This window comes from Hevea brasiliensis, chromosome 17, assembly GCF_030052815.1.
Source record: "Hevea brasiliensis isolate MT/VB/25A 57/8 chromosome 17, ASM3005281v1, whole genome shotgun sequence".
NCBI lineage: Eukaryota > Viridiplantae > Streptophyta > Magnoliopsida > Malpighiales > Euphorbiaceae > Hevea > Hevea brasiliensis.
In genome coordinates this window covers 13,058,543-13,129,732 of record NC_079509.1, presented here as the reverse complement: position 1 = coordinate 13,129,732, position 71,190 = coordinate 13,058,543, and the positions used below count along the sequence as shown (strand labels likewise).

The 71,190-nt window shown below is 33.5% G+C and overlaps 2 protein-coding genes, 2 non-coding genes and 1 pseudogene across 4 annotated transcripts; 2 read left to right on the top strand and 3 right to left on the bottom strand.

Moving 5' to 3' along the window:
- The first annotated feature begins 24,028 nt into the window (after positions 1 to 24,028).
- On the top strand, positions 24,029 to 26,732 carry LOC110666021 (leucoanthocyanidin reductase). Its single transcript, XM_021826359.2, has 5 exons — positions 24,029 to 24,507; positions 24,611 to 24,751; positions 24,858 to 25,095; positions 25,713 to 25,916; positions 26,011 to 26,732. The coding sequence occupies exons 1-5, from the start codon at positions 24,298 to 24,300 to the stop codon at positions 26,268 to 26,270; spliced, it is 1,053 nt and encodes a 350-aa protein (XP_021682051.2). The 5' UTR covers positions 24,029 to 24,297; the 3' UTR covers positions 26,271 to 26,732.
- A 650-nt stretch (positions 26,733 to 27,382) lies between these two features.
- On the bottom strand, positions 27,383 to 35,911 carry LOC110666022 (uncharacterized). The gene is made up of 14 exons (XM_021826360.2): positions 35,535 to 35,911; positions 34,441 to 34,531; positions 34,220 to 34,304; positions 33,905 to 33,974; positions 32,492 to 32,561; positions 30,804 to 30,873; positions 29,899 to 29,944; positions 29,561 to 29,810; positions 29,252 to 29,457; positions 29,049 to 29,123; positions 28,618 to 28,678; positions 28,429 to 28,509; positions 28,259 to 28,338; positions 27,383 to 27,947 (listed from the first exon to the last, which is right to left on the bottom strand). The coding sequence occupies exons 1-14, from the start codon at positions 35,672 to 35,674 to the stop codon at positions 27,869 to 27,871; spliced, it is 1,404 nt and encodes a 467-aa protein (XP_021682052.2). The 5' UTR covers positions 35,675 to 35,911; the 3' UTR covers positions 27,383 to 27,868.
- Positions 35,912 to 38,650: 2,739 nt separating this feature from the next.
- Positions 38,651 to 39,261, bottom strand: LOC110666028 (uncharacterized; annotated as a pseudogene).
- A 714-nt stretch (positions 39,262 to 39,975) lies between these two features.
- Positions 39,976 to 40,049, top strand: TRNAI-AAU (transfer RNA isoleucine (anticodon AAU)). The gene has a single exon. It is a non-coding gene; the product is annotated as a tRNA-Ile (tRNA).
- Positions 40,050 to 60,491: 20,442 nt separating this feature from the next.
- Positions 60,492 to 60,598, bottom strand: LOC131175615 (small nucleolar RNA R71). The gene has a single exon (XR_009145811.1). It is a non-coding gene; the product is annotated as a small nucleolar RNA R71 (small nucleolar RNA).
- Positions 60,599 to 71,190: the final 10,592 nt, after the last annotated feature.

The window sequence follows — 71,190 nt, the reverse complement described above, 5'->3', positions numbered from 1 at the left end:
TATAGGAATGCCAAGCATCCAAGTATTGTAAGAAAATTAATTATATTATGTGATCTATAAAATCTATTATATTATTTTTTATTTAGGAAAGAAATATTATTATACTATTTGTGTTAATCTTATCTCCGTCTATATTACATGTAAAAGTAGAAAGGATGAGGGAATTATTATTATTATTTAAATAGTTTAATTGTATTATTATTTATGAATTTGCTAGTATATAGTAAAAATATAATTTATAAAAAAGGATAAAATGGTAATTTATATTATTTTCTTTCCACTCAATCTCTTTCCAAACAAGAGAAAATAAATTTATTTTTCTTTCATTCCTCTTTTATTTTTCATTTATCCAAACATGAGAAAGAAAAATAAGAGAGGGAAAATAATTTTATTTTCCCTCTCTTATTTTCCTTCCTCCCCTTCAAAATATCCAAACATACTCTAAATGAGATTGAATTGAATTTATTTTATTTTTTTTTAATTTTTTATCAATAATTAAATTGTAACGAACTCCAATCAAAAGAAATTAAAGGCTTTATTTTATCTATATATATATATATATATTAATTAAGGTTATACCTAGTTATTAGAGCTCCAAATCAAATTGATAGAAACCATATCGAGCTGAACTTATTTTGATATTTTAATTCGATTATAATTTTTCATTAATTAAACCAAAATCATATCAAATTAGAATTGAATTAATAATCAAATTTATACATATAATATGCATTGTATACTTTTAATATAATTATTTATTTATATATGTGTATATAATTATGAATTAAATATAACATAATATTGTATTTCGCTTTTTTATATTTTCTTAATAATTTTAGTTATAAATATATTAAATTATCTTATAATTCTTAATTATAAATATACTATTATAACATATATATGTTCATTTATAATTATATTTGTATCTTATAATTAAATATTATGATTGATAAATGGTATTGATAAATAGTTAAAATGCATATTATATGATATATTTATACTCCTATATTATATAATATATTTAATTAAAATTATATATATACTTTATAGTTAAAGATTATATAATTTAAAAATAACTAAAAGATATATTATGTGATATATTGTGAATTAATAACCAAATTCAAAATTTAAATGCTAATTAGGTATGACTTTTTAAGGAAATAATTATATAAAATTAGTTCAAAAACCAAAAACCGAACTAAAACTAAAAAACCAAGAACCGTACCAAACTGTAATTGAAACAATGAATAACGGAACAGGAATGTATCAAAATTTTGATTCGATTTCGATTTCTAAGTAGACCCTGAATCAAACTAGAACCCCGTGTGCACGCACACATACATATATGCATGCAATATAATATTAACTTTTATTATTTTTAGTTATAAATACATTAAATCATTTTATAATCATTAATTATATATTTAAATCACCTTTTAGTCATATATTATATCTTCTAATTAAAAAATATCTATAAAATAGTAAAATATACTTAGTAATATATATTTTATGAAGTAACTTAATTTTTTGGATACTTTATTTCATGGGATTGAATTACGTGGGAGTGATGCTTTACTTCATATTATGTTTGCTGAATTGTTGTTATTTTATAATTGGATGAAAATATTATATAATTTATTATGAATATTTTATGTTATTTTATATTTTTATATGAAAATTGTTAGTTTAATTTTAATATTTTTTTAAATAAATTTTGAAATTAGTATTGTTATTTTAATATTAGTATTATTATTTTTTATTAATATTTTAATATTAAAATTATATAATTATTTTAAAATAAATATAATAATAATGTAATTTTAAGTATAGAAATCAAGGATTAGATTCGATACTAGAATCCAACTTAAACCAAAAGCATTTAGATGATTTTATTAATTATTAGGGTGAACAAAAACAATTTTATTAATTTTTTGGATTTACGTTACTTTATAATTTTATTAAAAGAAAAAGCAATTTTATTATTAGGATTTTATTTATTTTATAATTTTATGATTACATTATATTTATGTTATTTTATTGAAATTTTTATTTTATATTAATATTGTTATTTTAATATAAATATTATTATTTTTATTAATATTTTAACATTAAAATTATATAATTATTTCTATTTTTTAAAATAAATATAACAATACTGAATTTTTGAATGTAGGGATCGAGCGATAATAGCATCAAATTTGAGCCAAAAGCAGTTAGATGATTTTATTAAATATTAGGGTCAGCAAAAGCAATTTTATTAATTATCAGGGTCAGCAAAAGTCAACGAGTTCGGTTATTTATGACTTTGATCAGCCCATAAATTGGGAACAAAAAATCATTTTTCTAATACATTAATTATACGTAAATATATTAAATTTTTATTAATCAATTAATTTATAAAAACTTAGCATATTTAACGTTCTAATTATTTAAATTTAAAAATTAACTAATTTTAATCTAATTGGGAATTAAGTTTTACTAATTCTTTTTTTTCTTTTAGTGATATGGTGTTTGGGCTTGGCCCTACCATTTTATGCACCTCAATTAACCCAATCAGTCCAGTTTTGAGTTGATTCTTATTAAATGTAATGGAATTTTGAAGTAAGCTTAATATTAATAGGGCTACACTTTATCTAAATTAAACTTAATTTACGTTGCAAATTTAAATTATATATTTAATAATTAAGAAATCAAATATAAAAATTTATTTAGAAACAAAATGACATTTACACTCAAATGTAACGGAGATTGGGTTTAGGCCTGCAAGATAACATAAAATACCGAGTGAATTAGTTAACCACCACAATACTTAAGTCAGTAATAAGAACTAGATTAATATATAAATGAGCAACTCGTTAAGAGATTAAAGGACATATTTGATAGCCTCTATATAGGCTTTGACTAGGAGTGAGCATTCGGTTCGAATCGAATCGAACTGAATTAAATTATAAAAATCGAATTATATATTTTAGAATTAAACTGAATCCAAATGGGGAAAAAATCGAATCGAACTGAACCTTTCACGACCCAAAATTCTGAATCGTGACCGGCGCATAATTTAAGTATTCTTAAATCATGCAAACCTTATCAGAGTATTTTAAATGAATATATTATCACTTATTAATCCCAAAAAATAGACGAAATCCAAATAAACAAAATGTTGAATAAACATAATAAATATCCCATAAGTAAACTGCGGAGTCTCTACAGATTTCAAATGAAAACTTAAACTGTTCAATAAACTAAGCTAACTATTAGCCTGAAGAAACATGAATTCGGGCATACCATAAGAACAAATCAAAGATTGTCCTTCTCCAGAAAATGGACTGAATATTTGAATCAGCTACAGAATTCTACTGATCTAAACAGATAACAGACGGAGAAAACTTGGTTTGAGCTAAATGCTCAATGAATGATAATTATAGCACACAACGGAATAGGAATAGGCAGACGCTTGATTAATTTCATAATAAATTTTCTATTCAATAAAATCATGCTCATGCTGTCAAAATCATTAATAAAATAATTTCATAAAACATATATATAAAATAAATTCATTCAATAAAAATTTTATGGTACAATGCACCACAGTGATGATACCCCACATCACCAAACTAGATTTTAAGCGCGCTACCAGATATTAGATACCTTCCTCCTCCTTCATAGATATCAATGCATATGATACTAATGCAAACCATAAACTGCAATGATGCATGACTCGATAATGCAACCTAATACCGTGATAGTCCACACGGTGGGGCCAAATAACAAAAACAGAGACTGGGCACAGGTACCAATTCACAACAGAAAATCAATTTGTACAAATCAATCAAAATCAATAAAAATTTTAGATAGCAAATAAAAATTGATAGTACAATTTCAATAGTTTATTTTAATAATTTTAGAGAGTCAATAAGATCAAATCAATCTCAAATTAATTCAGTGTAACACATCGGTAAATTTTGTAGTCAAATATCAATCAATATAAATACATTAAAGGCCTGTTCCCAGAATTCTAATGGCTCTAATGCAGAGATAGTTGACAAAATCAATTATTTAATCAAAATCGAAATAAAATTCAATAATAAAATAAAACTCTAGAAAATCACATGTAAAATAATTGTTAAAAAATTGATTTAAAATTTCATTTAATAGCAAACTTAATGTTAAGAAATTTTAAGAGGGACTAAAACGGTGCCATATACTATAATTACCACTCATCTAAAACCTCTAAGACAATGGTTATTTTCAATGGACGAGAGACAATTTCAACTGATAGATTGAATATTCGAATCTCCCACACACCCAAAATACAAATAACAATAAAATAAAATTATATATGTATATACACATTGAATTCAGTGGATGAACAGGCACGGTCTCGGTGAACGTAGATGAAGAAACGACCCAGATTAAACTCTCTCTTTCATATATATATATATATATATATATATATATATATATATATAATCTAAATTCAAGGTTATTATCTCACAGTACTCATGATCAATCCAATTCAATATCAATGTTTAAAGAAGAAAAAAAAATGAATTTCTAGAGTAGTTGTAACAAATCAAGGAAAGAAAATAAAATCAAATTCACCCATTATTGAACAAATAATGAGAATTTTTACCTTGAAAACAGAATCGAAGATTATAAATAGAGAATTAAAAATTTAGGGATTCTCTGCGCACATCAGATTATAAATCGTAAATTTATATATATATATATATATATATATATACACACACACATATATAACAATAAATAAAAGATGATGAAAATACCTGTTGAGAGTATTTGATAGAAAAAGAAGGTGACAAACATGTTTTGAGAGTAAAGTTTAGCAGAAGAGATGATTAGGGTATATATATTTCAGAGTTCTATTAGGTGTAGAATGGAATAAGAGTTATTATTGAATTGGGTTGTTTAGATTATAGATATATATTTAATTTCAAAAAATAATATATATATAAATAAACAGGCCATCCAATAAAATATTCTTTATTTTATTTTATTTCTAGATAAATATTTTAAATTATTGTTAGATAATATAAATAAATAAATAGATAAATATTGGATTCTCACATACTTCCTCCCTTAAAAGAAATTCGGTCCCCGAATTTAAACAAACAAAATTCTAAACCTGAAGAATCAAATAAGTGGGGATATTTGGCTTGTATTTCAGATTTTGCCTCCAATATAGCCTCACTACTTATGTGATTATGCCACAAGACTTTGACCAAAGTCATGGCCCTAGACCGGAGTTTCCTAATTTGTCGATCTAAAATCTTTACTGGTTGCTCCTAATATGGCATATCATCCCTAAATTGTATGGTTTGAGGTTGCAAAATATGAGATGGATCTGGTACATACTTTCTAAGCATAGAGATATGAAAAACTGGATATACATGTGCAAAACCAGGTGGAAGGGTTAAATGGTAAGCAACTGCTCCAATTCTCTCAAAAATTTCAAATGGACCAACAAAACGAGGACTAAGCTTCCCCTTCTGCCCAAACCTCATGATTCCTTTCATAGGTGAAACTCTCAGAAATACATGATCACCAACCATAAACTCTAAATCTTTACGCTTAGGGTCAACATAACTTCTCTGTCAACTTTGAGCAGTCAAAAGTCGATCAAAAATTAGTTAAGCCTTCTCTGAAGTTAATTATATCAACTCTGGTCTAGTAAGCCTTCTTTCTCCAACTTCATCCCAACAAATCGGTGACCTACACTTTCGACCATATAATGCCTCATATGGAGTCATCTCTATACTTGCTTGATAACTGTTATTATAAGCAAACTCCACTAAAGGCAAATGATGATCCCAACAGCCACCAAAATCCATAACGCATGCACTAAGCATGTCCTCTAATGTCTGTATATATGACTTCCTATCCGTCTGAGAGTAAAAAGCAGTACTAAAGTCTACTCGTGTTCCTAAATCTTCTTGGAATTTCTTCCAAAATCGAGAAGTAAACTGAGTACCATGATCAGAAACAATGGAAACTGAAACTCCATGAAGACTAACAATCTTGTTTATATATAACTGTGCAAGTTTAGCAAAGTCATATATAGTATTCACAGAAAGAAAATGAGCAAATTTTGTCAATCTATCCACTATCACCCAGATTACATCGTAACCACCTCGTGTACTAGGTAGACCAATAACAAAGTCCATGGCAATATGCTCCCACTTCCACTCGGGAATAAGCAATGGCTAAAGTAACCCAGATGGTATCTGATGTTTTACCTTAACTTGTTGACAAGTCAAATATTTAGCAATAAAATCTGCAATATCCCTCTTTATGCCACCCCACCAATAATGCTCCCTTAAATCACGGTACATCTTAGTTGAACCTAGGTGTACTGTGTAAGCAGAATGGTGTGCCTCCAAAGCACTTTCACCAGTGGAATCTGCTTATTTCTCAACTCTTTCACTTCCCGAGCCAGGATCCGTATGGGTTCTTCTTCATATGTCAAATCCGGTTGTACTTCAATTTCTTCCATGGAGATGACATGTGAAGGATCTGAGCGGTATCTTCTTAGCATAGACACGTGGAACGCATTGTGGATCTTGTCCAGCTCTGGTGGTAAAGCTAGCCTGTAAGCTACTGGTCCCACACGTTCAGTGACTTCATATGGGCCAATGAACCTAGGGCTTAACTTACCTTTTCTTCCAAACCTTAGTACCTTCTTCCACGGTGACACCTTGAGGAACACTTTATCGCCAACTGCATATTCTATTTCTTTTCTCTTCAAGTCGGCATAGGATTTCTGTCTATCTGAGGCAACCTTCAGATTGGCTTTGATTAGTTTTACCTTCTCCTCAGTCTGTTTCACCAGGTCTGGTCCTACCAGTTTATCTTCGCCCAATTCAGTCCAGCACACTGGAGTTCTACATTTTCTCCCATACAGTGCTTCATACGGGGCCATTTGAATGCTAGCTTAGTAGCTATTGTTGTATGCAAATTCCGTCAGTGGGAGGTATCTATCCCAACTTCCCTCAAACTCAATGACACAACTCCTCAGCATATCCTCAAGGACTTGACATAGATTTCATGTTATTATTATCATTTTAGTTCAATATTTGTATTAATTCAATTGGTTTCAATTGTTTACCTGGATTACTCTTTCTGATTGCCCATCCGTTTGAGGATGGAAAGCTGTGCTAAAGTGGAGTTGTGTACCCAAGGATTCATGCAACTTCTTTCAAAATCTCGATGTAAACCTTGGGTCTCAATTAGATATGATGGAAAGTGAAATTCCATGCAATCTAACTATCTCACTGATCTACAATTCTGCTAATTTCTCTAGTGAGTAGTCAGTCCTAACTGTTAGAAAGTGTGCTAACTTCGTCAATCTATCTACTATCACCCATACTGCATCATGCTTCTTTTAGGTGAGAGGTAGACTACTTACAAAATCCATGGTGACCCGATCCCATTTCCATTCAGGTATGCGTATAGGCTGTAGCAAACCTGATGGAACTTGATGTTCTGCCTTAACTTGCTGACATGTCAAGCATTTAGTCATATAGTCAGCTATGTCCTTCTTCATACCAGGCCACCAATACTGAAGCTTCAGATCATTATACATTTTTGTACTTCCTAGGTGTATAGCATAAACACTGGCATGTGCCTCTTTCAGAATACTGGCTTTCAATTCCTCATTATCTGGTACACAAACTCTTCCTTTGTAGTATAGACACCCATCTGCTTTCACCTCATAGTCAGTTGCTTTTCCCTCTGAGATTTTGTTTATAATAGCCATTAACTTTTCATCTGCCTTTTGCCCATCTAAAATCTGCTGTAGCAGGTTTGGCCTCACTTGCAACTCAGCGAAAATGGCTCCATCTCGAACCAAAGATAGACGGGCATTCAATGATCTCAAAGCTGTGACGAATTTTCTGCTCAAAGCATCAGCAACTACATTTGCCTTCCCAGGATGGTAGTCAATTACACAATCATGTCCTTCAGGAACTCAATCCATCGCCTCTGTCTAAGGTTGAGCTCCTTCTGAGTTGGCAAATATTTTAGACTTTCGTGGTCTGTGTAAATGTAGCACTTTTCACCATATAAGTAGTGCCTCCATATCTTCAGTGCGAAGATAATTACTGCAAGCTCTAGATCATGGGTAGGGTAATTCTGTTCATGTGGCCTTAGCTGCCTGGAAGCATAAGCGACCACCTTCCCCTCTTGCATCAATACACACCCCAACCCATTATGAGAGACATCACTGTAGACCACAAAGTCCTTTCCTGACACTGGCTGTGTTAACACTGGTGCCTTTGTCAACATAGCCTTCAACTTCTCAAAACTAGTCTGACACTTGTCATTCCAGTCAAATCTGATAGTCTTGTGTAACAACTTGGTCATTGGAGCAGCTATTAAGGAAAATCCCTTCACAAATCTTCTGTAATACCCAGCTAGCCCCAAGAAACTTCTGACCTCAGTTGTATTCCTGGGAGGCTTCCATTCCATCACTGCTTCTATTTTCTTGGGATCCACTCTAATCCCATCAGCTGACACTATGTGTCCAAGGAATGCAATCTCATTCATCCAGAAGTCACACTTGGACAACTTAACATACAGCTTTTTTTCTCTCAAGGTTTGCAAAATAATTCTCAAATGCTCATCATGTTCTTCCCTGGTCGTGGAATACACCAAAATATCATCAATAAAAACCACTACGAACCGATCTAGGTATGGATGGAAGATACAATTCATAAGGTCTATGAATGCTGCTGGTGCATTTATTAGGCCAAAGGGCATCACCAAAAACTCATAATGCCCATACCGAGTCCTGAATGCAGTCTTTGGCACATCTACATCCTTCATCCTCAACTGATGATACCCTGATCTAAGATCAATTTTAGAAAATACTCCTGCTCCCTTCAACTGATCAAACAGATCATCAATTCTAGGCAACGGATATTTGTTTTTCACAGTCACTTTATTCAACTGCCGGTAATCGATGCATAACCTCAAAGTCCCATCCTTCTCACAAACAGCACTGGAGCTCCCCATGGTGACACACTGGGGCGTATGAACCCCTTATCCAGCAACTCCTGTAACTGGATTTTCAATTCCTTCAATTTTGTGGGTGCCATCCTATAAGGAGCAATAAAGATTGGTGCTGTACCCAGAAGTATCTCAATAACAAATTCAACTTCCCTTTCTGGTGGCAAACCAGGCAATTCTTCAGGGAACACATCTGGGAAGTCTTTTACTGTGGGTATGTCACACAGATCTGGCTTAGCCTGCCTAGTATCCACCACATGTGCTAGGTAGGCTTCAGAGCCTTTTCTCATCAGTTTTCTTGCAACTGTGGCTGAGATGACATTGGACAAGAAATCTGTCATTTCCCCCACAACTGTAATCTCATTACCCTTAGGAGTTTTCAATGAGATCCTCTTCAACTTATAATCAACCATTGCCTGATGACGTGACAACCAGTCCATTCCCAAAATCACGTCAAACTCATGGAAAGGCAACTCAATCAAGTCTGCCAAAAATTCATACCCTGAATCCTTAATGGGCAACCTTTGTACACTTTGTTCACTACTACACTGTGGCCCAATGGATTAGTGACCAGAATGTCTTGGTCACTCTCCCCTACTAGTATCCCCCTTTCTACGGGTATGTTGATGCAGATATATGAATGAGTGGATCCTGGATCCACCAACGCATGCACAGATGTATTGTAGAGGGAGGACGTACCCCTGATGACGTCCAGGGCATCTTGCTTCTCCTGAGCTCTCATGGCATAGGCTCTGGCAGATGGTCTGCCCTTAGGCCTCTCTGCTGGCTCAGATGCAGGCCTCTGTGATGGTCCCACTGCCTCAGATTTGCCAGATTTCCTACCTCTTTGTGGTGCAGAGCAGTGCATGCGCTTGTGTTGGAGCAGCTATAGTAGTTCTGCGTGGACAGTTCCTCAACTGATGCTCTATTGACCCACACCTTAAGCAGGCACCAGTCACTCTCCAACACTCCCCCTTATGCCACTTCAGGCAATGTGGACATACAGAAGATGCTGGGGTTGGTCCCCTAAACCCCGTCCCTGGAGAGCTGCCCACTGATGGTGTGGACTGACCTCTCTTAGGGGTGAACTGTGGCCTGGGCCCTTGAGACTGACCCTGACCTTGTGGTTGACCTGAACTCTGTGTAGGTGGACCTTTGAACTTCTTCCCAGGTGCAGGAGATGAACTAGACCACCCGCCCCTCTTCTGTCTCTCTCTTCTGGTGTGCTCACTTATTCTTACTTTTTCAACTTTTATTGCAGCTTCCACTAACTTGGTGAAGTCTGTGATTCCCAAGGCAGTGATCATGATCTTTATATTGTCATTTAATCCCTCTTCAAATCTCTTACACCTTTCAGCTTCATTAGGGACTATCTCCCTCCCGTAGCGGCTCAATTTGACAAATTCCTTTTCATACTCGGCCACTGTTAACTGTCTCTGTCTCAGGTTAATGAATTCCCTTCTTCTCTCTTCTAGGTATACACTACCCACATATTTCTTCTTGAATTCGAAGAGGAAGAAATCCCAAGTTATTACTTCTGGCTGTACTTCACTGAACACCGTATCCCACCATTCATATGCATCATCTTGCAACAGAGATACAGCATCTTCTAGATTTTGCTCTGGAGTGCAATGGAGTTGTTTTAAAATCTGCTGCCTGCTCAACCAATTTTCTGCAATGTAATCATCTTCTCTCTTGCCAAAGAAGTCCACTGCTCCAAATTTTCTCAATCTTTCCAGGTGTGATTTCGGTTGTGGAGGTGGTGGCATTACCCCAGCCATTTATTTGAAGAATTTGGCCATTTGCTGGAACATGGCCTGTGGAGGCTGAGCAGGCTCTGCTTGAGCTGGCGGAGCAGGTTCTCCCCTACCCCGGTCTCAGTGGAGCATGACTCTCCACTTTCTCCTCAACTGCCCTCTGAGATGTGGGGTCCATATCCTATTCAAAATAACAAAGACAAATAGATCTGCATTAGTGTCACCTCGACTCTTACAAATGCAATGCATGGTATGGACTCGATCTAGGCTCAGAAATGCCTAAACTGATGCTCTGATACCACTAAATGTGACACCCCTTACCCGTCTACAGTGTAGCCGAGCAAGATATGCCACACAGTGTACCGGAACACCCTATTTTAATTCAATCATTTTTATTCTTCCTAATTTATTTTTTTCTTTCATAGTTATGGAGTACAATTTGAGAAATATAATTCATTTCAGTCATTTATTAAAATCATAATTTTATTGAGGTTTCGCAAATTTTATAGAAAATCCGACAGAGTACAGCTAAAAATGGAGAAAACAGTTCTTCGGAACCTGTGAAAAATACTTCCAAAATTTTCAACCAATCCCAAACTCTATTTTATCATCAAAATCTCAATATTTTTCAACAACATTTCCATTTCTCAATCATTCATTTCTCATGATATCCATATATAAGCAATAAATAAATACTCAATTTTCTATTCATAAACACAATTTCCATTTATTTACATTAACATCAAAATACATTACATAAGTCTCAATTACACAAGAGAAAATAAAAGTTAATTACAAAATACCAAAATGAAACCTAGTGTCCTACCAATGCACTGAAGATGGTGAGGTGACACGGACACTATGCAGAGCTGCAGGAGGTCTCACCCAGTCTGTGGTCTACTGGGCTCTTGGTCAGTATCTCCAGAACCTACGCGTAGCAAAAGCAACGCGCTAAGCAATAATGCTTAGTGATGCCAATAATAAAATAAAAAGAAATAACAGAAAGTAAATATGCAGTGAATGTATTGATATCTCATTACAAATAAATTTTCATTGAGTATTTGTAGACTTACTTATTTTGTACTTGTTATATTCATTATTTCATTAAATTTATTCACTTTCATTTTTGGTTTCCCAAGTAACTTATACTGGACGACTGGACTGGATAAACGGGTAAACTGACACTAGGTATCAAGTACCTCGGGCCGTCACACCATCGGTCACGTATGCATCTCCCGGTGTGCAACAGAACAGCTAATAAGCTGTAATAACATTAGGCACAAGGCCAAGTCTCAACACAATGTCAAAATGGCTAAAAGCCATGAAATCACAGAATGGCATAATGCCATGTGCAGTACTACTAACTGAACCCTATTGGTATGCCAAACTATCCAAACCAATCTTGTTAGGTATACTAGGGCATTTCACACTTTTAAATTTCACAATTTTTGGAATTTAAGTTTTAGTATTACTATTCCATTCATTGGTCAACAAAAATTTTGACTTTTGCATAGGCAATAGGTACATTGGTTTAATATCATCAACATACCACATTTTGCATTCAAAATTTGTTGGTATTGGTTGCCAATACCATTTCTAAGCTTAATGTTAGTTGGGCGGAATTTTCAGTTTTTACTCCTTGTCTTTACTGTTCTATTGGTCAATTTTGCAGTGGGAATTTGACAAAACGATCAACATGAAAGTTGTTTCTTATTTTGTCTAGTTAAATTTCCTTTTTTGAATCACTCCATTTGGAGTTTTGTAGCTCAAGTTATGGTCCAAAAACCACAATTGGCTGGATTGAAATTTTTCTGGACTGACCATATCTATAGTGCAGTGAATAGTGACTTCAACTCACTTGTTGGATAGGTTCTGGTCATAATTTGGGTTAGGTTTCTTCATGAAAGTTGTTTGTCTATATCTCAGCTTGTTTTGGGTAAAATTTTAGGTCAATTGGACCATTCTACACTGAGTTATGGTCAAATGACCAAATACTGTTCATTTAGTCATTCTGCAAAAACAGACTGCAGGTCACCCGGATTGGGGCAAGCTTTTGGTCCACTTGGTTTGGTCTTATGGGCATGGTTTCTTCACCAAAGTTGTGCCATTATGTGTCTAGTTTCATGTTCAATTGGCCAAACACCAATTAAACCTCTACAATTCAAGTTATGGCTGCCCAAACCTGCTGGACTCATGTCCAATTCTGCAGGTCACCTAGGGCAGCCACACTAAACTCAAATCCAACATCCTTACTCACTTCAATTCCTTTTCACACACATTCAAATGGTCACTAATTGACCATTACAAAGTTAATATATCATTACATGAGCAAACCCTAATGTTGTTCAAGTGTCCACATTTTCAAGGTTCATTCATGCATTACACTTGCATTTCACTTACTCTTACATGTTCAATCACTTATCTCATGCTAAGGGTAGCTCATAACCACTTTGTTTCAAGTAATTTCATCAAACCCTAACCCACCCCTAAGCTGCCAAAATTATAGGGATGGACACACATAAGTTTTATTTTGTTTTTCTTACATTTTTTTACTTATTTCATGGCAATAAACATAAATTAAGTAAAAAGGGTAGAAGATTGGACACAAACCTTGTTAGAGCTATTCTCAAGTTTGCAAAACTTCTTCTTTCCTTCTTCAAATTGCTGTCCAATGTTTGCTCTAGTGATAAGGAAAATTTTCAATGAAAGAAAATCAAGGTTTTGAAGTGAATTGGGTGAGAAATTGGAAGCTTGGTTGAGTTTTAATGGAGGGAGGGAGAAGTGAGGTCTCGGCAAGAAGAAGAAAAGAAGATAAAGTCTGATTGTTTTCTTTCATTTCTGCCCATTTAACTCATTTTAAGTGATTTAAAGACATGTGTCACAATGTAATTGGGTGAGGGCACACTAATGACATCATATGATGTCATAAATTCTCATTTAATTCATTTTTTTTCTTTTCTACTCATTTTCAATTCAATTTTTAGTAATATTTATTTACATTTTATGTCATAATAATTATTTGCTTAATTGGACAAGTCGGCCAAAAATCACCTCTGAAGGCGAAATGACCAAAATGCCCTCCGTTTGGCTTAACAGACCAAAATTATCTATACCGATTGAAAAATTTTCCTAAGTATTTTCTTGACATTCTAATGCCATAGAAACCTCAATGACCCTTCTCTGGAGTCCCAAAAATTATTTTATGAATTTTTCCCTAGGTCTAGGGCTCCTAGTTGCGAGAACCACAACTTCCTGCTAGGTTACCCATCGCTTGGGCACCGGCTCATTTAGCTTGGTTGTATTTTATTTCTAAAATTTTTCCTAAATTTTTCTTATTAATATTTGAGTTAATTATGGTTCCTCACTTTAGTTTAAATATTTTTCCGGACGTTCTAGCTGTTCGGACCGACACCGATCACCGGAATAGTAGAATGTACGAAATTGCTACAGGGAGGGTGTTACACTACTGTAACCCATAGTGTCATAACACCTCTCCATGTCATCTAGAAAATCTAAGGGATCAGCTAATGCATCCTCTCCAATGAACTCATTTGGTTTTAGCTTGAGAAAGTCTGTAGAGTTAAGGAATCGAGCCCTATCCTGAGCTGGTGTTGAAATAGAGCCAACCACTAGTTGCTATGGTTGAGTTGTAAGGTACTCAGTTATAGTATTAACAGCACCATTCACTGCATGCAATCCATTGCGGATATGCCCACGATAACCCGACCGACTCTAGGTGCTTGAGCTGCAGTAGCTAATTGGAATGGTTGTGCCCCAGTTTTAGCCATAAGCGTCTGTTCAGATGTCTGATTAATAGTTTAAGGTGGTACCTCCCCTGTTGGATCAAGGTTTGCACCATTAAGACCCTTGGCCCTAGTTCTCCTCTTATGTCTACAGGCACCTATTCATTTTAGTAAACAAGCATTAAATTTGAAAATGTGAGTCAAATTAAGACAGGTGAAAAAGTACGAAGGACGCAGATATCTAAAGCAATGATAAAATGAAAAGACGTTAAGGATCCTATGCTCCGCAAGTTTACTAGACCTCAACTGAGTTCTGATACCAACTTGTAACGGTCAGGCTCTAACCATTAGAGGAATTGTTCGCTTTGGCCATGATCCTCACAGTTTTGTCCCATAAGTGGAATGGAGAACTTCCCAGGAGGTCACCTATCTTAGGATTTCTCTCAAGCGAGCACGCTTAACCCTGGAGTTCTTTCAACTCTCCAGGCCATTCTATCAAAAGGCGCCTCTAGTGATTAGTTCTCCCATTTTATATATCATTACTTTTTGAATCCAAGACCATCTCCGTGCTTTGCCGATGTGGGATTTGCCTAAGGGACCTTTCTCCCCCCCTTTCGGGACTCAGCGTCCTCGCTGAGGTTTGCCCCACCATCACCCAAGAGGACACTCGAGCAGCTCTGATACCAACTTTATCACGACCTAAAATTCTAAATTATGACCTGCGCATAATTTAAGTATTCTTAAATCATGCAAGCCTTATTAGAGTATTTCAAATGAATATATTGTCACTTAGTAATCCCAAAAAATAGATGAAATCCAAATAAACAAAATGTTGAATAAGCATAATAAATATCCTATAAGTAAACTGCGGAGTCTCTACAGATTTCAAATGAAAACTTAAACTGTTCAATAAACTAAACTAATTATTAGCCCAAAGAAACATGAATTCGGGCATATCATAAGAACAAATCAAAGATTGTCCTTCTCTAGAAAATGGACTGAATATTTGAATCAGCTACAGAATTCTACTGATCTGAACAGATAACAGACAGAGAAAATGTGATTGGAGCTAAATGCTTAGTGAATGATAATTATAGCATACAACGGAATAGGAACAGGCAGACACTTGATTAATTTTACAATAAATTTGCTATTCAATAAAATCATGCTCATACTGTCAAAATCATTAATAAAATAATTTCATAAAACATATATATAAAATAAATTCATTCAATAAAAATTGTATAGTACAGTGCACCAGGGTAATGATACCCTATATCACCAAAGGCCAGATGGTAAGCGCGCTACCAGATATTAGATACATTCCTCCTCCTTCACAGATATCAATGCATATGATACTAATGCAAACCATAAACTGTAATGATGCATGACTCGATAATGCAATCTAATACCGTGATAGTCCACACGGTGGGGCCAGATAACAGAAACAGATACTGGGCACAGGTACCAATTCAAAATAGAAAATCAATTTGTACAAATCAATCAAAATCAATAAAAATTTCAGATAGCAAATAAAAACTGATAGTGCAATTTCAATAGTTTATTTCAATAATTTTAGAGAGTCAACAAGATCAAATCAATCTCAAATCAATTCAGTGTAACACATCGGTAAATTTTGTAGTTAAATATCAATCATATAAATACATTAAAGGCCTGTTCCCGAAATCCTAATAGCTCTAATGCAAAGATAGTTGACAAAATCAATTATTTAATCAAAATCGAAATAAAATTCAATAATAAAATGAAACTCTAGAAAATCACATGTAAAATAATTATTAAAAAATTGATTTAAAATTTCATTTAATAACAAACTTAATGCTAAGAAATTTAAAAAGGGACTAAAACGGTGCCATATACTATAATTACCACTCACCTGGAACCTCTAAGACAATGGTTATTTTCAATGGACGAGAGACAATTTCAACTGACAGATTAAATATTCGAATCTCCCACACACCCAAAATACAAAAGAGAAATATTAAATAACAATAAAATAAAATTATATATATGTACACATTGAATTCAGTGGATGAACAGGCACGGTCTCGGTGAATGTAGATGAAGAAACGACCCAGATAAAACTCTCTCTTTCATATATATATATGACAAAACGCAGCTCAACAACCCAGAAGAGCCCAAACGAAACATTTTACATATATATATAAAATCTAAATTCAAGATTATTATCTCACAGTACTCATGATCAATCCAATTCAATATCAATGATTAAAGAAGAAAAAAAAATGAATTTCTAGAGTAGTTGTAACAAATCAAGGAAATAAAATAAAATCAAATTCACCCATTATTGAATAAATAATGAGAATTTTTACCTTGAAAATAGAATCGAAGATGATGAATAGAGAAGTAAAAATTTAGGGATTCTCTGCGCACTTCAGATTATAAATCGTAAATATATATATATATATATATATAACAATAAATAAAAGATGATGAAAATACATGTCGAGAGTATTTGATAGAAAAAGGAGGTAACAAATATGTTTTGAGAGTAAAGTTTAGCAGAAGAGATGATTAGGGTATATATATTTCAAGAGTTCTATTAGGTGTAGAATGGGATAAGAGTTATTATTGAATTGGATTGTTCAGATTATAGATATATATTTAATTTCAAAAAATAATATATATATAAACAGGCCATCCATTAAAATATTCTTTATTTTATTTTATTTCTAGATAAATATTTTAAATTATTGTTAGATAATTAAAATAAATAAATAAATAGATAAATATTGGATTCTCACAGAACCGCTCTATTTTGGTTTGGTTCGGTTTAAACCTATTAGTTTTGATTTTTGATTGATTTTTTAATTTAGACTTGATTTTCAAGTTATTTGGTTTAATTTTGACTTTGATTTGAACCTATATATATATATATATATATATATATATATATATATATATATATATATATATATATATAAATAAATAAACAAACAGGCCATCCAATAAAATATTCTTTATTTTATTTTATTTCTAGATAAATATTTTAAATTATTGTTTGATAATTAAAATAAATAAATAGATAAATATTGGATTCTCACAGAACCGCTCTATTTTGGTTCGGTTCGGTTTAAACCCATTAGTTTTGATTTTTGATTGATTTTTTAATTTAGACTTGATTTTCAAGTTATTTGGTCTAATTTTGACTTTGGTTTGAACCTAATAATCATTAATCAATAAAATTAAACAATTAATATATATATAATTAAATATAATTCATAAATTTTCCATTAAAATTAATCAATTTAAAAATCAATTCGATTCGATTTGGTTCGATTTAAACATATAAATTACTATTCTGTTTGGTTCGGTTTAATCGATTTTTTTTCTTCAAAATCAAACCGAAGCAAAATAACTGACATTTTTATAATGTAAAACCGAACTGATTAAATCGAATTAATTTAATTCGATTTGATTTTTCAATTTGAATCGAAATCTGCTCACCCCTAGTTTTGACGTAGTTCTTTGCTAGGATTAGGAGTTACTATTAGAGTAGGATTGAGAGTTCAACTTGCTTAAGAGTCCTACAAGTGTCATTTTAGAGGATAGACATACCTTATAGTCAATATTCGGCCGCAAGTATCATTTTAGAGGACTATACATACTTTTTTCACAAAATAGGACGATAGAGCAACCTTTGATCAGTCTCACAAACTCATCGTCAAAAACACAATGATTTTTTTTTTTTTTTAAACTTACATAAAAATCAATAAATAACAATATTCGAAGAAAAATTTTCAATGAGAGATTGAAGCTGGCCCTTCAAACTTTACAAATATTTTGTGTTATATCGTTTAAATGCATTATGCTTTGAAAATTATTGGAACTAACCCTTTGCCCCTCCATTGACAAATGAGTTTACGTAAAATCTACTCTAATTACGTGTTTATTTATTTATTTAAAAGAGTTGTGTTAAAATCAAATATGTAGGTGTTTAAATAAGTATAAAGTACTTACGTAAATATTTTCTATTGGAGGTTGGCATGTCTACATTAATTTATAGTTAATTAGTTTCATAAATTTGAAATAACTAAAAACGAGTATTTTGGCTAAGCTAGGTAGAGCTTTCAAATAATAATAATAATAATAATTTTTTATTTAAATTCAATTTATTACAAATTAAATATGCACGTAATATATAAAATAAAATTTAAATGAAAATAAAATTTACATATCTGTATTTTAATTTCTTAATAAATCAAATGTAACAATAATAATAGCACCGTAAAAGATCTTTGCTTAAATATGCAAGTAAGGGTATGTGATTTCAAAGGGTATATGATTTCAATTCAGGGCTTATTTATGAATCGAAATAAAATTAAAATTTTAATATAGTTTTGATTCTGCTTTTTGATGTTCAATTATGATTTGATTCTGATTCGGTTCTGTGTGATTTTGGTTTATATTTTAGTTATTAAAATAATTTTATGTATTTTTTCATAAAAAATATATACTTAAATTAGTATTATTTAAGTTTTAAAATTAATTATTAATACAAAATATCATATAATAGATATTTTAACTATTTTAAATTATATAATATTTAGCTTGTAGATTTATATATAATTTAAAATTAAATAATGTTATATAATATTTGAGATTAAAATTTAATTGTTGTCATTGTATTATATAATTTTTAACTATAAGATATATATATATATATATATATATATATATAGTACCTTATAATTAAAAATTTTAATATATTTATAATTACAAATATTAAAAAAATAAATTATAATATTAGATTGTATATAATCTATAATGAATATATATTTATATTTATTATAATTTTAATTACATATAAATATATATTAAAAATATATAATATATCTAAAAAATTCTGATTCAATTAAATTTAATGTAATTTTAATGTAATCCTTAATAAATAATTAAAATAAACTAAAACATTAATATAAATCCAGTTTGACAACCTGCTTTCATTTTTTAAATATTTTTATTTTATCGTTGAGAAACTATAATAAAAAAACTACTTGTGCGACTAAGCGTCTCGAACCTAACAATCTATAACTACCACAGGCAATACCTACCAATTACATGTGGCATTTGATGGCAAAAGCCTTGCGACCCAGGCAAGGCTTATAGCGAGACATAAAACGACACGACGTACGCATTTAGCCAATGAGTCTGGATAGAGAAATTGTATTATATAACGGCAAATTTATATAGCATAGCTTATCAAGTTACTCTCGTAGGAGAAATACTAATATTTTTAACTAAGTGACATTTTATATGCTAGAGCTCAAAAGTGAGATAAAGTTATAAGAGATGGAAATTGCAAATTTGAAGAAAATGTTATTTTAATTTGCAAATACAGGTAACCATGAATATCAAAATAAACAATGTAATTAACCCAAAAGATAAGAAGATGCAATCTCGTGAATCTTTGAATTTGATCTTTTTGTTTTTAATATTTGAAAAGAGAAATGGGTCCAAATTATAATATTGACTATGTGGCACTTTGAAGGGTTTAAGTATTGAAAAAAAATTGGTCATATTTTACTTGTCCCACCAAAAGATGCAAAATGGTTGCCCATCTACTCATCATCTTATAAGAGTAACTTATTATTAAAATAATAATAAATCTTGCCATAAAATAAAATATAATGAATCTTATTATAAAATATAATTTCTTAATTTTTAATTGATTGGATATATAAAATAACTTATACATACTGATGCAATTAAGAATTTTCCAACTTGTTAACCTTCACCTACACATTCACACCAAGAAATTATGCAGATCATTAAAATTTTAACATGTGGAATTATTTTTAAAAAAATTGGAAAAAAATAGTGGTATGAGAAAGTGAAATGGGAAAACTAACCCACGATAACCTTGAACAAACAAAAACAATTTCAGTTATTTTTTAATTTTTTTAAATAAATCCACTTGTTGAGATTTAATTGGATTGCCAAATTAAAAGCGTTTTTATTTTAATGTATAAATTAATCAGATTAGCTTATAAATTATAATTTTAAATTGATTTATTTGCTTAATACATTATTAGAGCTTTTAAAATGTGGTTGTAAGCAAAATAATAATAATAATAAGCTCGAAGGAAAAACTTTTCATTTTAATATTTATAAGCTGTTATTAGTTAGTTTGACACAATATTTTATTTTATTATCCTCATTTAATTTTATAATTTTATTATACTCTGTTTGTCCATCAATAATAGTCACATTTATCTTTTTATTTTATTTAAAATTATCAATCACATTTAGAAGATTAAGAAGAATTAATTTTTTTTTTCAATTTTACTCTTTATTTCTATAAAATATAATAAATATTTATACAATTTTCTATAATTAACTAATATTATCATATTTTTTTAAATAAAATTAGTTATTTGTCATGTTGGTTTTCGTTTATTCAAATTTATAAAAAAGGGTAATTAAGTAAATTATTATTATTTTTTATGAAAATAAAGTTATTCAATCATTAATTACCGTGAAAACTCCAAATGTATTTATTTTTTGTGGACAGAGGGAGTATATCCTTATTGTATTTATTTTCATATTTATGTTAAAAAAATGTATATTCCTACAATAATCGAAATAAATTATTTACATTAATTTTAATAAATTTAAAATTTTTTAAATTTTAATAAAATATTTATTTAATTTAAAATTGAATTATGTTATAATATGATTGAAATAATATATTTTAATAATATTATAATAAAATATTAATTTAATATAATTTATTATTTAAGAAAATAATTTAATATTTTTTAATCATTTTAATAATAAATGTATTTATAAATATTTTTTATTAAATATGTAAACTAATAATATTAATCATTTATAAATACTTTAATCAAATATATAATTATTTAAAATTTTAATTATTTATAAATTCAAAATAACTTATATAAATTATTTTTTATAAATTAAGTCATACTTTTAATTAGATAACCAATTGAGTATATAATTTTTTCATTTACCCTAATTGATTTATTTTTTTTTTAATATAATATATTTTCAGTCAAGTTAATCATTGATTTTGGTCATAGAATCATCCATCCATGTCTCATACACTCTCCCACCTAATTTTATGATTAAGGATTTTATTTTATTTTATTAATATTATAATAAGCAACCTTTGAATTTTCAATCTATCCCCAACTGAAAGCCTTTCACGTGGCATCCAACAAGTTGGTATTCGAAATTGGATATTGAAAATTCTCTCTTTTCTTCTTTTACTCTCATACTCACGAACATTTGTCCCTGATGACAGCCAGATTACCATTTTCAGTATAATTACTAATTACGTATACGTTGGGATCACCTGCAATTGTAAAAAAGATATGCTCAACTTTAATTAGAAACCCACTTCAATAGTTCAATTGAAAACTAGATGTCTGAAGAATAATAATTCATTACTATAAAAATTTAAGAATAATATACTTATAATTTAAAGTCTACTTATAACAGAGGAGTTATAATATAAATGATATAACATCCTTCCACTATCACTCTCCGCCAAGTTATGCAACAGCCCCTCGTATCTAGTGGCATCGAGTTGTCTTTCAATTCCTCTTGCCACATCCCCTGGAACCCTGGGAAACTCAAAGGGTACCGCATGGCGCGAGCTGTTTTTGTTGTGATTCAATTCATATTTGCAGATCTTGTTGATTTATGGGTTTTCGTCGGTTCTGTCGATAGTGCCAATTGATTTGTGTTTTTGTTGAATTTTGAATTGAAGTTATGACATTTATTGGAAGATTAGTACTTAACCCAATTGTTGTAATGGGGTAGTACCTGTACATGAAAGACATTAGGATAAGTGACTGTGGCTCAAAACAATGGATTTATGATTAATTTTGCAGTGGAAGGAGGTAGGTAGCAGACAGGAGCATTTGGGATCAGGCTGATATACATATGAGACATCGCAACAGAGTTAGTTCTATGTAGTTTTCGATTGACTGTGATCCCACAAGAAACCATTTTCGACCTATTTCGTTTTGCTTAAGAAGACAAAATTGAATTTTCAAGCAAATTTTGTCTGCATGTAACTTATAAATACAGCTCAAATGACCATCCAAGTTGATTGCGTGTTGCACTGATAAAAACGATTTTTGTTTTCTAAAACGAGAAAATATTGCATAAATCTATTGATATAAATATATAAAAATATTTAATAAATAAATTTCACTGTATAAAAGAGAAAGATTGGTGAACATGATCCCATAAAAATTTAATCACGGGAGAAAACGAAGAGACGCGGAAGCAGTATAAGCAGCCGTCGGACTGTTTACGAAAATCTAAATGGCAACCGTTTTCAGCGGGCAGAAAACTGACAAGAAATTTGAAACTGTCAGTGTTCAGTGTTCAAAGTGCGACAGTTTTGGTGTAGCTACCCCCTTCACCAAACCCAATTGGCAAATTCCCCGTATCAAGTCTTCGAGGTAGTTTTGTCTAGCTAGAGGGAGATAAGACACCTGAAATAAGAATAAGCCTTTAAAATAACAGTGCCACACCAGTCCAAATGATCGAACGAATTACCCATAAATAAAATTTTTAAACACATATTAAAAAGATAATATATTCGCTAAAGAGATTTTGAGTTAACAGTAATTGCTGTCTGATCAGATAAAAAATAATAATAATTACTGTCTGATGTATCTGGTAACATTGAAATTAATGCTGTATATTAATGGACTATTATTATTTTTCATGGTAATATTATGAACTATTATAAGGTCATAGAATTCAAATGTAACCTTGCCTTTAATATTAATTAAGTTTCGTTCTAATAAAATTAATTAATCATGCTTTCAGTTATTACATTGCATGGGAACATAGGAGTTCCTTCCCTGCACTAGTTCTACTGCTCTAACTATCAGTCAAGGTTTAAGATACTTAACTAAAAGTCAATATATAGTAGCTAGTCATTAGTCTATTTGGTTATTCAAGTCCTCGTCCTTTTTTTGGAGGAAAATAAATAGAGGTGGTTATTGTTTGAATATTTTTAAGTATTTGTTCTGATGAAGTTTTATTATTAGGATAATTTTGAATATATATAATCCCGTTAGAAATGAATTTAAATTTAAAAAATACATGTATCGAGTTTGAATTGAATTTTAATTTATATGTTAAATATTTATTATTTAAATTTATTTATGTAAATAATTAATTAAATATAAAATATATATTTTTATAATGATATTTATAAATTTATATGATGTATATATTTTAAATGAGTAGAATTTAAATATTTATAGAATTATTCAATTAAATTATAATTAAATATTATATAAAGAATATATTTTTATATACATTATTGAGTATGAGAGAAGTTCAAATAATTTAAAATAAAAATAATAAATTTAAATATTTTTAATATTTAAATTCATATTAGAACTGGAATGGAATTTTTTTTTTCTTGAGAAAAGAATGGAATGATTTTTGCAAACATCCTATTTATTGTGATTCCTAATACCAAAAATATAATAAGATAGAGCATACCTCTGTTGAAGGGTAGATGAACTTGAAATATTTTAATTTTTCCTTTACATTTTATCATGTGTAACAATAAATTCCCACCAATTTTCGCTCTATATTACTTTGTATTTGCAATATTCGTCTCCAACCTCGTGAACTTTCTCCAATACTTTTCTGTCTCCTGCACAAAGCAGAAGCTGCAGGTAATCCCTTTTGGCTGAAGAGACAAACAATACATACTTGGTTCAACCAGCAGCATGACTATTCCTGCTCCTGCAGCTTCTGTTCCCACATTGAAGAGTCCAGTCCTCATTGCCGGGGCAACTGGTTTTATCGGTCATTTTGTAGCAGATGCCTGCCTAGACTCCGGTCGACCTACTTATGTTCTTGTCCGGTCGACTCCTATCAGCCCATCTGCGGCTAAAGTTCTTAGGTCTCTTGAGGAGAAAGGAGCCATAGTCTTGCATGTATGTCTCGTGCTCGTTAATGGCCATGGATAAATTTCATTTCTTGGTAATGTATCTATACAATATCATTTTTCTGATTTGGGTTTTTGGTTTCTGGTTTCAGGGGTTGATAAATGACAAGGAAAAGATGGAGGAAATACTTAAAGAGCATAAGATTGATGCGGTAATATCAGCAGTTGGCGGTGACGGCATATCGGACCAGCTTGCCCTAATCCAGGCTATTAAAGCTGTGGGCACCATTAAGGTAATTAAAAATAAATTTAATGATTTATTAGAAGGTAATTGGTTTCACATTTGATTAATTTTGGTAATAATAATAATAAATAAATAATAAATGAGTACGTGCGCAGAGATTTTTGCCTTCAGAATTTGGGCATGACGTGGATAGGGCTGATCCAGTGGAACCAGGCCTTCAAATGTACAATGAGAAGCGCAAGATTAGACGCTTGATCGAGGAGTACGGTATACCATACACGTACATTTGTTGCAATTCTATTGCTTCCTGGCCCTACTTCGACAATACTCACCCTTTGGAGGTTCTTCCTCCGCTGGATAAGTTCCAAATCTACGGTGATGGCAATATGAAAGGTAACATATTCATATTTAGCTCCATTTATTTTTCATTATTTAATTATAATATTAAATTAATTGCATATGAGGATATATTGAGCGTGTGATCAACAACTTCCCATAGCCCTTACCTTACCTTCTTTGCTTGCTTGTGTTTGGTGGTCACATTGCCTTCTTTTGCGCCCCTCACAATATAGTTTCCAAGGAACTTGGATTCTCACACCTTTATGGGATAATTACGTGTCCCTGTCTACCTTCTATATATTAAAATAAATAAATATTTAAAAAACAAAATAACTCCTTTTTCTGATAATTATAAAATTAATAATTTAATTGTTATATGCTTACATTTATAATATAGAAAGCTAGAAATTCATTGGATTCGACAGGATTAATCAATTTTATTTGACCCCTATTTTGGGAAAATGATATATTATATTATATTATCAAATGATAGTCTTATAATTAAAACATTTAAAAAGATTCGATTTGAACTTCTCTGTAATTTAGTATTATTGAGATAGTCTTCAATCTTCATAATGTGAGGTTATGAATTCAATCATTAATCAGAGTCAAATCAATTAAAAAGGCAATTAGGAAGAACATGAGAAATTTCAAATTTTTGTTTGTTGCAGCATACTTTGTTGCTGGTACCGACATTGGAAAATTTACAATGAAAACTGTTGATGATGTTCGAACCCTGAACAAGTCAGTTCATTTTCGACCATCCTGCAATTTTTACAACATGAACGAGCTTGCAGCTTTGTGGGAAAAGAAAATTGGAAGAACACTCCCTCGAGCTACAGTTACAGAAGAAGATTTACTTGCTGCAGCTGCAGGTTCACTCTAATTTCAATCTTCTTTTCCTCTACTGTAAATCTTATACTAAAATAAGGATCATTTTCTATATTTCTTGTTCATTTCTTCCTGCAGAGAATCGTATACCAGAAAGTATTGTTGCATCATTCACCCATGATATTTTCATCAAGGGTTGCCAAATAAATTCTTCAGTTGATGGTCCTAATGACGTCGAAGTGAGCTCTCTGTATCCTGATGAAGCATTTCGTACATTGGATGAATGCTTTGGTGACTTTGTTCTTGGATTAAATGAGAAGCATGTCAGCAGCAGGGATGAAAATGCTCCTCCAAATCCCATGGTTGAACCATTGATAGTAACAGCAACCTGTGCCTAGACTTTTAATTTTACAGTAAATTGCTGAGTCTAGTTCTTGGGAGTTTGGGATAAGAGGGCAGCAAATAAGATGTCAAAACTGCTTAAATTCTCTGGGAAGTCTGATCTGTGTTTGGTATGATTCAACAAAAAATTTATGTATTTGTTATTTGTAGTGGCAGAGAAAATTGGTCTTCAAATGAACTTAGGATTTAAGATAAGTGAATTGTACTGTACCCAGTAGCCAATTAGACTTATTTTTGTTGTGTTCTTCAACTCCCTGGAAATTGGGTGTTTCAAGTTCCAATTATCCGTCAAATAATTGGGTTAGATTTGAATGAGTGAAATGAGAATTTAAAATTGGGGAAAATATCCCTGTTGTGTACTCTAAATTTAATGAATTTTCTATAAGGATAGCAATTTAAGAACAATAATATGATGTAATATTTTCTTATGAATAAAAAGGCATTTCCTTTTCCATTAATTTTCTACCTCTCACTGTACATGATCACAATTGTGACAGTACTGATTTTGGCCTTAAAAGAGCAGTTCGCCCATTATTCCACTGAATGAACCCTTGGCTCCTTTCTTTCGCAAAGGTCACAATAACTTACTTTTCGAAAATTATTATTTAATTTTTTTTATTTTAATAAAATTAATTTTTTTTTATTTTAAAAAATACATTAATTAATAATTTTATAATTTTTACTCAATTTACTTTTTAAACCCTATGTCTAGTTTTAATCAAATTTTATATTAATTAATATATTAACCGTGATAACAACCAAATAATTGAATGAGAAACTATATAATTATGTTTTTCAAATTACAGTGATTAAATGAAATAATTTCACTTACAATAAGTCATTTATAATCAAAAAATTTATTTAAATTTTCATATAATCAAATTTAATTTCTACTTCTTTGCGAATTTTTTTTTAATGGAAAAGAATTAAATTCTTTCCTCAAAATTAACTAAAAAAAATTAATTGTAATAAAATTCACACAAATTTCAGATCCCAAACATGAAAAAATATCATAAAAATTAAAGAATAAACAAAATAAAAATATAATGACTAATTAATATATTTTTTAAAATAAAAAATAATTAATTAATTTTATTAAAAAAAAAACTAAATAATAATTTTCCGTTTAATTTATTCAACTCTTCACCCCACGACATTGTAGGAACTGCATTATTCATTTTCTTGATAGAGACAAAGCACTACAATAAAGATTCTAGGCCAGAGTGGGTGCCGTAATCCTATTCAATTGGGCACCACTGTACCACTCTCACAATTTATCAAAAGAAATCATCTTGTATTAATGGCACTGATAATGGGCTGTACAATAAGAAGAGATGGACAAAAGATGGATGATTATATTTTACTTGAAAGTTCTGTTGTTGAAACTTCAATATCCCACAGGAAGAAGCCACATGATGAATCGATGCAAGCTCAGCATCAAGGAAAACTTCACAAACTGATATTTTGCACAACTGAAAGTGGCTGCAATGTGCTACCAACCGGTCCCCCACAATTGCCATCTTCTCTTTGCACGCTTCATCTAAAACACGGAGCAGCAAGGAAGCTTTCTAGCCATCTTGTGGATTTACTGGAGCTACACATCATATACATCCAATCGTTCTTCAATCACAACACGACAGATTGGGCACTTTTTACACTTCTCACAGCAAGTACTGAATTGATAAAAGTATTAGCAAAATGATCAACATTTTATAAAATTGAAATTCCACTAATTATAACATGGAAATATATTGGGAAATCTTAAAAAAAAAAAAATAGTGCGGGAAAATTTTATCTCCCTTTGACCACCTTGCTCTGCCTATGACTGGAGCTCCAAAATTTTTGTTGAGAAGCAATAATCTAATGGAATTCACGCATAAAGCTGGCTTTCTCCGATAGAACAAAATATTTCACAACGTTTTTATAATGGACTACCATATGTAACAACAGAGAATATTTGCAGGATAAGGGCAGATCCACATACCTGCAAAGGACGTGATGCCTGCATGGAAGCAGGACTACATTAATTTGTTCCACAAAGCAAACTCTGCACAGGATTTTTTCCTGATAGATTCATCAAGTCAGTGAATGAGCATCAAAAGGATTGAAAAGAACATTACAGACAACAAGCTATCTCTTATCTAGAATTAATACATTTTGAAGTCTTTCACACTCCTGCTGGCTAAACTTTGTAATTTCTGTTTGCTCACCTAATGCAGCTTGCAGTCTCCAAATCTATTAGGGAAAGAATTTAGATTTAAATTTTCTCAAGCTTCAAGTGAAGGGACCATATGAATTAACACAAAAAATGGCTAAAATATCGAGAGAACAATGCAAATAAACCTCCTCAACAAGTGCAGATTTGGGCATCCTCTTCACGGTATCTGGTGAGAATGTATTGTAGCTAAATGATAAGAATAAAAGGAGGGTCAGAAATATATACATGTATAACTTAAGACTAACTTCGCAGTCTAAAACACATTACAATATATTACAAAAGTGACTTGAAAACATGAAAATTTACTAAAGATCAATTGGGTGCAATTGATCATTATGACACACACATTCAAATCATGAAGCAGGATATAAGATACTTTGCTAAAATGTTAATCTGCTTGTTGCTTATAGATTTCAGTAACACAATGTGCATGCATCTGTATGTGATAAAATCAAGGTGTGTGTGCACAGTCCTAGTGATTATACTTGCTAATGCACAGATCTCCTCATTGCTTAAAAGTGCACAGACAGATGATCACTTGAATACAAAAACATACCCTGAACCTCCAGCATAATATAGTCTAGCCTGCTCCTCTTTACTTCCTTCATCAATTGACCACCAACCCAACAACCTGCCAACAAGAATGAACCATAAGCAATTAATTTCTAGATTTATAGCATTTTAATCCTAGGTGGTGCAGGTTCAGAAGAGATTACCTAGAGAAAATTGAAGCTCTAAATTACCAAAGAAAAACATTACCTCGATCCATGGTGCAAAAATCCAAGAAAATCATGAGCTTTTGATACAATGGAGAAGTTTATACTAGAACTAGCTCCACCCCGCAATAAAATAACAAATTTCTCCACCAATCTATATGCAGCAAACAGAACCCCAGCTCCTTGCACCAAAAAAAGTGGAGAAAAAAGAACTGGAAATGGAATATTTTTAGCACCAGGGGGTGTACCCTGAAATTGGACAAAAAGAAAGTATACTTCTAATATGAGTTGAACTTGGAAGAAGAATTTAAAAAGGAATATCAATGAAGTCACTTTTCACGGGTAGTCCTACCTCCAAGTGCATAAAAAGCATGATCTGAAAACCAATAAAAGGAATTTTCATAAAATGTCCGCCAATGTCCTGCAGGTTGCATATTCTGCTGTTCTGATGTCGGTTTTCATCTGAAGAAACTACCAAGCCTCTATTCCAGTCGATATCTCCGATGGTCATTGAAGAACCAGATTCTCCAATATGTGAATCCCTATGAATTGCTGGATTGTACCACTTTGTACAAACAAGAAAGGCGAAGCACTCTGCAATTCTGTAAAGCAAGACATGATCATTTCAGCAAATGCAGATGCAGAAAATCCACGTCAGTCAAATCATTGAGGACTGTTGTAAAGTCATACCCATAATTTATAAACAAGTCCCACCATCCAAGAGCTAACACATCACCTGCATATAGAAAAATGTTACGAGAATGTAATTATAAAGCTATATTGTTGATGTAGAGAAAATCTAAAATTTTTATACAATCATAGATATGCCTAAAGCTGCAGAACACACTTGTGAGCCACATTAACATTTAATTTAAAGGAAAATTTTCAAAAAAAGAAAAAAAAACATGTGGTTAAGCACATTGACATTGATGGGATTGTGTTTTTATTTTTTATATTTTTCTATTCATTTGTGTGTCAATCAAGTACATGTGATCAATGTTGTCAGCACATTGGTGAAAAGGTCTATAAATGCTTTTAAATATGGTTTCTGTGGCATCTATTTGGCCCTTATAAGGATTAAAAAAATATACATATTTTTCATCAACCTAAGACTTAAATGGACCCACTACAGAAAAGTGTTTTCTGAAATTTTGCAAATTCAAGAAAAGAAAACTAGAGAAGAACAACATAGAAACATATATATTAGTGTACTGATCACCACCAATCATTTTTGGCTCACCAGCTGTTGGCAACAGCCATAATTTATTATCTTTTCTATAATTTTATCTCTTATTTCAACTCAAAAAGTATAAAACAAAAAGGTTTTGCGGGATACTTTTATACAGTTTAACAGGACACCACCTTCTTCTTGTGCATCTCTCTAAATTCACTTTCTTTAATCAGGCCATGATTCTCTTAATGCCTTCTTGGTTAAGAATGGAAAATAAAATTAGTTAGACAACAAACTCAAGTCCAAAACTCCCGCAAAGTATATGCATTGGATCTCAAGCAAGTACAATAGAATTAAATTATGCAAATTGAGAACACTTGCAACTAATAGAAAGCATGTCACTAGAATACAGTAAAAACCTTACCACATAGCTTAAGAAGAGTGAATATCGTTGCAGCAATGAAGAAGACCATAGATATTGCAACCCAGAAGTGCTAGAAACCACAGATAAGAAATATGGTACAAATATTCTTGGGGAAGATAAAGCATACACCCAAAATTCAAGTATATTCCTAAAAAAAACACTATCAACATTTCTCATCGCAACTATCACAATATTTGAACAGGTTAACATTTAGCATGTAGATTTCCCTTTCTTTTCTAACTAGAAATTGAAAAGAGAGAGAGAGAGAGAGAGAGATAATAACAACTTTGGTCCTTTGTTATTTATTCAATCAAGATGCTGCTCATTGCACCTTTTAGCTTATCATACCCTAGCTCAAAATATCACTATCTTTCGGAAGATACCTTTTGATTCCTTATTCAATAGACCAGTTACTAGTAACTTGACCTTGGCACTAGGTGCGGCAAAATAATTAGAATAAAAGAGCTGAACTCAACTTTCAAAATTCCGGACGCTACAGTGCAGTTGAAAGTTAACAATTCATAGAAGTTCAAATATTGAATACTGACTATTGAGTATACATATGAGATTGAAATAGAAGCATGAGTTATGGTAATCACACTGCATCCATCAACTTTTATATGGTTTATCTTAAAAAGGAGGGGCAGCCCTGCTACACAGGAATCGTGCACAAGAGCAACAAGATTAGAAAGAAAAAAATATGATAACTTTTAGTAGAATTGAAAAACTGAGCAAAAAAGAGTGCCAAGAACTCCATAGTAAGTAAGGAACCTCAACAAACAAGCAGTACATGTAACACCCCAGGTGAACTGACCCAAATAACTTTTAAGCCCTAAACCACCTGGCCCAATGTGGGATTGTCCCATTGATTGGTACCAACCCTGGGATATTTTGGGATATTATAATCTCTCCCACTAAATTTTGTGATGTCCCCATTGCAACCTATGCTGATGATGTGTTGTATCGGATACAATTGCTAAACCAGGACTGAATCTTCAGGCATTGTGGTTCGCTAGTGCCTTGATCGGTAACAACCCAGTTGAACTGACCTAAATAACTTTCAGACCCTGAACCACCTGGCCCAAAATGATTAACCCAAGTTATTTAGTACTTAAGGTTATATAAATCCTTTAACATTTTCATTTCCCAGTAATGTGAGATTGTCCCACTGTTTGGTACCAAGCGCAAATAAAATGTATTCTGAAGTCCATATGATATTTATGCATGCAAAACACATGATTATCTCCTTAAGGGGACCTTTTCCATCTTTTCTCAACCAATTACTACATTTTGATGTTCATATTTATATTTGCATTGCATCTCAACTAGTATCATATACAACTGAATCTTATAAAGATTAGGACCATCAGAGAAAGTTAAAATCACAATACAACCATGGCAACTTGCAAGACCTCCCCCCAACCTTCCCCTTTTTTATGTGTGTGTCCATTCCCATTCATTCCGGTAAAAGGGATGGAAACAAGATATAGCTATAGTGAAAAATTACAATTCTGTAACTTGCTAAACATTTTAATAGGCATAAAATGTCCTCTTCTCATGGTTTTTGCTTGCTAAAAATTGTAAGAAGCACCTTCTGGTCAAGTAGTTATCTAAGCTAATGATGATTGTTGTTGCAGCATATATTCCGCAGAATAATTCTTAAATACCAAAAAGATATCTAAACTTACAGGAAGAGTCTCCCATATTGCTTCATCACTCATGCTTTCTTCATCTCCAGGCATTAAAGCTCTACACATCCTATAATAATAAAGAACATTAAAAAAAAATGCTTAATAAGCTATGAAAATGATTTCCTAAACTAAATTTTAAGCAGCAGAATGATTTGAATCATGAGAGCATCCTTCCAAGCAGATAAGTTTATATTCTTTCTCGCCATAGCTATACTTAAAGTTTAAAACCCTACAAACCCCCTTGAATCACGAAAGATTTTAGGCCATAATAAATGGAACCAGTGTTGTCAAAAACAAAGGTGTACTATGGCAACAAGAACCTTTGCTGCTTGAGGTGATAGGTGGCACTTTTTAACCTAAAATAACTAACCAAGGCAAAAATCACTAAACATCATCATATCAAGATTTTTCAATTAAAAATTACATTCCACATAATCATATATGCATCTCAATCAGCAAAAGAACATTAATTCATATCAAATTCTGAAAGCAAAAGAACCAAATACGAAATTAAAACTACTAATCCACTAATGTTTCTAGCATGAAAAGTCCTAAGATGCATTAACTGATTCTTATCTTCTTCTTCACCTCTATGGCCTTCCTTTTTACACTTATATTACCTTTTGCCCTAACAGAAGCTAAGGGAAGGGGAAAATCTAGCCTTTTAATTTTTACAATTGACATCTCATGCTTTGCAGCATTTGCCCCTTAAGCCCAAGATTTACAAGTGAATAATAGGTAAGCCTCAACTAGCATAGTAACATACCCCCATCTTATTGGTTCATGCACACATTAAACATTCTCCCATGATACTGTGTACCTAGTAAATTAATATACCCTATTTCCACAAAATAACAACTTCATCATTCCCAACCCCATCAAATTGGACAATGGACGCTAGGAATGTACCCATTTGCATACTAGTGCAAGGACACATGCAAAAGATACAAACAAAACCCACCCCATCCTTATAGCCAACCATATGACATGACATATCCTATTCCTACACTATAGAAACACACACAAATGTCAAGCTAAAACCATCAACAGCACAGTAATTAAATCTATCCTTAACGTATCACATATTTGGTGGAATAACATACTCCAATCTGTATATTAATTAATGCACACACCTCCAGTATGTGCATTTCATCTATGCCTACCCCATACTTCTGCACATCAGACAAAGTGATGTAACCAATTTGTATACAATTATCATGAACCAAAAATAAAGTGTAAATGATAACCTCCAATGCAAATAAACATAACTACTCAAATTCAAAGAATTCCGCACTAGAGAGGTCAAAATTACTGTAAAATTTTAATATCTATTCATTAGAAAAATGAACTACATGGGCGTTTAGTGGATAAAGAATAGAAAAAGTTAATGATAATTGATAAAAGAGGTACCTTATATTATCAATCAAGATCGCTATTTCAAACACCAACAACGGCAGGAAAACAATCTTCAAGTTTACAACTGCAAGCGCAATGCATTCAAGCCAACAAACAAAATAAGTTGACAACGTGTGAATGCTTTCAAGTACTTTTACTTGTGACTGGTAATTTGGATATTTAGTGATGGCCATTGGCAATAACAGGAAAAAGGATGACTAATTTAAATAACTTATATTAGGGATAATTTGCATACTTGAATACATAAAGGAAATAAATAAAGAAATAAACAATAAACAAATAAATAAAATTTTAAAGGCTGCCATGTACCATAATTTCTCTCTAGACGTATGCAAAGGAGTAGTTCAAAAGCAACAAGCAATGGAGTTGCCAATACAGCATGAGATGGTGCCCACTGTCCATGAGAAAGAAGGTTTTCATTCTGTTACTATAATTGATTCAAGAACAAAATTTGGATTTCCATAAGAATAACAGTAAATTGTCACATGAGAAAGTGATATTTAAAATAAATTGGGGACAATATCTCATACATGGCGATCATTGGGCATCGATGGAGCAGGTAAGGAAAACCTGCAACGTGCTACCACCGCATGAAATAGCCACAGAGGTGCAAAAATGATCCTGCATGATCAAAACAATCCACCAAAATATTAGTTCATGACTTGATAGATTATCAGCTGTAACCAGTCTGTGCAGTACAGCTAGTGTACCATTCACTTGAGACAAGAATGTTGTCAACCTTCTATGTAATTACAATTTTCCAAGAAGATACCACATTTTCTTGTTTCTAGCCTACAAAGAGCTGGCTAATAAAAATAATTTTTTGAGAAAAAAAGGAGCAAAAAGAATATATGTTTATCCATGAAAGTTGCATGCAATGCAGTGCATTGTGCATATTAATCTGAAATTAAGCCATAACTGTTTAGGAGTGAAGACTGTACTCACATTTTCCATAGCTAATTAAGTTATATATATATATATATATATATATATATATATATATATATATATATATATATATAGACAGTTGTAAACCAGCAAACCAGCTTCCACGAGGTTTTTAAAGGGTTGGGGGCAGAAATTTCTAAAAGAGAGACACATGACGGTTTCCAAGGTAATGGAATCATGAATACATTGCGTTCAGTTCAATCCAACCAACTAAGGTAAAAAATAAATAAAAATAAAACCTTAAGAAAAGACTCATTATCCTTGTCTTCAAAGCAAGGATAATAATAAAAATTGATAGTAAAAGTAACTATAGTTCAGAAATCAGACTGTTTAACGCTTGAAAATTTAAAATCAAGCCTATGCTACTGCAATTATCCAAAGAGAGAACCACATCAAAATCCCTCAATTTTTTACATAAACCCACAAAGTTTACTCTCAATCAATGCAAGTGTTTGTTCAAATCACACTCCAGAGCCCCTTCCATAAAGTTGTACACATAATATTCAAAATATAAATATATGGGCCTTCGAAAATTCCAACAAAATGTCATAGAACACAATAAAGTTTAGAACTTTCTCCATTAAAATACGGGGAAAAAGAAAACCTCACTTTCTCAGCAACCAAACAATAAAATAGGAAAAAAGAAAGAACTAAGCAAGCAAGAAAATAAACAGACCAACACGAGTAAGACACCGCACGGTCAAGCTTGAGAGCAAGCAAAAGAGTGAATGAGAAAAGCAGGCTGTGGGCTACAAGGGCCTGCAAAGAATTGGCCACTCTCCTCCAGCTCATTATCCCTCTTCTTTGAGCCAACATAGTTGGGAAAATTCCAATTTCAAAGAAATGAATTCCCCTTCCCTCTTCTTACTCTGTAGCTTTGAATTTGCAAAGAAATGATCGTTTAGAAAGTAACTGCAGAGGGAAATATCAAACGGAAATTACAAAGAGAGTGACATCATAACCGGGACATTTGTCTATATGACTTCGCTTTCACGCCGAAGCTAAGAGAGGATACTCTGTATAGAAGGGGGGCAACTTTTTTATGGACGAAATAGAGCATAATTTGTGGGTTCAATTACGTATATATAAAGAAATTTACAGGGTTATTATTTGAGAGCAATAGGGGTATTTTCGTCAACAAAATTATGAAGTGAAAGCCAAAGCCGTTTCCGAAAGTTGTCGACTTGTTGCTGTGCTCTAAAAAGTATATTGATTTGTGAGCTGTTTTTTGGGTAAGTGTTTAGCCATTGATTAACCGGATAAGTTTCATTCAAATATAATTTTTTTTTTTTTAAACATGTTCAAATATTAAAATTTCATAATTTCAAATATTTTAATATTATTAAATTAAATTTTATTAATCATTTTTAATTATTTAAAAATTTAATCATATTCAAAATTCTAACTTCCTATTATTATAAACATCTAATTAAGTTATTTGGATCAGCTTCTCTTGATATTACAAGAATCATTGAATTTCAAGGCCATTATTTAAAGGGAGCTATATTTTATCAAATATAAAACTCATAATATATTGAATTTGGTGGAAGCTCGTTTATCGGACAATATTTATTTTGTTTATTGTATGGAAATAGTGATACAGGCGTATGGCACTTCTATATTGTTTATCCAATCTTTGAATGCAAACTTTAGTGATGTAATGTTTTTTTTTTTTAATTAAAATTGTTTAATAATTGAATTGAATTTATTTTTAAATTTTTTTATTATTTTAGTTATAAAATAAAAATTAGAAAATATTTTATACATTTGAGAATTACAAAATTATTTTTATCATTTAATACTTTTTAAATTATTCTTTAGTTTGTTTTATTTTTTATTGTTTCTGTTTAAGTTTTATTTATTAGTCTTTGATTCTTAAAATTTATTTAAATTTTTACTGATTATGATATTAAAAAGAGACCATTGAATTCCAAATCAAAAGATTAAGTAGTGCCAATTACAAAAAAAAACAATAATAGTAAGGTAAATGTAATTATTTGTAAATATATGTGAAAATAAACTTTTAATATTGATTTTTTATATGTTTTTTTTTAATTATTTTGTTTATTTATTTACTACTCAACATGATGATAATTTTATATATTTTTTAATATTTTTCATTTATTTATTTTTATGAGTAATGATATGTTTTAATTATATATGTTAACTTATTTATTTTTTTCATAAAAAATAGACTTTTTCTAAATTAGATATTTAAAGATTAAAAATAAGTATTTAAGTGAAAGAAATTTTCATGCTATAACATTTAATAATTAAATTATCTAAAAAAATGTTGGAAATGATTTTAATAAAAAGTGGAATATTAAAATTTATATTTAAATTTTAGTAAACTTGTACAATATTTAAATTACGATATTTATAAATTGATGTTGAGCAGAGCTCTCTGCATCATGTATCATTGCATGCTCATATATTGTTTTGCTTGTTGGCCTTTTTGCCAAGTTAAAAGTGTGTTGTTCTTGTATGGCAAGTGAGTTATGCTCTCGTTGGGTTACTCAAAATATATTGGGACTCTCTCTATTTGATTTCTTGATATTTAGACTTAATAATGGATTTAGAATCGATTAGACTTATGACATGATTAGGAGCCTTATACCAGCTTAAGTTTTATTGCTTTTCGGGATCAAGTTGTGACAGTAATTGAGAGCTAAAGCATAGTTTCAATTTTTTTTTTTTTTCTCTTTGTTCTCTTGTTAGGGAGAGTCAAATATTTAAAGTAAAATAATTTTAATTTGTTAAAAATTAAAAAAAAAACCTCATAAATTAATTTAAGATTTTAAAATAAACAAAAATAAGTGTCAAACTTACGTTATATTAAAATAAAATAAAATGAAAATTATAAATTTATAAATATTTTATTAAATTTTTAAAATTTAAATGCATTAAAAATTAAAATTTTGGAGGTTTACAAATTGATGGGATGATAATAGAATGGAAACTTCTGTTTGATTAAAATAAATTTTAGCAGAAATAAAAAATTTTGAGAGAAATATAAAAAAGAGAGGAGTGGCATTCATGATTCCATTTATGTCATTAGTGTTTGACTTTGTATCAATAATTGAATCAAAAATCAAACTCAAATATACATATTCCATAATAAATGATTCGTATACACTTTCGTTTATTAATCATAATAATATAAAATTTTTTATTAAATTTTAAGTTTTAATATTTTAAGTTAAGTTACACTTTAATCATTGAATTGTTATATCATAAAATAATTTAATTTAAAAAATTATATGTATTGATGCTAATATAAAAAATAAAATTAAAATCTATCTTAGGGTAAATCCTAAAATTATTTTCATAATAACCCTAAAATTGTTGGATGCATGGGATGAAAATACAATTAATATCATGCATATTTTGAATATATATTTTACTTAGAGTTTTTATTCTATTTTCCAAATCATTAAAGTTATATCTTTAAAATTGATCATCTTAAAAAAAAAGTTGGAGATTAAAAAACTAATTAAAGATCTACATGTATTAAATAAAATTTCTAATTGAAAAACATTAATAATTGGAAGATGCTTATCATCATCATCATCATCAATCATTAGGATTTGTAAATGGTTAAAGAAGAAAATAACAATGAAATGTTAATTGAGTTATTCCATATAATAATGGCATAAGAATGTGAGTGTGAATTAATTGATCAAAAGTAGTAGATTAAAAGTACAACATAAAGAGATGCATTTTAGATGGCAATGATAAGTTTTGAACCCAAAAGGAACAAATTAATGGGTTAGTTGAGATTGCACTAAATAATAAAAAAATAAGTATTCATCTTAGTTGGATTGCAATAGTTTATTCCTTTTGTGTGTTAAATCCTCCACAGTACACAACTGTGGCAAGCTTGGAGGTGAAGGATACAATATGTTGCCAAGTGAGTAAAGCACTTCTTCTGCGGGCCCGAGGACTGAGTTCATCCATGTTTGTATTCACTATCTGAAATGAAAATCCAGGCGGCTCAACCCCTTTCAATTGGAATGTAGCCCATGTTGCAATACATGGAACTGCCGCACCCCATGACATGCTTCCGGGGACAAAGAGTGAATCTGATAACCAAAATGTTCCACCTTCTAGTAGCTCTACCCTCTCCTTGTCATAGAAGATTGTGCAGTGTTCATCTGAAGTGTCTTGAGATCCTTTTCATGATATTCCAAATTGATCATAGCCTGGCAAGCCCTGCTGAAGATGATCCAATTGCGATTTCACACCTTGTTGAGTACAAAAAGGATCACAGTTGTGTAACTGATGAAGACACTTATACATAAATCTCTCCTCTTCTCCCAAGAATTAGGGCTATCTTCATGCCGATCTTCATGAAGATTAAAGGTCACAAGAGTCAAAGAAACTCTCATTGTTTTCCACAAGCAAAAATGAAAAGAAAAAAAAAAAAATAAAAAAAAGAAAGCTTGCTCACTCAGCTTCTTTTCCTTCTCCTTTTTCTCTCCAACAAACCAACCAACCAAAACACGATTATTTTTAAATGTTATTTTCATCCTTCCTTTTGTATTTTGGACATATTACAATACGTAGAATTCCAAGGACCCAAACCCAATAGGAAGCTTCCTAACCGCATGAAGATGCTGTCCATATTCATTATCGAGGAATTTTATGGCGTCAAGCAAGCTGCCTCATTATTGTTCCTTTCATAAGAACATCATTTGTATTTATGTATTGATTTTATTTTAAGATTTCAAGAGATAATTAAGAAAAAAGAAAAGAGCATATATATTTTGTGAAATCAAAATCCAATAACTAATTTTAGATGGCAGTGATTAATATTTGAATATTTAATTTGTAATTTAAAAATTAAGATTTTAATTAATATTAATAATGTTTCAAATTCATAGAATTAATAATAAAAAATATGTTATAACTATCATGTATCTATATATTTTAAAAAAGAGAATTCAATCCAAATTCCTAAAAAAAAAGCATTGAGATTTTAATTTTCATGTTCAGAAAAGAGAGTGAGATACAAATTGTATGAATTCATTCAATTTACTTTATAATTTAAAATGGAATGAAAATGACATCTTGAAAATACAAATTAAATATAACCTTAGCTGAAATGAAAATGTGATGGCCTATTAGCTCAGTTGGTTAGAGCGTCGTGCTAATAACGCGAAGGTCGCAGGTTCGAGACCTGCATGGGCCAATTTTGTTTTTGTCTTCTTTTGATGTACGCATTGTGGACCCAAATTGCAATTAAAGAATGATTTATGGGGCAAGGCCCATTTGAATTTCATTGAACTATTGGGCCCCATGGGCTGTTATGTAAATCCAAAATTTAATTCTGCTTCTAGTCCGATATCCTCGTTGGATTCTGTGATCTATCTCTCTTCATTCATATATATATATATATATATATATATATATATAAAATAAAATCTTTCTACTCACGCGCACTCATTAAACAGGAAAATTCTTATTTATATTTAAGTTTTTTTAGGCACATTTAATTCTAATTAAGACTCAAATTTAAAATTTTATGGTATTAAAAATGATATTAATATTACTGAATTAAAACTCATTAATTTATATATATTTGAGTGTTTAAACGCTTAATTAATAAAAAATATCAATATATTTATATGTAAAAACTATCATAATTTTAATTAATATGATATTTATAAATTAATTGGCTATATATACTGAGTGTATAGAAAAATCTTACTCTATTATATATGTTTTAATTCAATTTAAGATTCATTCAAATGATATTAAGCATGTTATTTTATCTCAAAGATATGAATATATAATTAAATACCAAAGAAGGTTGAAGTTACCTAACTTAGGGCACTGAAAAAGTTCAATTTATAGTGGTGTGTTAGTCAGATGTGCAGTGTTAATTATGCATTAATTAAAATTAGATATTAATATATAGTCTAGATATTCACCAGTATAACTCTTCCATGGACTGCCCCTTGTTCTAAATTAACTTATTCCTCTCTTACAGTTTCCCTCACTATATTATTTATAATGACTCATGGCTAGGCTAAGAATATATACAACTGTTACAAGTGTTCTTCCTTAATTTCTTAAAATAAATGTGTTAACACTATAATTACAATTAATGAATTTTAATTTAATGATATTAAAATAATTTTTAAAATTATAAGATTTTAAATTTAAATTTTATTAAAAATAACTTCATAAAAAATAATAAGCATGGAAACACGTAAAAATATAATTAATCCATGTTATAGGCTTTAACAAGAAGTATGGGGATAATCATATTAGTGAATGATATTCTAAAGAGATTGGAATTTCGATGATGAAATTAGGAAGCATGCTTAATGGTACCATGCATGCACATGTTCTTGTAGGAAAAAAAAAGCTTGTGTAAGTGCACATGTTTGCATATATATATATATATATATATATATATATATATATATATATATATATATATATATATATTACCAACTCAAAAGTCTAAGTCAGATTGTCAAACTTAACCAGTATGGTAGTCAAAGTAGTCAAAACCATCCAGCATGACAGTTAAAAGTATGACAATAATTGGACTAAAGATTCATACAAAAAGTGGACCGGGCAATTGCATTCGCTCGCTTAGCAGGGTGAATAAAGGGTTTTACTGAATGAACAAACCAAGAATCAGACAGAAGCCCGGATTACAATAGTCAAGCAATTATCATGCCAGAAATTAGGTAAAAGCAATTTTTATAAAGGAAATTCTAAAAATTTGGCCAAGATCAAATCCATAAATAAAACGCAGCTATTTTTTAAAAACCTATAAATATCAAATGATAAACCAAAAATAGAAACACGTACTAACTCTACAATCCCTTCTTCACAAAATTATTCTTTGATTTCTCTTTCAAGAAATAGATTTTTTACTTGAGTGTCAGAGTGGTCTGTCAAAAAGTTATCCACATTACCTTTCTCTTTTATTGCAGGTTTACGTGACATCAATGTCAAGACCATAAAGATCATCGGTAGCATCAATATATATATATAGTTTATCATAAATTTAAGATGTAAGTATGTAAATGAAACTCATATAAAATAAATAAATTTCATATATTTATACATTTGAATCTATAACAAATTATAGTCTAAAATAAAATTTTCTCCATATATATAAACATTTTGTGAGCCCATAACTTAAATAAACTTAATTGAGAAAATTAAAATAATAAAACTTTTAAAAAAATTTAATTATTGTATAAAATGTGTATACTTGAGTTATGTTAAAAGTTCAAAGAATAAAGTTGGCTGATGAGAAAAAGCTTGGAACATAATTGAGGTGTGCAAAGTCTCAAAAAAGTCACTTTTTATTTTTATATGATTTTATACAAAAATAAGAAGTTTTTGACCAAGAAAATCATTTTCCTATAAATATTTTCCAAATACATATTTTTAAAAAGGTTTTATATTTTTAAAGCCCCAAAATGTATTTTTAAAAGTCCCTTTGAAAGCTCAACAATTATTGGCATAAGTAAAATTAAATGTTTAATTTTACAATTAGACGACTAATTTCAATTTTGTCAAAATTGGTATTTAAATGTTTAATTTTCAGGCGATAGTAAAATTAGATGTCCAATATTGATTTTATCAGAAATGGATTTATAGACAGAATTAAAATTAAGCAAATAATTTAAAATTAAACTTTTAATTTTTTAAACCCTACATACTTGTCACATCAATAAAAAAAAGATAAAATAACAGTAAATTTTTTTATTACGTCAAATTTGTCTTTTTTATTCTGAATACTTAATAACTAGTTCTTCAAATTACACTATAACTATATAGATTTTACCTATTTTAAAGTACTGAAAGCCATTTATTATATGAAAATTTCTAAAATTATTTTGAAAACTTTTAATTTTGAGCTAAAATACATAATTGTGAGTTGAGAGTGACTTTAAATCAAAACCATCAAATCAAAACCAAATATTATTTAAAGATTTTGTAAAAGGTTTTCAAGCAACTTATAGCTTGTTTAGTATTATTATTAAAATTATTGTTAAAAAAATTATTTTTTTAAATATATTAATTAAAAAATATTAAAAAATAATTTAAAATTAAATTTAATAAATTTTAGTTATAAAAATATTAAAATAATAAAATAATTTTTTATATTATTTTTTTAATAATATTTAAAATAATATTTTTATTTAAAAAAATAATTTTGACGCTACAAATGCTGTGCCACAGGCACTTAATGGAGTTTAAAGCAAGGTTGAGGGTAGAAACACTTTCCACTTGGTTGCAAACACCATGGTGAAGTTTGCTTATGTAATTTGGGTTGACTTGTGGCCTTGAAAAGAGTTGGTGCTGAAAAAAGTTCAAACGGAGAACTTTGGGAAGTGAACATAGATATTAGACGCTGAACCACTACAAATCCTTGTATTCATTCTTCTCAACTCTATTCTTTTATATTTCAGCACTATACATACATTACTTACACTGATTTATTTCTATTCAGGCAAGTTACTTGAATGTTTGTTCTGCTATCTGAAGGGTTATTGTTGCTTTACATTGGTTCAAAATGAGACATTTAAACTATATATATAATTTAGACAAATCTCATTCTCTTGAGCTAGCGTTTTAGAGTGGAGTTAGACCTAATTTATTTTCTCTGTTTGGTATCATAGTCTACTCTGTTTCAATGTTGGGCCACCTGCAGTTGTGTTTACCTATAAATTTCATGTTCTAAATGTTCATGTCTAGGGCGTTGGGGTGTATTATTTCATATTGGTTTAGGAAGAAGTATTCGAGCTATATATATTATTTGAGTAAACTTTTCTCCCTTGATTTCATACATTAAATGTAACACCCATAATTTTTAAATTTATTATTTTGTGGGTAAATATTAATATTTTATTTTATTTAAATTTTAGAAAATTATTTGAAATTTTTCGGATTTTAGAAATCGGATTCGATTTTCTGAAAATATAAACTTTGATGATTTTTAAAAATTAATTTAAAGACTACGTGGCAAAACTAAAAATATATTTGGACTCTATGAGTTTTTTTGAATTTTCTAGAATTTTTTGAAATTTTTGGGCCTCGTTTTCGGTTCCAAGGTAGAGTAAAAATTCAAAATTTTGTATCTTGAATCGGACTGGCCGAATCGAACCAGCCCGTATCAGACCAGTTGAATCGAACCGGCCAGCTCTTTTTCTTCTTCCTCCGCGTGCGTCCTTGACCCCTCTTCCTCTCTCTCCCGTTTTCTCTCTCCTCCCTCCTCCCCACACCGCGCCGCTACCACCGAGCCCTCCCCACCTCGCCGGCGCGCCACCCCAGTGCCTCCCCACGGCCGGCCGACGTCCCAAGCGGCCGGAAAAAGGAGGCGAAAACCCACGTGCAAGCGCGCGCTATTTCAGCTTCCCAGCCAAATTTCAGCCAATCCGGCCACCGTTTGGGCCAGGTCTTGTATCAAACTTTATCTACACCTCGAGAGCTTTCCATAGATACCAAGAACACCAAAATCCATTGAGCGGTTAGCCCAATTTTTATCCAGGAAATTTTAGCCCATTGACTTTTGGGCTAGATTTCTCACAAACCGTGAACTCCACGAGAAAACCGAGAGTACCAGAGCGCTCCACTCGTCGAGAGCTTCACGGCAATATAAATTTCAAAATTTTTTGACGCCATTTTTTGATGGGTTCCATGAAACTTCGTAGTATTTTTCCGAGCACTAAATGAGCTTAGAAAAATCCATAAAAATTTTATACTAACCCCTGTATTGTGGGCTTCATGTAGGTACCTTCAATTCGTGGAAATTCGACAGTTGCCTAGATCTGTGAATTTTTGGCCAGACAGACAGGCTACTGAAAAAGTCTCCAAATTGGGTCAAGATTTTTGGCTACCCCACCGTTGTAAGATGTCCCGAGCGTGTTCCTGAGGTCGGAATTGGCATAGGTAAACCTGAACCTTACTTTTTCTTAATTTTCTAGTGCTTGAATGAGATTAAAAATCCATAAAATATTCGTGGCAGCTCAAAAAATTACAATTCCTTTTGCATTAGCTTAGTAATAATGCTAAGGACTGCAGGGCAAAGTTTTAGAATTTTTAGAACTCATTTGGGTCATTTTTGCAAAAGGGTCAATTATAAGGACTAAAGTGTAATTTTACATATTGTGATTGATGACTGTTTGGATGGGCCCAGGAGGGGCTGTGTGATGTGATTGAGTTGTGGGTGTATGGTTTGTGGATATAGAAGTGCATTTTTAGCCCTTTCACCGGTTGGCTAGGTCCTAGGTATAGGGGAGACTTTGCCGGATTTTCAGTATAACTTAGGACATCTTTGGTCTTTTCTTAGTCTGTAATGAATCAAAGGTATTAAATAATTGTAATAAAATTTTTAGGTGAGCTGGGACAGCCTTCTTCCTCCACCCAGCCGCTATAGTGATTGCGGTTAAGTTTGTGAGTAAAATATTAATTTTAATTATAATTTCGATATTATTATATGTTCAAGCATGCCCATGCATCACTTATATGTATATATCTATGTAGTTAAACTCTAGGCACGTTTTATGTTGCATTCACAACTGTTAAAGTGCCATGGATGTTGTTTATGGTAATTTGGAGCAGTGTGTGTGTGTGTGTGGTATAGTGTTGGATATGGACAGGACGGGTAGACACGGCTTGAGATCTTCGCTAAGACCCGGTCCTTCAGGGTAGACACGGCTTGAGTTCTTCGCTGGGACCCCGTATTTGGTTTATTAAGCAAAAGTCCGACTTAAGATCTTCGCTGGCAGAGATTGGATTAAGAGGGCTGTATAGGGGATCAGCTCCCATATATGTATTGTTTGACACTCTCGGGTGTGTGAGTGCTCCAAATTGCCTTTTTGATGTGATTTGTATGAAATTTATGATGATATTGCATTTCACTCTATAGGGTGCATTAGCTTTAGATAGCTATAGAGATTATGGTTAAAATTGATATTTTACTCTCTGAGTCGAACGCTCATTCTTGTTCATATTTTACCAGGCTACAAGAGATTTCTTATTGAGTTCTAACCTGCCTCTCTCTCGCAGGTCGTCTATTAAAGTCTGCAGTGTTTGTATAATTCTATTAACTCCAAGAATTTTCGCATGTGTTAGAAATATTTATTTGATTGGGTTTGTAATATAATTATCATATTGGACTTGTAAACTTATTAAATGCATGTATGGTTGGATTGGATGAGGGAGCCGAGCTCCCATTTATTTTTATGATAATTTGATTATGAGGAGGGTGAGCTGAGCTCCCCAATTTATTATATATTGTGTTTACAGGATGGGCGAGTCAAAAACTCCCCGTTAAAAGGTCAATTTTATGGCCGAACTCTGTCCGATTGAATTCTTGAAATTAGGCCCAGATGGGCCTTAGAGTTGGGTTGAGGAATAGTTAGGCTTACAATGGGCCTCGAGGGCTTTAGGCTGGCCCAAGTCCTAGTGCCAGTCCGGCCTATAGGTTGGATCATGACAAATGTGGTATTAGAGCTTAGGCTCCAGATTCATAGGGAATATTTGTCTAAAGTGTTGGGAAGAGTCTAATAGGAGTCACATGCGGAAAATAGGGTCCACATTCGTCTTGCATTGTCATCTTTGCTTCTAGTTTCTACTTCATATATTGTGTGTAAATATGAGTCTATAGAGCTGTGTAATATGCAGTTTTGAAATTTTGTGGGCCAATGCTGCTGAATTTCAGGAAAATGCGTAGAAGCAGGAGAGCTACCACTGCACCAGAACCAGATGTGCCTAACGAGGTGTCGGCACAGGATGAGGCGTCTGCCCCGAGGAGGCGGGGCAGGAAGCCTATAGATGCTCAAGTAGAAAAGCAGCTGCCACCAGTTCAGGATCAGTCTTTTGTGGCCCCGGGTCCCATGGACCCAATGGCAGCTACTCTAGTTGGTTTGCAGAGAACTATCGATATGATGGCACAGTATATAGTCCACCCTCTTCAACAACAGCAGTCCATCGCACTAAGAGGGGAATCGTACAAATAAATAATTAATTTCAAGAAGTTAGTGCCTGGTACTTATGATGTGTCAGACGATGCCTATCAGTTTTTGGATTCCTATGACAGGCGAGGGCGAAGTCATGATTGGTGACAGGAGACTTATAGAGTGTGTGCAGCATGTCATGGGGCCTATGCCTAGATAATGGATAAATGACTACATATTACCTCGGATGGAAGGTTTGTTATGGACCCAATTTGTGGAGCTGTTTATCAACAGGTTTGTGCCAGAAAGTTTCAGAGACCAAAAGCAATGGGCCTTTGAGGCCTTAAGATAGAATGGCAGGTCTGTAGATGAATATGCTACATAATTTCTAGAACTGAGTAGATATGCCCCTACAGCAGTGGCTACAGAAAGTATAAAGGTGAAAAGGTTCCTGAAGGGGCTGGACAGGAGGTATGCAAACCTAGCCATGATGTCTGATCAGTCTTTGATATAGCCCTACAGATTGAGATTAGCTATACTGGAGATGACAGTGGAAGGGCAAAGAAAAATAGAGCAGAGGGTTCTTCAGGTGTTCCCCACATGGGTACTATGGATAACGGAGGCCCAAGTAATTACAGAGGAAGAAGTAGGAACAAAAAGAGTGGTTTTAGATACAAATCTTGAGGATTCAGACCAGGGTACGGATCCCGCAGTGGTCACAGTTCGAGATACAGCAGTTCTGGGTTTGGTTCAGGATCATCCTTGGCACCTTGTGCACAGTTTGGAAGAGGACATTCAGAACCTTGTATGATGGGTTCAGGAGTATGTTTCAGGTGTGGCCAACAAGGTCACTTTGCTAGGGAATGCCCGTGTTTGGCGAGCCACAGATGGGGTCACAGGGTTCTGTTGCAAATGTTCCTCGTCAGTTTTATCCTGGTGCTTCCAGCATGGCGGTGATCGATTCGATGTGGTCGAGGACAAGGAGGACATGGATTTGGAGGCAGATCAGGAGGTAGAAGTCAATATCAGGTTTTTGCAATGCAGGGTAGGGGTCAAGCTCGAGTTTTTACCCTAACCCACCAGGATGCTCAGGCTTCCAATGCAGTTGTGGCAGGTATTCTTATAGTCTGTTCCTATGTGGCTCGTGTTTTAATAGATCCGGGTGCTACGCACTCATTTGTCTCCCTAGTTTTGCCATGAGATTGGGTAGGTACCCTACAACTTTAGAATGCCCTTTGTCTGTAGCTACCCCGCTTAGTGACAACATGGATATAGACATGGTTTTTCTGGGTAGCCCAGTGGTAGTGGATGGAAAGATCCTCCCAGCAGACTTAGTTCCTCTACCAGTAATGGATTTCGATGTAATTTTGGGAATGGATTGGTTGGCAACTCATTATGCCACTTTAGACTGCAGGAACAAAAAGGTGTATTTCCACATACCTGGTGTGGAAGAGTTTAGCTTTGATGATGACAGGAGTGTGGCTCCATATAATTTGGTGTCAGCAATTAGTGCTAGAAAAATGTTGAGGAGTGGATGTCAAGGGTATTTGGCATTGGTGAGAGATACATCAGTAGAAGGTGTCAACATGGAAAATGTTCCTGTTGTCAGAGAATTCATGGATGTCTTCCCTGAGGATCTTCTAGGGTTGCCACTAAGAAGGGAAATAGAGTTCTGCATTGATGTTGTGCCGGTACAAACCCCATATCAATGTTGCCTTACAGGATGGCACTAGCAGAATTGAAAGAGCTAAAGGAGCAACTACAGGAGCTTTTGGACAAGGGTTTCATACGTTCAAGCACTTCACTTTGGGGTGCTTTTGTTCTATTTGTGAGAAAGAAAGATGGGTCATTGAGGTTGTGTATTGATTATAGACAGTTGAACAAGGTGACTGTGAAGAACAAATATCTACTTCCTCGGATCGATGACTTATTTGACCAGCTCCAAGGGGCTAGATTCTTTTCCAAAATGGACCTACGATCAGGCTACCATCAGTTGAGAATCAGGAATGAGGATGTGTCTAAAACAGCATTCAGGACAAGATATGGTCATTATGAGTTCTTAGTGATGTCTTTTGGACTCACTAATGCACCAGCAGCCTTCATGGACTTGATGAATAGGGTGTTCAGGCCATTCCTGGACCGTTTTATCATCGTATTCATAGATGAAATTTTGGCATACTCTCAGACCGATGAGGAACACGTGTGGCATTTGAGGATGGTGTTGCAGACTTTGAGGGAGCACCAGCTATATGCTAAATTTTCAAAATGTAAATTTTGGCTAGAAAGCATCTCATTCTTAGGACACGTGATTTCTAGTGAAGGCATTCAAGTGGATTCTAAGAAAATTGAGGCTGTAACTGATTGGCTTAGGCCTATAACAGTTACTGAGGTGCGAAGTTTTCTAAGCCTAGCTAGCTACTATAAGCGTTTTGTGCAGGATTTTTCTAGGACAACAGCTCCCCTAACTAAGTTAACTCGGAAGAATGTTCCATTCATTTGGACAGATGATTGTGAGGAGAGTTTCCAGAAGCTTAAGGAGTGTCTAACCACTGCCCCTGTGTTGACACTACCGATGAGTGGTGAAGGATATGTCGTGTACTGTGATGCCTCCAGGATTGGCGTAGGGTGTGTCCTGATGCAAAATGAAAAAGTAGTGGCTTATGCTTCAAGGCAGCTAAAGAGCCATGAGCAGAACTACCCCATCCATGATTTGGAAATGGCGCCTGTAGTCTTTGCACTAAAGATTTGGAGACACTACATGTATGGTGAAGTGTGCGAGATATATACTGACCACAAGAGTTTTAAGTACATCTTCCAACAGAGGGATTTAAATTTGAAACAAAGGAGATGGATGGAGCTTCTGAAGGACTATGACTGTACCATCCATTACCACCCTGGCAAGGCCAATGTAGTAGCAGATGCTTTGAGCAGAAAATCTTCTGGCAGCTTAGCGCACATATCAGCGGAGAAGAGACCGTTGATTCAAGAAGTACATGAGTTAATGGATCAAGGTCTGATATTAGATTTTTCAGATGAGGGGGTATTGTTGGCTCATTTTTCAGTGAGGCCAGACTTGCGAGACTGAGTTAGAGTTTCCCAGCACAGAGACCAACAACTAATGAAGATCATAGAAAAAGTACAGTAGCGTGAAGGTGGTGAGTTTGGATTTGCCAGTGATGGTGCCCTCATGCAAGGTTCTAGGATATGTATGCCCGACGTGGACAATCTCAGAAATGAAATAATGTGAGAGGCATACTATACACTGTACAATATCCACCCAGGCTCCACCAGGATGTACCATGATGTGAAAGATAGCTATTGGTGGAATGGCATGAAGAGAGACATAGCAGACTTTGTGTCCAAGTGCTTGACTTGTCAGAAGGTGAAGTTTGAATACCAGAGGCCGTCAGGGAAGCTACAAGAGCTCCCTATCCCAGATTGGAAGTGGAAAATGATTACTATAGATTTTGTGACTAGTTACCTCGTACCACACGGGGATATGATTCGATATGGGTGATTGTAGACCGTCTTACTAAATCAGCTCATTTCTTACCTGTGAAGACCACATATTCTATTGCACAGTACGCCTGGTTCTATATTCGGGAAGTAGTCAGATTGCATGGAGTTCCTGCTTCCATAATATCTGACAGTGGGCCCCAGTTCACTTCTCGATTTTGGAGGAAGTTACAGGAGGCACTTGGCACATAGTTGAACTTTAGTACCGCTTTCCACCCTCAGACAGACGGACAGTCCAAAAGAACAATCCAAACATTGGAAGACATGCTTCGCATGTCTATTTTGGATTTTGGAGATCAATAGGGTGATCAGCTACCCTTGGTGGAGTTTGCCTACAACAACAGTTATCATTCCAGCATAGGGATGGTACCCTATGAGGCATTATATGGCAGAAAGTGTCGGTCTCCTCTGTGTTGGATGGAAATGGGAGAAGCGAAGGTGCATGATGTAGACCTAGTGTAGTTGTAGGGAAGGGGGTGTGAGGTGAAATATCATCCATTAGAATTATGTAAAATACACTAGGTAATGCCCAAGAAAGATGGTGGAGTCAAAATGGTCTCACTTAAGTACCACTTCCTTAGACAGCATTTCCTAGACATGCACTTCATACAATCCTAATAGAATCAAACCACTGGTAAGTACCGTCTTCTCATAACACTACCATGGTAGTAAGGATTTATGCCACGAAGGCATAAATAGACAGGAGTCGCCACCCGGGTAATAACTGAGACATATTCAGTGTTTCTTTCGAGGGTTATGGATTGCAACTTACTCCTTGCAGATTTTCCACAACCGTCATTACCATAGCCCAATGTCTAGGTTCGGGATAGTGGGTACATAAAGGGAAGGTGTTAGACACCCCATACGCCTGGTCTAACCTCATTAATTCGAGCGCCAGTCCTCTAGTAATGTTTATAAAAGTCTTATTTATTATTCCTTTATTAAACTTCATCCTAAAGAATGCAATTCTAATCCTACACATGCAAGTAATTCACAAAAGGGTTATTGTTTACACACAATTTTCATGCACAAGTAATTCCTATCTTGGGGTTGCTAATTATTTAAATGATATTTACCAGATGACTAAAATTAATTTATTATTGAGAATTTAATTTACAAACAAATTTAATTTCAAATAACCCTACATTTTTATTTAACCTAATTAATTAATTTTCACCAAGTTACCCTAAAGATAATTGAACTAAGTTAATTATGTACATGTGTAATTTATTCTAATATCACATAAGGCCCAAACAATCACAACCTAATAAAGATTTCTATTATGCAAATTTATTTTATAATTACCAAGTGTTAAATTAAATTTATTTTACATGCCAATATTAGTTTAATTTACAAAAAAAATTAATTTTAATTTACAAAGTATTTATTTAAATTAATTACATGCAAAAGTCAGTTAAATTAAAAACAAAGTTAATTTTAATTTACCAAATAAAAATTCTATTATTATTACAATTTTATGCCAATGGTTATTCGAGGAGTTTAGAGCTACTTACCTGTTGGTAAATGCAGTTGCCATTAGGGCAAGCTACCCTTAAAAAATGGTATTCTCTTCTAGTATGGCAATGATATCCCTTGCTTACTCTCGTTTAGCTCCATATAAACTCTACGCAAATGCCCTTTTTGGTACTTACCTTAGGGCTACTTACCAATTTTGTTTGTAATAAAAAATAAAGAAACTAAAGAAAATAAAAGAAATAAAGAAAATATTAATAATAATTTACATTGGATTCTAACTCTAGTCTCCTAAAGGGTTAAGATTCCTAATTAGTTACAACTACCTAATGGTCTAAGTCTTCTAACATGATCCAAACACTTCATAACACTTCTTGAAATTAAAAGAACACAGAAAAATAGATCAAATATCAATTAAAACTCAAGAAAATACAAGAACATGCATAAATATATAATTTCCAAATTCTAGCAGATTAACAGTAGCAAGAAATCCGATTTTTTAAAAAAAGTTAAAAATGCCTAAAAATCATAAAAAAAATTATAGAAGACAGCCTACATATTATACAAGATCATAAAATTTATAAATCAAACAAAACCCTAGCCGAATGGTCTACATAAATCGTAACTTTTCTAAGTGACAGAATCATATTATTTTTTTGTAAAATTCATAACTCATTAACCACAATAGATATGAATGCAAAACCAATTAGAAAAGATTCATAAGATTCTGAAATTAATTTTAGACACTAGATTTACATAAAAATATTAAGAAACAAGGGAGATATGGTCTCCATAAGTCGGGTATCCTGCAAATCAGATTTTACAGCAACCCTAACTTCAAATAGCCATAACTTACAAAATATTAAAGATTTTTTAGTGATTCTTAAGCCTAAAATTAATAGAATTTCGTGTATAATATGAATATAATTTTTATAAATTTTTTACAGATTCAGAAAGTAACAAAAAATAATAAAAATATAAGAGACAAAAACTAAATATATGCAGAGTTGTGTATCCCCTCAAATTAAACATGATTACATGATCTATATGAACATATAAAATAAATTAAAAACAAAAAACATAGAATTAAACATTACATGGCATAGATCTTGAAAAGAAAATAAAAGAACTAACCTTTAAGAAATACCTCCACCTTTTTTTTTTCTCCCTCTCCTTTTTTTTTTTTCCTCCTTTCCTCTTTTTCTCTTTTTCCCCTCCTTTTCTTTTATTTTTTTATCAGTGGGGTATTTATAAGGTTTTGGGAGAGAGGTGTGATAGGGTTTGGAGTCCTAGGGTGATAAAGTTCAGATAACTTAAACAACTAGGATTGCAGAATTTGGGTGAGACTGAGATATGGATGAGGTGTTTCAACCAATAGGAAGAGAGGGGAAGGGTAAGGCATAATAGAAAGTGAGGAAGAGGTGTGGTAGGGTTTGAAGTCCTAGTGTGATAAGGTTCAGATAACTTAAACAACTAGGATCGAGGAATTTGGGTGAGACTGGGATATGGGTGAAGTATTCCAACCAATAAGAAGAGAGGGATAGAGAAAAAAGATATTTTCTTAATTTAATTTTCAAAAAATAAATTAGATAGGTCTTATTTAAAATTCTTAACTAGGCTTTTTTAGGCCCATGGGGCCCAATTAAACTTAATTAGGTACATTTAAAAATTACCCATATTAAATTTAAACAAAACAAAATTTTATTTAAATTTAATTAAATTCGCTTCCCAAAAAAAAATTATTATTATTATTAATTTTTTTTTCAAGATCATGCCACAGAATTAATAATTCAGCTCCATGCCTCCAATTACATCTTATAGTCATATAATTTTTCATCATCTGGTTTCCCAAAGCCTCAATGCACACCAAAGCCTCAATGCACATACTCATCACAAAATAATGGTCTACAGTTAGCCCTCCACTTTAGCGAAAGTTGAAATCATTGCGAAAGCATTGCTCAACTTTTGTCAAAGTGAAACTCAAATTTCTAATAACTATGAAACATTGGCTATGAGGATCAAGTATATCTTGCTCGATCGACATACTCTATGTTATGAGACTAGCTACGGTCTCATAATAGTAATAACTGTGTCATGTGAAAAATGAGTGTATCTTGCTCTGTTGATACACTCTGTGTCATAAGACTAGCTACGGTCTCATAACAGTGATAACTGTGTCATGTTAAAATAGAGTGCATCTTGCTCTGTCGATACACTCTGCATTATGAAACTAGCTATGGTCTCATTATAGTGATAACTTTGTCATGTGAAAATCGAATGCATCTTGCTCTGTCGATACACTCTGCGTTATGAGACTAGCTACGGTCTCATAACAGTGATAACTTTGTCATGTGAAAATCGAATGCATCTTGCTCTGTCAATACACTCTGCGTTATGAGACTAGCTATGGTCTCATAACAGTGATAACTTTGTCATGTGAAAATCAAATGCATCTTGCTCTGTTGATACACTCTGTATCATGAGACTAGTTACGGTCTCATGATAATGGCAACTCTGTGATTTGAAATGTTATGGATTCATATTTAGGACTGCAGTCTTAAACTGCCTACGTATCCCCCTCACTATCTTGAGGAAGAATCAAACCCACTCGTAGTTTGAGACTTGAAACTATGGTGATACATGTTCTTCTACGCCTTACACACCTACAGGTGACATGTTGATGCGTGTTCTTCTACGCCTTACACAACTATGCCATGTTCCCTAAACAACGTCTAAGGACTTACCAAAAAACATCTGTCATGAAATGTTGTGGGTTCGTATTTAGGACTACAGTCCTAAACTACCTACGTATCCCCCTCGCTATCCTGAGGAAGAATCAGACCCATTCGTAGTTCGACACTTGAAACTATGGTGATGCATGTTCTTCTACGCCTTACACACGTACAGGTGACATTTTGATGCTTGTTCTTCTACGCCTTACACAACTATGCCATGTGCCCTAAACAACATCTAAGGACTTACCAAAAAATATCTATCATGAAATGTTGTGGGTTCGTATTTAGGACCATGATCCTAAACTACCTACGTATCCCCCTCGCTATCCTGAGGAAGAATCAAACCCCCTCGTAGTTTGACACTTAAAACTGTGGTGATGCATGTTCTTCTACGCCTTACATACCTACAGGTGACATTTTGATGCATGTTCTTTTATGCCTTACACAACTATGTCGTGCACCCTAAACCCTAAACAACGTCTAAGGACTTACCAAAAAATATCTATTTCATGATTTGAAAAAATTGAGATGACTGGGTCTCAAAACTCTTTTTGTGATTTTTGTGCTTCTTGTATGCTGCTTCCTATCATGGGCATGCTAATTTTGCTAGAGATTCTAAAAAAACTTAGTCCTCTGAGGGACTTCTTTTTGCAAAAACTTTCTTTTAGCTTCAAAATTTTTGAGGAAAATTATTCACTGAAAAGACTTCCTTAAGGTCAAAATACAATTGCCCTCTGATTTTTCTTTTTCTTCTCTCCCCCCTTGGTTTCTGCCTTGACTCATTTCTCTTCCATGAACTTTATTCCCTGTGCCCTAACTTTTGCCTGAAATGTCCTTTTGGATTTTCATCTCAGCAGGCTTGCTTTAACTTTTGCCTAAGCGGCCCTTTCGGGTTTTCCACCTAGCGAGCTCCTTTTTTTTTTTTTTTTTTGAAATTAGACAATTACTAGGGCATTCATATCTAGCACCTATCTTGTCATGCTCAGAAGACATAGATTAAATCAAAACAATGCAGTTCAATTACTTAATCATTTGATGTATCCCTCAAGACACAAACATTCGTGATCATAATTAAATAAAACCCATTCCTAGTCAATGCAATAAAAACTTCTTTATTTATTCAGTTACACTATTACTCCCTCTTACATTTAGTTTTGCCAAATTTCTAACCGTCCAAAGTTAGAAATAAGCTTTATAACCTGCCGAATGGCCTTTTCAGGTTTTCCATCTAGATCTTCTCTCATCTCTCCTTTTGCCTAAACTGCCTTTTGCAGGTTTTCAATCTAGCATTTTTTCTTATTTTTTTCTTTTTTTCTTTAACCCTTACTTTTGGCTAGACCGCCTTTTGCAGGTTTTCAGCCTAGTGGGCCCGTCTCACACAAAGCACCATTTAAGCCTGTCTAAATTGACTGGTTCTTGAAATTCATTCCCATCCAAGTCTGATATTCTTACTGTGGCAAGATCTTGTTGACTATGTATGGACCATCCTAGCTTGGGTAAAACTTTCCTCTTAAATCAAAAGGGACGGGCCGAGCTTGTTTCAAAACCATGTCTCCCTCTTTGATCTTTCTTGGCTTCACCTTTTTATTAAAGGCTCTAGCTATCTTCCTCTGATAAACCTACATACGATACAAGGCTCACATCCTTTTTTCATCAATCAAAGCTAGTTCCTCATATCTCTTATAGGCCCACTCATTTTCTAGGATCTTAGCTTCTAGCATCACTCTTAAGGATTTGACCTCTTGCTTAATGGATAGCACTATTTTAGTCCCATACACTAAAGAGAATGGGGTTACCCTCATAGATGTCCTTGTAGTACTACGATAACCTTAAAGAACATAAAGGAGTTTTTCAGGCCAATCCTTATTTATTTCAAACATTTTTTTTTTCAACTAGAACCTTTCCATTCATATGGGGACCACACATTCCTGCATGTACTTCTTTCATTATTTGCTCAGCCAGCTATCACACATAAGAGCTTATAGAATTGCCCCCCAGCTAAAGTAAATTGAGTGGCTAATCTATGAATTATTGCTCTATCTCTTTTGTAGGCTTATTGTGAGTATTCTCTCACTTCCAGAGACCTCCTTATGTCTTCATATCATTTTCCTTCTCCCTCTAGGTCCACATGTGCTACTATTAATCCTTCATGGCATGAAATTTTACTCCTCATTAGGATAACTAGCTAAGTCAACTTTTGATCATTCTTTTCCTATGGGGACACTAGCTTGGCTTGGGAATCGGCCATCTAATTTTAAGCTTGAGGCATGTGCTTCTTGGTACTTTGTTAACAAGGCTATAAATTTATCTCTTTCTTCTTGGGTTAAATCTTTAGCTAACTTAATGTCTTTAGGATTATTTGGCGTACCCAAATTAATAAAGATTGATTTTGATGCATTAACAGAAATAAATTCTAAATGATTATGAATGCCATGCATACGCCTATTAGAATAAATATCAAACAAGTAAGCAAAAGGACTAGTCATGTTATTGATCTTTGCCTCAAAATCTTTATCAAGTACATCAGAATTGGAAACATTAGTATCACTACTGTGAGCATTACAAAAGACAGACTCAAACTTAGGGGTGTAGCTTTAGGTGTTTGGCTTTCCATGCAGTCCTTAGATTAATGGTGCTGATTTTCTGCTTTAGCTCTTTCACATGTGGTAACCCTTAATCATATGTTCAGGTAATTGCCCCCTCTTTCAGGGACTTAGGAGGCTTTGGTTCTTCTTTCTCTTTAGTTGGCTCATAGCTCAAACCATACCTTGTGATCTACCCCTTCATCTCAAGAAAAGTCACCAGACCATTTATACTTTCTCCTAGGCCTGTGCTAAGAAAAAACTTCATCTCTTTCTTCATAGTAGCCACTTTTAGATCCATCTAGTTTTTATAGATCCCAATAACTTGAAAATTAGACACTAGTGAAACTGAACCATCTAGTTGTAATGCAACTACCTCCTCATCAAAATTGGTCAAAACATCTAAATGACCCTCATCATAGCTAGAATTATCACAAATGTCAACAACCATTATAGACTAAGGTTCATTGGGCTTTTGGATGGGTTGGATAGGTTCACTGGGCTTTTGGATGGGTTGGATAAAGTCAATAATTCTGTTAGGGTTATTTGGGGTGATAGGGATCATGTAGAGACCTGGTGTAGGTGGAAATTTTGGGTAGGAATGGGGTTTTTGGGTTTATTTTCTGGGTCAATTATCCTTTTGGCATCAATTTGGTCTTAGATATCATGCTTAAGTTAAAAGCATCAGTCGGTGTCATGACTGTGGGCTTGGTAGAACTGGCAACATTGGTTGATATCATAGCTAGGTGGGAGTGGATTTGGTAGTGGTCTGGGTGCTAAGAGCTATAGAAGGTCTTGAACTTTGAGACGTTCCAAAACTTTGGATAAAGGTTGGCTGAATTGGAAAAATCTCCTTTGGGTTGTGAGACACAATTTGAACCTCAATAACTTTAATGCCACTTAATTGCCTACCTCGGGGCCTCTTTCTAAAGTTGACCACAATTTTCTCTTCTAGCTCAAACATCATGGTGTTCAATATTTAATCAAGCACGACCATAGTTTCTTCCATCTTAAGTAGTACAGGTGAAATCCTTACTAGTCTCTTCTGATGCATACATTTTGCATAGTCATTTAGGTCTAATTTCATAGCCATTTTATTTTATTATTAGTCATTTTTAGCCAATTTCATTAGTTATTTAGTTAGTTTTTCATAGTTGTCAATTTTGCATTAATTTGTAATTTTTACTTTGTTTTGTAGGAAAAATGGTGTTTTTGAAGGACTGAAGAGAATTTTTGCCATTGAGGAGTGACTTCTGACCAAAGATGTCAAAAACAAGTTTTCAAGCTGAAATATGCATTGACCAAATTGTGCATAACTTGCCGCATAAGCTATGCAGATCTGCATAAGGAGAAAAATCACTGTTCCAATACCTGCCGAATGGTGCATAAGGAGAGTGCATGGCTTATGCAGATTCACGCCTCCCTTATGCACTCTCACGGAATTGTGCATAACCTATGCGCCAAGTCATGCAGTTTCGCATAAGTGAACCAGAATAATGAATCGCATAAGGGACTGCATAACTTATGCAATCCACTTATGCAGTCCCACAAAGGTTTCATTAATGAGCTGGCAGAAGATTCCCTCAGAAAATCCCTCCTTAAACACACCATTTTAGGGCTCCATGTCAGAAAATGCTATAAATAGCCCCATTTCCCATTTTAGAAGGAAGCAAGAAGGAGGAAGACAAGGAAGAGGTGTAGGCAGCAGCTGAAGAGTCACTTTCACATTCCACACCATTTTCAACCAAGATTTGCAGATTTCTTTCTTTTCTTACATTTTTCCTACACTTCTAGTGTTTAGTTTCTTGTTCCTTAGCTTAGATTAAAGCTTTATTTCCATTTAAACTCAATATATCTTGTAAGCATTATGGATAGTGAGTAGTTTTATTTTGATTCTGGAGTAAGGGTTGTAATATTTGAGATATTTTGTGGATTTTGATTAGGTAATCCATATTTTGTGGTCTTAATGAGTTTTATTCATTTCTTGTGTGCTTAATGACATGCTTAATGTAGGATCCCATTAAGAGATGTTCTTAATCCATGGTTGAGGCACCGAAAGGAGAAGGCCTTGTGATAGATAATCAAGAAATTGGACTTAATTAACTTAGATCTAGAAATAGACTAAGGATTAAGAGGATTCACAGATTAATTAAAGAACCTAATAGGTCTTAATTAACTCTAACTCCACGAAAGTAGGATTAGATTGATTAAGGCACTCTTTGTCTCACTCGAAAGGGTATTCAAAGGATTTAAGAATTAATCTCCTTAAAACCCGTAAGTTCCACAAGATTGGATAACCAATTTAAAAATCCCAAATAGCTCGAATATGAAATCCCGAACTCCGGAATCGCCTTTTTATCATTGTCAATTTCTAATTGAATTTTATTACTTGCCATTTTAAATATTGTCATATTTGAACTTGCTTATTTTAATTTGATGCAATTTTAGTTTAATTAATACATTTTTAAATAGATTATTAATTTTGCATATAGATTTCATACTCCAATACTCATCAATTTATTGCTTTAATTTCAAAATTAGTTCAATTTAGTCAACTTTTTTATATCAAAAATTCAATCATTAACACAACTCCTCGTGGGAACGATATCTTTTCTATATTACTTGTACGACCCGTGCACTTGCGGTTGGGCCACATCAAGTTTTTAGCGCCGTTGCCGGGGAGTTGTTTGTTTAAGATTGAATTCTTGATTATTTTATTTGTTTATAGTTTTATTTTTGTTATCTTTTCATTTTGTGTTTGTTTGTGTTCTTTTTCAGGTACTTTTAATCTTTTATGAGAAGAGCTAGAAGTACAAGTGACACATCCTTACTGTTTAATCCTGAAATTGAGAAATTTTGTAAAGCCAACAAGAAAGAAACCAGAAAAAGAAAAGAAGCATTGAGAGAAACTGAATTAGAAGCTGATATGGCTGATGAAAGAATCAGAATCGGTGGCGATAATGCTGGAAATGATCGAAACAACGAAAATGCAGCCCAAGGTGAAGAGGTTGTAAATGCTAATGTACCCAGGGGAAGTATGATGGATCATGCTTTTCCTCGTTTTGATGACTTGAGAGAGAGCATAGCAAGACCAAGGATTGATGCAAATAGTTACAAGATGGATTTTGGAGTTCTTCAAATGATTCAAAATTCCCAATTCGGGGGACATCCTTCTAAAAATCCACACACACATATGAAGAAGTTTGCTATGATTTGTGATATGCAAAAACAACCTGGAGTGTCTGATGATGCAGCAAGATTGAAGCTATTCCCATTCTCTTTGAAAGATAGAGCATTGGATTGGCTTGATTCTTTACCTCACAACTCCACTACAAATTGGGAGCAACTTACTGATGCATTTCTTGCACAATATTTTCCACCTGGAAAAACTCAAGAATTGAGGAATCAAATGACAGCTTTCAGACCAAGAGAAGATGAAACTCTTTATGAATCATGGATGAGATGGAAGGAATTAGAGAGACAATGCCCACATCATGCCATTCCAAAATGGATGATAAATCAGAATTTTTATACCAATGTTACTCCTGTAATCAGAGGGATTATTGATGCTCAAATAGGAGGAGAATTTATTATGAAGCATGAAGATGAAGCATATGAGCTATTGGAGAAAATTGCAAAGAATACTCATCTTTGGAGTAGTCCAAGAGGACCAGCTCCAACTCAAAGGAGGCAAGCTGCTGGAATGTATGATCTTGATCCGTTCAACATGATTAATGCAAAGTTTGATGCACTTACAAATGTCTTGGCTAAGAAGATGGAAGATTTGAGTATGTTGGTTAGTTCATCATCATCATCTGGAAGTTCACAACAAGTTGCTTATGCAGAAGGAACTACCAGCTGTGGAGTAGACTATGGAGAGTAAGCAGCATATGTTGGTAATTATGGAAACAAACAAATAGGGAATCCTTACTCTCAAACTTATAATCCCACTTGGAGGAATCATCCCAACTTTTCATGGGGAAATCAGCAAAGTCAAGTTCCAAATCAGAATTTTCAACCACAACAGCAGCAAGGAATTCCATATCAGCAAAATAGGCAACCATTGCCTAATTTTCAGCAAAAAAATATGAATCCTCCACCAAAACAGCAAGAACAAAGTTCCAACACTGAAGCTTTATTACAACAGATTCTTACTAACCAAACTAAGCATGATGAGGAGATGAGAGAGATGAAAGCAAGGCTAGAACAGATGCAAACACATAATGAATCTTTGGAAAATCAGATTGCACAACAAGCATCTTCCTCAGGTACCAAGTCTTTTGGAAAACTTCCAAGTCAACCGGAAAACCCAAGAGAGCAATGTCATGCCATTACACTGAGAAGTGGTAAAATAGTGCATAATGAGAAGAGTGAAAAAAGTGAGAAGAGAGAAAATGAGGAAGATGTTGATGAAAATGAAAAACAAGAGAGTGAAAAGAAAGAGAGTGCAAGAAAAGAGAAAGAAGAGAAATACATACCTCCAGAGCCTTACAAGCCACAACTTCCCTTTCCACAGAGATTTCACAAAGCCAAGCTTGATAAGCAATTTGGGAAGTTATTAGAGGTTTTGAAGAAGCTATACATAAATGTGCCTTTTGTTGATGCTCTTTCACAAATGCCCTCTTATGAAAAATTCTTGACAGAAATTCTCTCAAACAAAAGGAAACTTGAAGACCATGAGACTGTAGCCTTAACTGAAGAATGTAGTGCTATCCTCCAAAGGAAACTTCCTCCAAAGCTCAAGGATCCAGGGAGTTTTTCAATTCCATGCCACATTGGGGAATCATGTTCCACAAAAGCTTTATGTGATTTAGGGGCTAGTGTTAGCCTTATGCCCCTCTCCATTTATGAGAAGCTCAATATGGGAGATCTTAAGCCAACCCACATTTCTCTTCAGTTAGCTGATAGATCAATTAAGTATCCTGAAGGGATTTTAGAGAATGTGCCTCTGAAGGTTGGGAAATTCTATATACCTGTTGACTTTGTCATCTTGGACATGGAAGAGGATTCTAATATCCCAATCATTTTGGGGAGGCCTTTCCTAGCTACAGTTGGTGCTTTGATTGATGTGAAAGGTGAAAAGCTCACTCTCAGAGTCGGAGAGGATCATTTAGTCTTCAACATTGGCAATGATAAGAAGAAGCAACATGAAGATGTAGACTCTTGTTTGAGAATTGATATAGTTGATGAGTTAGTAAAAGAGCACTTTAGAAAGAGCTATCCGAAGGCTTCTCTTGAAAGTTGTCTTATCCATGAAGGGAGTATCAATGATGAAAATCCAAAAGAGGCTGCATTTGCACAACATTTGAATAGTAATCCACCTTGTCCTATGGCACCAATCTTTCAAGTTGAGCAAGTGGAGAAAAGTGAAGTAAAGCAACCATCTCTCAAAGAAAAAGATGCACCAAAGGTTGTCAAGAAAGAAATGGTCGGATTTTTAGATAAAGCAACAAGGATCTTCTCATGTGATGGAAAGAAAATGAAGTATAGATTCATTGAACCACCTATTGGAAACAGAGGCAATAAATTCCAATTCCAGCCACCATGAAATGCATAAAGAGTCCAGCTAAGGACTATAAATTAGCGCTCTTGGGAGGCACCCCAAGTTCTTTTATTTTGCTTTTGTTGATTTACTTTTATTTTCATTGCTTTTGCTTTTATCTTAAATCTCCCCAAATTCAATTTTTGACATTGTTGAATTTTGTCCCTTGTAGATGTATTTCAATGAAGAAAGGCTGGTGAACTGCTGGGGAGTAACCCTTAACTGATATTTTATTCTTCAACACTCCCAAAAATTGATTGATTTTTACTGCATAACCTGTGCAGGTCTGCTATCTAGTTTATGCAGAGAGGAAGAAGAAATTCTGCAGCAAAGAAGGATCTGCAGCAGATTACTTATGTTCTTAGTGAGGTTGGGTGTGTAACTTTTTAATATTTGTGCTTATAATGTTAATATGGTGGTAAGTGAGTCATTTTTGCAGTTTTGAACTTATTTGGATTGTGGGATTCAAAGTGGATATGCTGCATTTTCTTGGCATAACTTGGAGAGTTCATTTCATCATTTGTGGATAGATGCAACTTTATGCAGATTTTATTGAGTTTTAATGTGCTAGATGTTGATTTGCAGAATTTGAGTCAAAATGGCATGGGTAACAAATGCCTTTTATGCAGGATTCACTTTTACAAGCATGTGTGATATAATTTTGTTGGATTTTGTATATATTGATGTGTTTTTGGTGATAATTTCTCATGATTTATGCTTAATAGAATTATATTTCTTCATTCTAGGGTATTTTTCACACTTGCAAATCATTTTCCATTGCAATCTCAATCTTGTTGAATTGTGCATAAGCAACTGCATAGCTTATGCAATCCTGCATAACCACAATTCTTGCCATTTTCATCTCTGTTGCAAACTGCATAAGGTAGTGCATAGCTTATGCAACTCTGCATAGCCACATTTTTGTCAAATTTCATACCTACCGAGACTTGCATAAGTGTGTGCATGACTTATGCACATTTGCATGACTTCAAATCCTGCATTTTCTCTCTCTGCCGAAGTCTGCATAAGGAGGGTGCATGACTTATGCACTTCCGCATAACTAGAAACTCTGAAATCCAGAATCTGCCAAGAGGTGCATAAGCAGAGTGCATGACTTATGCACAACTGCATAACCACCAATCCCAAAATTTCAGAATCTGCCGAGAGGTGCATAAGCAGAGTGCATGACTTATGCACAACTGCATAACCACCAACCCCAAAATTTCAGAATCTGCCGAGAGGTGCATAAGCAGAGTGCATAGCTTATGCAAAACTGCATGACCACATTTTCCAAACACCAAAACCTGCCGAGACCTGCATAAGGAAGGTGCATAGCTTATGCACTTCCGCATGACCACTCTCCCTGAAGGTCAAAACTTGCCGAACAGTGCATAAGGAAAGTGCATGACTTATGCACTTTTGCATGAGCTATTTCTCTGAAGTCCAAAACAAGCCGAAACTTGCATAAGTTAGTGCATAAGCTATGCACTCCTGCATAATCAGTTTTTCACACCTTTTTATCACCCACCTAAACATGCATAAGAGAGTGCATAGGTTATGCACAAATCACTTTTCACTTATGCAGTTTTTACACAAACCCTGTTCAAATCAAATTTCTTTTCGGCAACCAATTTTCCCACCTCCATTTCCCGACTCTTCTATTCACGACCGTACTTCCACCTCCATTTCTCCCAACATTTTCCCTCTTATTCTTCTCCACTCACATTTCCACCGCATAAACCCTAATTTCTCCCTACACTTTTTATTTCCGCCCTCATCTCCTCCATCCTCACCTTCGGGAACCATGGAGTCGCCTCCCCATTCCCCTCAAACTTCCCCTCTCCAGGTTTCACCATTGTCAACGCGACCTCCCAACCCCGATTCCCCTCCACAAGAGACACACCCACCACCCTCCACAGCTACGTATAAACGAAAAATCAGGTCAAAATCCACCCAAACCATGGCCTCTGCACCTCCTCTCTCAAAACGCAAAGAACCACCCACCACCCCAAGGTCAGAGCCTCCACCCAACAAGCCAAAAACTTCAGCCTCCACACCCTCTTCCAGCAAAAAGCAATTGTCAGCAACCTCACAGGTCTCAAAACTACCTTGGTCCCTTCCTGATGCAACTCACAAAGCAACATTTAAACGACTTAAGGAAAGGAAGGTGCAACCCACTAGGTATATTTCTGTGGACTCTCTCCAGTCACTTGGTTTATTTGACAATGTAGTTGCCTATCTTGATGGTATGGGTTGGATGGAATTTGTGCACAAGCAAGAAGTTGTTTACCCAGCTTTAGTTTTGGAATTTATTTCCTCATTCTCTGCCACCCTGAAATTGCATGATGTAGATTTTAAGCCAACTATGAAATTTAGATGTTTGGGGCAAAATAGAGAGTTATCATTGGATCAATTTCATAGCATTCTTGGTTTTGCAATTGATGGGCTATTTAGAGTGCCATATACAGGGGTAGAAGTAGCAAACAAAGGTATTTGGAATGCTGCTCAATTTTGGAGAATTATCACAAACTAACCTCAGACTTTTTCTGCTGGCAGATCAAAAACCTCTCAAATACTTGACCCTGCACTTAGGTTTAATCATAGACTGATTGCTAGCACTATCTTGGGCAGAGGGACTAGTTAGTCTTTGTGGGAAATCAATTATTCATGTTATGGTGTGCTTTTCACAAGGTCAAGGTTTCTCCTGGTTATTTCTTTTGTGAGCATGTGTTGCATATTGCCACCAAATCCATAGGTGACATTGTCTTGGGTGGGCTCATAACTGTAATAGCCAAGCATTTTGGTTTTAATCCTGAAGAGCACCCAATACCAGCACTTGTAGACACCTTATATTTTGATGCTACACACCTATCCAAAATAGGATTCAACCTGCCACATTCTGACATTGCACATCCAAAGAATGTAAACCGAACCCCTTTGCACAACGAAGCCCAACCTATCCCACGGTCCCACAAAGACTTCATCGCACCTAACCCACCCCTCGATGCCGCACAGGACACCCCAGTAGCTTCTGCACAGCCCACACCCTCTGCAGTTGAACCCTCTTCATCCACAGCCCCTCCTGCATTCAACACTAAAGCCTTATTCACCTACCTTGAAAGGCTTAGTAATGATATATACTTTATGGATAGGAAGCTTGATACTGGTCTTGATACCCTCAAGGATCGTCATGATCACCTATTTGACCTTGTCATGGAAACCAGAGATAAGCAGAAAGAATTGAAGGAGATAATGAAGCAGCTCATGATCTTTCTGGGGATGCCTCCTCCACCTCCATCACCTCCTCCAGCACCATCATTTCGACAGCAAGCAGCAGCCACCAGCCCCTTAGCCACATCTATGGACAAGGGCAAAACAATAGAACTAGATTAGTTTCTGTTTTACTTTTGTTCAAACTTGTAGGACTTTTTCTTTGTAAATATGTTCAAACAATTTTAGTTTGTTTTGAATTCTGTTTTTCTTGAAGTTTTATTGGCTAGCTATTACATTAGTTTTTCTTTGATTTACATTGCCTTTACTGCCTTTTTGTGCATATTTGTCCATACTCTGTATATTTGGATGCTTCTACTGGTGGTTGCACATTTTTTCTTGCTCATCATCATGCAGCAGCTTTTGAATATACTGCATAGGCTATGAATACCCTTATGCAAATGGTTTGCATAGCCTGTACAGTCCTTTATGCCACTCATGCAGAACTGCACAGGCTGTGAATCCCCTCATGCAAATGTTCGCATAGCTCAGGATCCTTATTGCCCTCATGCGAGCCATGCCTTATGCACCTTCCTTATGCACCTGCTCTGAACAGCACTTTACTCTGCATAACCTGTGCAGCTTTTTATGCATCCCCATTATATCTTGAAATCTCATCTGCTCTATACAAGGTAACTCTTTCTTTTTGCTCATAATTTTCACTAATCCTAGTTATTCCCTTTGCTTTGAGTTTTGATATTGCATTGCTTGAGACATTGAGGACAATGTCTAATTTTGAGTTTGGGGGTGCACATTTTGATTTTTGCTTCATTTGTCACATTTTGAGTATAGGAGCATCTCATCCCATTCCATTTACATATACTGTAAATATTTTACATATACATCCTTACACACATATACATAACACATTTACACACACATTATACAACATTTACACACACATTATACATCACTTAGAAATTGTACATATTGCACACAAATAGATTCCCTCCATTTAGTTATTTAGTTAATGCATTACTCATTTTTAGGAATCATGCATCATGCATTAAAATCTTTTGCCAAATCCCTTGAGTATTGAAAAGCTGCCTATGAGAGTGATTTGACTCACCTTTTAGTTGGGTTTGTGGATTGAAAGTTTCCTAAGAGGTGCAAAGTTTTGAAGTGTCTATCCCTTGCCTATATCTTCTTAGCCAAAAAGCCACCCAACTAGTCATTTAGAGATGGAAGTATTTAGAGGGAGTTATTGGATATAAGGTAGTCAAATGATGTCTCACCAATCCTAGAACAAATTTTCTAAACCTTTCAAGGCGAAATACCAGCTTGTACTTGAAAAGAGAGATGATTAGGCATTCTTTGATTTAAACCTTCTCATTTTAAACCTTTGGCCCTTTTTCCTAATTAAAATTGACACTTGCAAATCCCTTTGAGCCTTTTTATTCCTAATTTTTCTTGAAATCCTTATTGTTACCTAGCCAATGAACCAAACACTCCAACCCTTTTCATGAGAATAATTATTTATAACATTAGATACATAAAAAAAAAAGAGAAAAAAAATGCAATAAAAGGGAGAAGAAATGCTTGTCACCTTGTAAAAGTGCTAGTATATGTGCTTTTCACCATTGTCATTCAAAATAAAAGAAATCCACCCAAAGTATTAAAAGAAATGAGTTTGGGGGTGGCAAATTTTAGGGACAATCATCAAAAGAAAATGCAAGATACAAGTTAAAGTATCAAAATGTCCTTCCATTTTTATGTGTTTTGTAAAATATGCTAGCACTTGACAATTCTCATTGTGTATTTCTCTCCCCCATATAAATAAATAAATAAATAAAAAGGAGAAAAAGAAAAAAAAATATATAATAAAATAAGAAGTGTACCTTATGTTGTTAAGATTGAAAATATTCTCATGCTTTGAATCCTTTTTACCCATCTTTCTTCTTAGCCTCATTTTAAACCCCATGGCCCCATTGCATCTCTAAAAAGACCTTTGATTTCTTGATAGTACTTGCTACATTAGTGGAGATAGGAGTAGGGAATTTGCCTATGGGATTGGAGAAATTATCTATTCATTCATTTAATTCCATCATTCTATATAGAGACACTTTGCCTATTGATTGTCCTAGAATTCCTTTTGAGCATGACTTTCTCTTTTGATTGGTTGGTTTGGAGATTTTGAATGATAATTGACTTGATGGCTAAGCGGTGAAAGCTTGGATAGGCATTAGATTCTTTGCATTTTGAAGGATGGGTATATGGATTGTTGGTATGGCTAAAGGTGTGTTAAGTTACTTTAATAGGTGATTTTCATAGCTCTTTGGATAAGGCACCCCTAAAAATTTTTTGCATCACATTTTAAAGTTTGCTTGAGGACAAGCAAAAGCTTGAGTTTGGGGGTATTTGATGCATACATTTTGCATAGTCATTTAGGTCTAATTTCATAGCCATTTTATTTTATTATTAGTCATTTTTAGCCAATTTCATTAGTTATTTAGTTAGTTTTTCATAGTTGTCAATTTTGCATTAATTTGTAATTTTTACTTTGTTTTGTAGGAAAAATGGTGTTCTTGAAGGACTGAAGAGAATTTTTGCCATTGAGGAGTGACTTCTACAGCCAAAGATGTCAAAAACAAGTTTTCAAGCTGAAAAATGCATTGACCAAATTGTGCATAACTTGCCGCATAAGCTATGCAGATCTGCATAAGGAGAAAAATCACTGTTCCAATACTTGCCGAATGGTGCATAAGGAGAGTGCATGGCTTATGCAGATTCACGCCTCCCTTATGCACTATCACGGAATTGTGCATAACCTATGCGCTAAGTCATGCAGTTTCGCATAAGTGAACTGTGAACAAATCAGCGCATAAGGGACTGCATAACTTATGCAGTCCACTTATGCAGTCCCACAAAGGTTTCATTAATGAGCTGGCAGAAGATTCCCTCAGAAAATCCCTCCTTAAACACACCATTTTAGAGCTCCATGTCAGAAAATGCTATAAATAGCCCCATTTCCCATTTTAGAAGGAAGCAAGAAGGAGGAAGACAAGGAAGAGGTGTAGGCAGTAGTTGAAGAGTCACTTTCACCTTCCACACCATTTTCAACCAAGATTTGCAGATTTCTTTCTTTCCTTACATTTTCCTACACTTCTAGTGTTTAGTTTCTTGTTCCTTAGCTTAGATTAAAGCTTTATTTCCATTTAAACTCAATATATCTTGTAAGCATTATGGATAGTGAGTAGTTTTATTTTGATTCTGGAGTAAGGGTTGTAATATTTGAGATATTTTGTAGATTTTGATTGGGTAATCCATATTTTATGGTCTTAATGAGTTTTATTCATTTCTTGTGTGCTTAATTACATGCTTAATGTAGGATCCCATTAAGAGATGTTCTTAATCCATGGTTGAGGCACCGAAAGGAGAAGGCCTTGTGATAGATAATCAAGAAATTGGACTTAATTAACTTAGATCTAGAAATAGACTAAGGATTAAGAGGATTCACAGATTAATTAAAGAACCTAATGGGTCTTAATTAACTCTAACTCCACGAAAGTAGGATTAGATTGATTAAGGCACTCTTTGTCTCACTCGAAAGGGTATCCAAAGGATTTAAGAATTAATCTCCTTAAAACCCGTAAGTTCCACAAGATTGGATAACCAATTTAAAAATCCCAAATAGCTCGAATATGAAATCCCGAACTCCGGAATCGCCTTTTTATCATTGTCAATTTCTAATTGAATTTTATTACTTGCCATTTTAAATATTGCCATATTTGAACTTGCTTATTTTAATTTGATGCGATTTTAGTTTAATTAATACATTTTTTAAATAGATTATTAATTTTGCATATAGATTTCATACTCCAATACTCATCAATTTATTGCTTTAATTTCAAAATTAGTTCAATTGAGTCAACTTTTCTATATCAAAAATTCAATCATTAATACAACTCCTCGTGGGAACGATATCTTTTCTATATTACTTGTATGACCCGTGCACTTGCGGTTGGGCCACACCATCTTCCCTTCCCTAACCCAAGTGACCTGAATGGAAGTCTCTTTGGTGTGTTTTGAGGCTATGTTTGCTAAAAAAAAAGGATTTAAGCGTTAACTTAAGCATGTTATGTGCATGAATGCAATGCATGAATGGACCACTTTTTTCTTTTTTTTTCTTTTTTTTTTCCTTTACTTTTACAAAACCAAAACTGAACCATACCAATAGAACCAAAACCAGACCATATAAACTGAACTAAAATCGGACCAAAAACTGAATTAAAATAAAAAAAAATCTCAAGAACTGAATCTTTGCCTCCTTATACCTTTAACTCTCACGTGCAGGGTAAGAAAAAATTCTATCCTAGGCTACGGTACACTGGACACACCAACAGGGGGTGGTCCAGGACGATCTTCCCCTCATAAACAAATGATTTATATCCTTAAAGTTTAACCATAAGTAAGCATCCTCTTGCTTAACATGGGTTTTGAAATGGACTTGGGCCTATACACACATTGGGCCTATGCATAGGCCTAGGTTCATCTCAACTATCACTGGAACTTATGGTTTGAACAGTAAGGTTATAAATCTAGCACAACAAAAATCTATGGGGTACCTAGGATTAAAATCTATGGTTCATGGGCTTTATTGGGTAGGAAAAGGGTCATCCATGCGAGAGCTTGTCCATTAAGCGCAACGGCCAGAGCTGTGGCTCTTTTATATACTCGAAGGTACGGGCATGGGGTACTAGCATTCACCAATTCGTCATAGCTCGAGTGAAACTATGGTCTCCTTAGCAAGTACTAGCGGGGCTACAAAGGGTAAGAGCGATCCGTGTGATAGTGTAATGCAATGCAAAAAGTTTAACAGAGGAATAATATTAGACTAATAGAAACATGGTAGAGTAACTATCCATTTAGTCCCCAGCGGAGTAGCCAAACTATAGGGAGGGGGATGTGAGGCGAAATATCAGCCATTAGAATTATATAAAATACACCAGGTAATGCCCAGGAAAGATGGTAGAGTCACAATGGTCTCACTTAAGTACCACCTCCTTAGACAGTATTTTCTAGACATGCACTTCATATAATCCTAATAGAATCAAACCACTGGTAAGTACCGTCTTCCCATAACACTACCACGGTACTAAGGATTTATGCCACGAAGGCATAGATAGATAGGAGTCGCCACCCGGGTAATAACTGAGACATATTCAATGTTTCTTTCGAGGGTCATGGATGGCAACTTACTCCTTGCAGAGTTTCCACAACTGTCATTACCATAGCCCAATTTCTAGGTTCGGGATAGTGGGTACGTAAGGGAAAGGTGTTA

Bases quoted from the DNA above. Each gene is read 5' to 3' on its own strand.
- LOC110666022 (XM_021826360.2), bottom strand. From the start codon at position 35,674: ATGTTGGCTCAAAGAAGAGGGATAATGAGCTGGAGGAGAGTGGCCAAT. The intron at 29,811-29,898 runs GTATGACTTTAC...CTTGCTTTACAG, and splicing joins GACTTGTTTATAAATTATGG to AATTGCAGAGTGCTTCGCCT. The intron at 29,124-29,251 runs GTAATGTTTTTC...TCTTGTTGGCAG, and splicing joins TTTTTGCACCATGGATCGAG to GTTGTTGGGTTGGTGGTCAA.
- LOC110666021 (XM_021826359.2), top strand. From the start codon at position 24,298: ATGACTATTCCTGCTCCTGCAGCTTCTGTTCCCACATTGAAGAGTCCA. The intron at 24,508-24,610 runs GTATGTCTCGTG...TTCTGGTTTCAG, and splicing joins AAGGAGCCATAGTCTTGCAT to GGGTTGATAAATGACAAGGA. The intron at 24,752-24,857 runs GTAATTAAAAAT...GTACGTGCGCAG, and splicing joins AAGCTGTGGGCACCATTAAG to AGATTTTTGCCTTCAGAATT.